Genomic DNA, 60,008 nt, shown 5'->3' with positions numbered 1-60,008 from the left:
GGTATGTAAATATGTGATAAAAAACAGTTTCTCATTTTGTAATATTTTGATATTTGTTTGGTTGAGAAACAATAACAGGAATTTTCTTTTACGACTTAAGATTTTTTTTGAAAAAGTGGCATCCTTATATTTTTATTTGCTATATTATTTATGATCTAACTATCTGCTGCCCGCGACGTCGTCTGCGTGAACGTTATGCAGCAACAAAAATACCTACGATTACACCTTTTAAAATAGCATTCATTTACCCGTTTCTTCTTTACATTTCATATCTACAGAAAAATCTCATAGATGGCGCTGCTTTAAAATTGTCTTGTCTACTTATATTCATTTAATTATGTTTATCGGCCGGACATACATACAGACAAACAGACAGACAAACAGATAAACAGACAAAAATTCTAAAACCTATATTTTTGGCTTTAATAGCGTTTTTTGAGAAAAATCAATTGAGTATTTAAAAGTTCATAGATTGCAAAGCAAGATATCGTTCCACTTTTATTTTATTATTAAAAAAAAAGTTTAATCTTACACTTGTTCTCCATCAAATTTAAATCTGAAACTTAATATAACTGAGGTAGGGCACAGCAGGAAATATCCTGCTCAAAATATGGAGCAGCCCGACCGGGAAGTCCCTCGAGCGAACACCCCCACAGAAGATCACAGCTAAATAACACTGCATTCTGGGATAGGGACCGGCAACGCGCTTGCGACACTTCTGGTATTGCAGGCGTCATAGGCGTCAGGCGACTATAGGCTTGTGATCGCCGTACGCTGGTTTGTCGACATAGTTTTGCAAAAAAATATTCTTTACTACATGTAAACATGAGTGAAGTTTATAAATAATTTCTATATTACTGTTGTTTTTGATCACGACTGTATCTATTTTTATACCGAATGTCAGTCAGTACGTGGAAATATTTGCGATGCGGTGTCGGAGTTTACTGCAAGGCGGGGAATGTTAGGACGTCCCTTTATTAAATTCCAGTTGAATTATTCCGTCGCCACCGCTCCGGGGTACATTCCGTTAATCGTTTAGGTTTAATGGATCCTTCCTAATTGAATTTTTGTTAACAGTTTGTATATAATAACAATAATTAAAATTAACAAGTTCTTCATATCTATTGAGAAAGTATTAGAAGCTGCAATATCATTTTTTCTCATTATTTTAATTTTAAAACGTTCGAAAGGAATCATCACTCATCATCATCATCATCACTTCAGCCTGTCGCAGTCCACTGCTGGAGATAGCCTTCCACAAGTTCGCATAGTCACAGTAACGATCGCTATCAGGTGTACATGATAACAACCGGGAACGACAGCTTAACGTGTTCTCCGAAGCATGGTGGGGATAAGCACAAAGACCAACAACCGGACATACATATGCAACCGGAAATAAATATTTGTATAAACACAAATGTCCACTGGGAGCGGGAATCAAACCCGCCATTGTCGGTGTTTAGGCGCCGCCGACACTGGAGCGGTCGTCATTATTATCTAATTGAAATAAATTGGCAATGTGAAATATTTCAATTATTGATTTCACATAGTTGCATTACTACGTTTTTGAGATCATTGTTGGAAATCATTGTATTAATTACTAAAATGTATTGGTTTTAAACCATTGTCGGTATTGTATGTGAGCGTAGTGTATGTAATAGGTTTATATGTATAAGATATGGCACAAGTGTATCAATTTCCGAAATTGTTAAATAGTTCTCTAAAATGGATTCTAAAATACACTTGTTAATTTATTATTTATTTAACCCTTCAACTGCCATGGCATTCGCGTGAAGTGCCTGTAGCGCCAGCAACCTTTGGGTGCAATTTTGCATAGTGTTGTAAATTAGTTATCGATAAACAATGTAATGAAATAAATAAAAATTACAAAATTTTAATCAAAGGTTGAATTTCTTTATTAAGTATAGTACCGCACATAAATTAATCTTCAAACATACGTTAATCAGTCTTTAAACATACTTAATCTGTTTTGATTGTTATTTCTTCATAAAAAAATTAATACTCTGGAGATGGACACGGGCTGAAAGTCTCTTGATTTTGTGTTAAATTGTGTTAAGTCTTTTGCACGAACATTACGTATTAAAATGATGTTCATAATTATACCTACACCTATGACAGACATGGAAAAAAAATAACCTACCGATTCAATATCACTCTCCGTTGAATTGCCACTACTACAAATAGCATTGTTTGATTTTTGAAATATATCTCATTTTAAGTGAATTTTAAATTCTTATGAGAAATAAAGGTCTTTAAACCTATATCAATTAGTTCTCCGTCGTCGTATAATATTATCGACAACTACTAGACACTAGCAAAGAACTAATCATAAAGTGTGCACGTGTTATCACGGCGACGGCGCTAGCGCAACCGACGTTTATTCAAATTATGACTAGTTGATCTTGAGCCGCACGTAAAATTACGGTGACGGCGTTCTCGGATCGCCTGCACTAGTGACGTTCTGTTATAAGTCGGTAATTTAGATTTCTTTGTTGATTTCTGTATATTATTTCACTTTAGCTTATTGGATTTTGAATAAAAAAAACTAATTAAAAGGTTGAATAAACTTTCGAAAAAAAAATGTATTTTAGGCTAAAACATCATAATACGTTTAGAAATTGAATATATAGTACACAAGGTTTTGTGTCGGATAAATCCGATTAAGGCAGAATAAGCCTGAAATTGTTTGTCGGATAAATCCGACTCCGGCGGTGAAAGGATTAAGAAACTAGACGTTTATACATACAGGATTCATGGCATTTGTGACAATGGCGCTTGCAACGTCGCCATAATATCGGGTGTATCAAAATGACGTTATAAGTAAAATTATTAAAAGTAGCCGTGAAAGTTTTTATAGTATACAAAGTTCAAATTAAACGCATATTATAATAAAAATCATTTACTTAAAGTAAATAATAAACATTACGTCACGCAACTTGTGGCACTTGTATTTACATCATCAGGTGTTTGTTGTACTTCTGTTGTTTTATTATTCTCTACGATATCTGCTTGTGCTTCAACTGGTTCTGTAGTCTCTTCTGGTTTTGATGAACCCTGTTACAAAAGATGGTATTTATATTAAAATAGAAACAAACAAAGATGTTATATGTAAAGCAGGGAAATAAATGACATCTCGAAATTCAGACGATTTCAGACATCATCAAATATCTTCCAAATCAAATAAACTTTTAGCCTGGCAAAAAAATTACAACCAGAATGGTAGAGTAATGCGTGTTGCGGGTTCGATGCTTGTTCAGAACAGATATTTGTGTTTATATTATAGAATTAATTGTTTTTGGTCTGCTTGTCATGTCCTTGGTTTTCCAATAAGATTCCATAAGAATAAGTAAAGCTGTCGGTCTCGGTTATTATCATAGACGCCTGATAGCAATTGTCACTAGTTGTAGCAAACTATCCGTCAACTCACAGAGGAGGATTTACTGAGGTGGGGCACAGGAGGAAATATCTTGCAATCTACCATAAAGTCTAGTAAGCATACTGTATACCAAAAATTAACCAACATAAATAAATAGCTACCTCTCTTTCAAACAGTATAAGAAGTTCGACATGTCTCGTGTGTGGGAACATGTCCACAGGCACCGCACACACGGGTACGAAGGGCGCTCCCTTGAGGGTCTTTGAGGAAGGTCGGGCCAGGTCTACGAAGTTTTTGATAGCTGAAGATGGGCTGCACGATATGTATATCAGGCGTTTGACCTTCTGCGTGTTTCTTAGTTGGGTGACAGCTCGCATGTCTGTTCGGGATTAAAAAGAAAGTTGATTTTTAATATTTTTTAAATTTATTTTGTCACTATTTGTGGGAACTTTAAATTGTCGTTAATTTTTCTAGTTTACCAATTTTATGTGCAATTTTTTGAAATTTTCACTTTGTAAGAACCTTCTACAAAAAATTAGAAAACAAGTGAAAAAAGTGAAGGAAAAAAGTAAAGTAATAAAAAATTTAAGGTTTATTTTTTATTATATTACTATAAGATATAAAAAATCTTGAATAAAGTTATATTAAAATTAATAATTGTATCTTTAAAAGTGTTAAATTATTTAATGTCATTAATTTCTAACTAGGCTTAATTATGAAATTTAAGCAAACAACAAATCTATATTTGTTGTTTGCTTCAGTTGTCAGGCGAAGCTGGTTAAAATTAAAACTTACGTAGTCCAGCTCGGGGTGGGTCCACAATAGCGATGATGTTGTCCCCCGTAACCCTCGCCAAAACTGAGGGCAGTATATCTTCAGCTTTACCCGTAAAGAATTCGCAATTTTTTATATTGTTTAGCTCTGCATTCGCCTTCGCGTCTTTCACAGCTTCTGCGACTAATTCCAGACCGAAAACCTTGTCGCAATGCTGTTCAAATTCAAAGAAAAGTTATAATTGGTAAGTTTTTATTCTCAAATCGTAAACTGTGACGTGTTATTTGTGGTTATGATTATAATTTTTAATATTCTTAGTAAATTTTTGTTTGTCATTGTCTTCTTAATATTTATTTTTGACAGTTACTATTTGAAACGCTCATAAGTTTCACGATATTCTTTCGAAACTCCTAGTTTAATTACATTTTCACATGGTTTCACCTGTTGCGTCTATGATATAACTTGTTGCAAAAATTCGAAACTGTACGCACATTTATTTATTCATCATAAGTGTCTGTATTACGACAGACACAAAAATGTTTATTACTTATATATGAGATACAGCTAATTATTTACACATAGATCAATTACTATGTTTTCGGATATTAATCAAGAGCTTTTTTTTAAACAAGTGATATACATCCACGGGCTTTTGAACCCATGTCCTTTTTTATTTTAAAAACATGTGTAGTCGATAAAAAACAAACCACAAATAATGTTTTCAAAATAATGTTTTTTATAGTTTTATTGACAAAGAAGAATAATGTATCCTTCGAAAATCGACAGTTCCTTTCTTTTTTAAATCTGTTTTTTTTAATATTCAAAATTGACAGTTCGTAGATAATCGCGGTAACGAGGCGGTAACCTCCGTGGTCTCTGGCGAGCTGTCGGTGGCGCTCGCTCGTGTTGCCCGCGTTACACATGCAATTTTATTTTATTTTTATTTCAAGGTAGGCGTTACTCAGCAACATAATCTATGTCATTTTCGAGTCGCCCACAATTTCGTGTACCGTACACCCAGCAAACGAGAAACTGAAGGCAATGCTCACCTGCGCGAGGCACAGGCCGAGCGCGCCGGAGCCGCAGCAGACGTCGAGCGCGGTGGCGCCGCGCGCGCCGCCCAGCGCCGCCGCGCGCGCCAGCAGCACGCCCGCCGCCGCCGTGTTCACCTGCGCGGGCATTCGCACAGCTCAGACTTCTTCAGGCGCATCAGTCACGGCGATACGAATTTTAACTGAGGTAGGGCACAGCAGGAATTCCCTGCTCAAAATATGGAGCAGCCCGACTGGGGTAGTACCTCGACCTTACAGAAGATCACGGCTAAATAATACTGTTTTCAAGCAGTATTGTGTTCCTGTTGGTGAGTAAGGTGACCAGAGCTCCTGGGGGGATTGGGGATTGGGTCGGCAACGCGCTTGCGATGCTTCTGGTGTTGCAGGCGTCTATAAGCTACGGTAATCGCTTACCATCAGGTGAGCCGTACGCTTGTTTGCCGACCTAGTGACAAAAAAAACGTCCATAACGAGTTGAATACACCGGTTCTCGTTCGATCACCGAAGTTAGGCAATGTGTATGCACGCAATTTTTTTTTAACATTTTGACTATTCGCATGTTCTCACGATAAGCAGCTTAACGCTTGTGTTATAGGTAACCTATATAGGTATTTTTGATAAATATACAGGAACATAAGACTCAGAGGGGAATCGAACCCACAACACGCGGAACAGATAGCGGAGCCGCTACCAACTGGACAATGGGCGTAAAGTCAAATTATTATGTAGTTATTATTATAAATACATAATAAACGCTTCACGCTCAACGCCCGCCACTAGGATTTACCCTGTGTCCGCACATGACACGAACACCCAAACATATACATATAAAAATTAAAAAAAATTGAATAAATTCCATTGCCATCGAATTAAAAAAAAATCAAAAAAAAAAACAACTATAAAAACATATTTAAATAATTCTTTTTAGGCCAACATATAGTGAGAGTTTACATTTTTTACGCTGAATGATTTGTTAAGTATCGATATTGAGTATAAGCTCATGAAAAATGTGATTTTAAGTGTTATTTATAGCATTTTCTTCTCTTTTTTCTTTGAAAATACACATAAAAAGTAGTTTTTCCATGCAGTAAAAAAAATAGAAAATTTTCAGTTTCGATACTGTACAGATGTTTATCGTATTCTGGGCGATTGTGCTTGTGTATGTTTCCAGACTACAGAAGATTTACATGCTACTAAAAAAAGAATGTGAGAAATTTACTTGTTCGAATACCACAAATGTCAAAATATTAAAGAACTTATATTGAAACGGAATCAATTTATATTTTTACCTGAAAGAATGCTTCGGCAGATATCCTAAACTGGAGTCCCAGTATTGTGTCTATAATATGGGTCGAGCCCATCAGATGAACTGGCTTCGAGGCATCTTCACCGACTCTTCTGTAAATAATAAATAAGTTATACACATAACCATACCAAAATAGAATATTATTTTGACCAAATTATTTTGCTATTTACAATTTTTTACTGTCAAGTTTTTATTTCATAAAAAATCGTGATAAAACCACTTATAAATTCTTTGATGTAGTTCTAAATGTACAATAAAGCATTAAATAAATAAATCGTTATACAAAAATAGCAAATAGTTTTTACCAAATTATTGCATTATTTACATTATTTCAGTCTGATAACTTACCTTTTTCTGATTACTTCGAAATACAAAGATTTTACTCCGCAAGCAACTGCTTCCTCTGAGCTAAAGTGTTCCACTAACTGCTCTGATAGCTCTTCTAACTGCTTTGATGAGAGATCCTTAAAAATAATCGACTTCAAGTATATCGACAAGAAATATAGTTGATAAAACAGTAAATTGAATACGCGTTATTTGGGATAACTAATAAATTATCACTCAGGCATCAACTCAAAAAAAAAACTGCCAAATGAGTGTCCGACTCGCGCACTGAAGGTTCCGTACAAACAAAATTATTAAAAATATTTTTATTATATGATGTTACTAAAAATTATGCTATGAGACATTGCTTCGTCAAGGTTCTGAGTTCACGGGAATTTGCAGCATAAATGGCTGTACTTTTTGATTACTTTTGACTGGCTTAGAAGTTTGATTTTTTCAAAGCTTAAAGAGACAGTAGATCTAAGTATTTGAAATGAATTTCAGCTTGATACCTCCTGGCATTCTTGAGGGAAAGGGTTTTGACAGACAGACGGCCAACAAAGTTATCCTAAAAGGGTTATGATTTTGCCTTTTCAGGTACGGAACTTTAAAAAGAACCATTAAAATTAGTATACCCGATTAAAAAATACAGTCAAATAACCGTTTAGTTATTCATGATATACAAGTATATGTACCTGTGGGTGCATAGCAATGATCAGCATGAGGTCTCCAGAAAATGTTGATTCTCTTACAGTGAGGTACCTCCAAAAGCCAGAGTAGTCAGCTGGTGAAAATGGTGCCATTTCCGATTTACGAACAAAGTCTTGAAAAAGCTATAAGGAATTAGTAAGGTTTTAATAAAAAAATATATAAATTAATATTGTACCTATGAAATACATTCATTACCCTTATATTTTTATCTTTTTAAGGTTTTTAATAAAAATAATGAGAAAATGTTTATTTAAAAATGTTCAAAGCAGAATATTTCACATCTATTACTATTTTTTATTATTTTCATAATTGTAGTAAGTACACCAACAAACAATTAACAATTTTATGATGATGATTAACACAATCAAGAACTCAAACAATTACCTGTGTAAATTTATTTAAAATTCTCGATAGCTTAGATAGCTAACAAAAAATATAATATTTACCAAGACAGCCTTTTTCGTCTTTTCAGGGATATGTTGTAAGCTTGTGGGGGGGGCGACTGCAACTGTTCCTGTGACGTAACTACCCAATCTAAACCCGACAGTAGGCTTTTGTGTCTCCTCATCAATACCGACAGTAAACTCACATTTATTTCTATAACCTTCTGTAACAGGTGACTTTTCTATTGGTTTAAGTTCAAAACTTAATCCATTATAAAGTTTTCTATTAGACTCAATCTTATTGCGTCTGCCTTTATCGATTTTCCATACTTCATTGTCAAATTTCATGAGAAGATTTTTAATTTCTTTCTCTTTGATTTTCAGCTGAAATAAATAAGTAAAATTGTGTAACAAAAAAATAAAAAAAAAAGAAATGAGAACAACTATTTTAAGTAATTTCTAACATTCTAATTTTTTTTATTTTATTACATAAATATACCAAAATAATTATGTTGCGCATAGGGCAGACTAAAGCCTTATTGACCCATGGACCTTAAGACAGTGACGAAGTATAAAAGAATAAAAAAGTTAATAGTTTTAACACGATTACACATATCATATCTAATTTAAATACATAGCCAATTTTACCACCAACCTGTTCTTCATAAGGAATATTCCAATAGGGAGTGACTGCATCTTTAAGTCGTTCCTCTTGAGGTTTATTTTCATCCTCTTTTTTCTTTTTACTTTGTGCAGTATCTTCATCTTGTTTCCGTTTCCTCACCAGTGGATCTGGTGCTGGTTTTGCTTCTTCAGCTATCAATGTTTTTCCTACAATAGAAGAATAATTCAATTTTAACTTAAATATATATTTTTATATTTACGGGTTTAAATTAAGTATATATTTGTATAACAGTTGTAATTTAACAACAGAAGTATGTACGTAGAAGTGTGTACTTGTAATATGCATTATTGTTACTGTATTATTAAAGTAATTAATTAAATAATCTGTTTTACAATACTTGTTGTTTGTAGGATGGATTTCTAAAAATTACTATAAATATATATATTAAATATAACTATTTAATATCAAAGCTTGGTTTCCTGCTCATAATGAAAGTTTGAGTCAATTTTTTTCTATTTTATAAGACGAGCCGCGTGGCAACCGGCGTAGAATAGTGCTACCCCATCTCATCCCGTGGGTATCGTAAGAGGCGATAGAGAGAAAACCACTAGAGGGTGGGAAGCAGCGCCTTCTAAGCACATGGTTACAACTGCGATCGCCAACCCGCCTGGAAAGCGTGGCGATTACGCCAAATCCCCTTAAATGGCAGACACGACCAAAAATTGTCCTCCAGTCCCCGGCGGCCCCGCTAGTCCTGGCTACGGTGGCGACCACGGTCGAAAATTATGTCGAACGTCAATGTCACACCCGCTCCAGTTCACATTGGGAACACTGTTCTCGAAGTTGTTGATCAATACATATATCTAGGACAGTCAATACAGCTAGGTAAGTCCAACTTCGAGAACGAGATCTCTCGCCGAATCCAACTCGGATGGGCAGCATTCGGGAAACTACGGAAAATCTCCGCGTCCAATATCCCGTAGTGTCTGAAGACGAAAGTCTTCAACCAGAGTGTTGCCAGTGATGATATAACGATCCGAAACGTGGTCGCTAAATATGGGCCTCATTGGAAGGCTCAAAGTTGCTCAGCGGGCGATGGAGAGGGCAATGCTCGGTATTTCCCTATGTGATAGTTAGAAATGAGGATATCAGTAGGAGAAGCAGGGTAACCGATATTGCTCAAAGAATCGCACAGTTGAAATGGCAATGGGCAGGGCACATAGCTCGAAGAAGCCGATGGGGCGGAAAAGTTCTCGAGTGGCAATCGCGTCCCGGGTGGGAGTGTAGGTTTTTCACCCCCCCGGACAACTATTTTCGTGTAAACCCCGTTGTTACAGAGATATCGTGGTTGAAGTTTTGAGGTTCAATTTTTAAATCGGAAAAAATTAACCTACCACCTTTAAGATTAGAGTAACGCTTGGCTCCGGCTGGCCTCCCTTCGCGCCTCCGGCTTAAAAAAAAACACTCTAGGTGTAGGGCAGACCAAGACCGTGGACAGTGGGTGCTCCAATTCGGTTTTGGGTATTTTTCGAATTTCTATACCTATATTCTAGCACGCAATGTTACTAATTTGATTAGAATATTATGTCTGATGCGTTATTTTGTTTAAAAGTGTCTATTTGTCAGTCATTAAAGGTCAGTTCGTATCATATTTTGATCTTGCAATAAAGATCGGTTTTACGTAAATTTGTTCGAAAACAATGCGTGATAGTCGCAGTATGGATCATGAGTATACTTATCGCAGCACTGGAATTAAGGTAGAGTCAGAAATAACAAAAATTTTACCTCCGATAAAAAAATCTACCTGTAATGTACATAATAGTCCTTTTAATCTAAAGACTTACCAATAATTTAAAAAATTATGTACAAAAATACTTGGATGAATACAAAAAAATATATTTTACCTTTCCACGAGTAACCATTTAACGCGGCAATCGCTTTTGTGCGTTCTTCATCATTTTGGAAACAAGCGTATAGCCAGTGACTACCGTTCTTAGGCCTTTTAATTTTACTCATATTTAAACCCAGTTTTTGATTCATCAATTTTTTTAATTCCTAAAAAAACCAAATATGTAATATGTAAGTAACCAAATATATAACCAAAAATGTAAGTATGTTTAATTTGTACTAAAGTTTCGACGCAAAACAATTTTTTTTTTTTAATATTGAAGTATTTTATAATACGCTAAAGCTTACAACTATTCCATAAAATTTGGGTAATCCTCGTAATTCAATCTTAAATTTCTCAGAAGAGAAACCACCCCGATCTAAATACGCATATTCCTCGCTAGTATTTGTTGATTCTTGATTTGCGCATTCCGATTTAATCTCACCATCGGTCACATTTTCATTGATTTCAGACATTATAGCATTGAATTATAAACTATGTTTCATTCAAGATAAATAATTAATTTTGTTTACTTTCCCACGTCTTAAACTTAACCTCAAATATTTGTTTGAGGTTAACTGTAAAAGTCAAAACAAATCGACACTGATTAACACCACGGTCTTCTACACAGGTCTTGCAACAAAAGTAGTGGGGGGTACGTCCGTACTCCGTACGTTGGCTTAAGGCTTAATGTTTGCGCTTTTCTTACTTACCCCACCCCAGCCTGCAAAATAATAATATTCGATAGATTTTCAATAGCTCAATTCAACTACGTTGTCCCTTTAAATTGCTCACCTTAAATTATTTAATTAAAAATCAAAAAAGTCGTTAAAATAATTCATTAATTAATATTGTTGTTTTAAAATTTATCCCCAACAGGAAAAGGCAAAGGACTATAATCCATACAGCCTAGTTTGAATTTGTAAGTTTCGTTCTGTTAAATCAAAAGGCCGGAGCCAAGTCTGAAGTAACTTTATTTTTTTTCTAATTCGATGACTGGTAAAGTAAGGCCGAAGCCAAGTCTGAGATTCTCATTAATCAATAATTTCAAACTTCTACATCTTTTGATGTATACAATATTGGAAATTGCTCAAAGTGTTAAAAAAACCGCTCAAGTTGCATTTATAATTGCTCAAGTATAGTTTGGAACAGCTCCACTTTCCTTAATTTTTAAATAAATATAAATATTTTGAACAAATTTAACGTTTAAGTACCTATATAATAGTCAGGTGAGCCCGCCAGAGGCATGACGATAAATGGGTGTGCTGTGCAATGAAGACAGTGACCGCGTTCTATTACCGACTGCAACGACTGCAAGGCCTTTTTTAACCTTCCATCTAAGGCCCGTGGTGGTCGCGAGCCATCGCTTGACTTCAAAGATGACGTCACTGTTCGTAACCACATCGCGCCTACTTTGCCCACCATATATAGGCAGGTCAGAGTTGGTTTTCATCAAAACCTGGAGAGAATTTGCAAAAAAAACGTGAATTCGGTGCGATTCGGCAAATATGCAACGAAGAATTCCCGGGAATCCATGTTGAATTAAGTTTTACTCTAATCCATGCGAAATATTTACTTACAACCCCTACAGCTGCATGTTATTTCACCATGCCGCCATATTTCGAACATGTAGCTGACACCTGACGGCGCTCAAATATGCGTTCTATGTATAAAATTTACCTAAAACGCCGTGGCGTTTTTTTACGTTGGTGGAACTGCAATTTCATTTGACGTGGTCGATGGCGTTGTGGGCCTTTAGTGGACCGCGCAAAGAATAGTATTGTCTCTTTTTCTATCACGCGTGATGCATTTATGTTTTAAAATATAACCAATTATAATGAAACTATGAAACGTCACTCAACTGACGTGTGGAGTGTGCTACTTGATTGTGCACCACACCGCGTGACCGTACCCATCGATAGCAGTGACGTACAGCGGCGTTGACGCGAACGAAAAGTTCAGTTCAGTTCTTTGCTTAATGGCTTTTAGTTGTGTCAGTTTGACACATATCATTTCGCCAGTGTCACGTGGGATGGAGAACACACGACGGAGATTGTTATTATTTCGGTGGATTTGAGAATACAATTTAGTTAAATTTTGAAAATACACGAAAATAGTATGTATTTATTCACAATACTCTCAAAATGTACAAAAATATAAAAATATTTATAAGTATATAACATTGTACTAAATATATATATATATATATATATATATATATATATATATATATATATATATATATATATATATATATATATATATATATATATATATATATATATATATACATTGTAATATTTACAATTTAATTTTATTATATTTAATATATTTACATAAAAAGGAACACAGAGGACTAAACACAAACATTAATAAAGATTCAACATTTATAGGGCGGGGAACTTCAGGAGGGAGTACGTCATACAACGGATGAAGGAGTTTGGGGCAATTAAACAGGATATGGGATGGGGATCCTTCATCTAAACCGCATTCACAGAGTGAATGGTCCCGTACTCTAATTTTTGCGAGATGTCTAGGTGTGCACGCGTGACCTAAACGCAACCTGCAAATGGTCGAAGTGACCCAGCGATCGGCGTGTCTAAAACGGAAAAACCATGGTCGTCTAGGGATTTCTGGTTGCAGGCTCGCATAGTATTTACCTTTTACCATTTTGGATGATATCCAAGATGATGTCACCAAGATCATAACAGAAATTTTTATAGTGAGCATGGGAGCCGATTTGGATGGCAGATTTGGCACATGAATCCGCAGTCTCGTTGCCGGGAATATCAGAGTGACTGGGAATCCAAACAAGAGTGATCTGCAAACCTTTCTGATGACATAAAAACAAAACTTCCCTGATTTTTAAAATAATGACAAATCTTTTTCTGCTACGAAACGGGTTTTCCTTAATTGCTAATAGGCAACTTAAGGAGTCAGTCAAAATTACGGTTTGTCTTAAATCGTGGGAGTGGGCATATAAAATAGCTTCCAAAATAGCGACGGCTTCACCGGTGAAGACCGATGATTCAGGCGGGCACTTAAACTGTAAAATAATTTTGAATTTTGGGATCCAGCAAGCTGCGCCAACGCAGCTATCTGCTGACAGTTTAGACGCATCGGTATAAATAAGTAGATGATCGGACCAATTTTGATGAACTACATATTTAAAGAGAGACTTAGTGTTCGGGGAACCTTTGATAAGACCAAGGTTTGTAACAATGACAGGACGATATACAAGGGCTTTATAGGGAATAGAAAAAAGAGGATTTATAGGCAGTTGAATATATGGATTTGGAAGTTTAGTAAAGTACAGGAAGCTATTCAAAAGACATGATTCGGGTTTGTTGGGATTGTGAATTTGTGATAGTTCGCTTAAACGACTCCAAAGAGGATGTGAAGATAGCTGTAACATTTTGCTGACAAACCGATCACAAAGGAATTGTCTCCTTATTTGCAACGGAGGGTCAACGCATTCAACCTGCAGAGCATTCGTGGGTGTAGATTTCATAGCACCCAGAATGATTCTAAGGCATTTGTATTGTATTTTATTTAGTTTTTCTGAAGCTGATTTAATAATAGGGTCTAAAACGAATAAACCATAGTCCATATGGCTACGAACTATGGCATTGTAGAGGAGTTTTTGAGAATATGGGTGAGCTCCCCACCAAACGCCTGAAACTGCCCGAAGGGCATTGATACCTTTTTGAAACTGCCCGAAGGGCATTGATACCTTTTTCACATTTTTTAAGAATGTGCTCTGTATGAGAAAGTCCATTAAGTCGGTTATCGAGAATAACTCCCAGAAATTTAGCCTTATCTACGAGGTCAATGCGCTGACCTCCATAATGAAAATCGAAGACAGGGACGATTCTTTTTCTAGAGAAAGCAACTGCCTGGCTTTTGGTTATCGATAAAGATAAGCCATGGTCAGACAGCCACTGGCCTAGATAATGCAAAGCAGAGTTAACCCTAAATGTGATATCATCGACTGAATTTGATCGATAATATATGGCAATGTCATCAGCGTATTGTAAAATGTTGCAAAAATTATTGACAGATAATTCGAGATCAGAGGTGTAGATGCTATAAAGTAAAGGACTAAGGACGGAGCCTTGAGGGAGACCTTTCCAGACAAGTCTGGGGGGAAGAGAGACGTTTTGGAATCTTACAGATATTGATCTGCAGAAAAGTAAATTACATATGAAATGTATCATCCTCGGTGGGATACCCAGCTGATGTAGTTTTTGCCTGAGTACCGCGAGAAGAACATTGTCATATGCAGAATTTATGTCTAGGAATACACCCACAAGGTACTCTCCTTTTGCAAAGGCTATTCGAATATCTGTGGTGAGAATGCTGAGACTATCCATTGTGCTCATTCCCTTTCGAAAGCCAAATTGAGAAGGAGAGAGAATATTTCTACTTTCCATTACCCATTCCAAACGGTTCTTCAACAGATGCTCTGTAATTTTCGCTAAAGTAGATGAAAGGGCGATGGGTCTGTAGGAATTTGAATCTGACGGATTTTTGCCTGGTTTTAAAATTGGTAAAACTATTTGTGTTTTCCAAGAGTCTGGAAGAACGCCTGTTGTATAAAATCCATTAATTATGTTTAAAAATATAACTTGAGATTTATGATTTAAGTTTTTTATAAAAGAGTAGGGAATGCCATCTTCTCCAGGAGAGGAGTCTGTAAGCCCAGACAAAGCACACTGGAGCTCAGAGAAGGAAAATGGAGCATCCATTTCGTCTGAGATAGGTTTTGGAAGAGAAGGAAGAAAGTTGTTCTGGTGAGGAACAAAGGGAGGAGCAAGTTTGTCAGCAAAATTGTTAAGCCATTCTGATGGATCATTAGAAGAATTATTACTTGAAATGAGGGAACGACGAAATTTTTTAAGTTTTGTCCAAACTACTGAAGAAGGAGATCGCGGAGAAAGTGATTCACAAAAATCAACCCAGCAGCATTTTTTCTTTTTCGATACTAATCTTTTCAATTTAGCGTCTAACCGTTTATAATGTAAAAAATTAGAAGGGGACATAGACACAGAATACATAGACTCTGCCTCTGTTCTTTGTTTAGATACACGAGTGCATTCCTCATCCCACCAGGGAGTGGAAAGCACCTGTTTTTTGGGAAAATATTTTTTAGGAAAATGAAAATCGGCGGCAGTTGTAAGAGCATTGACAAATGATTCGTAACAGAGAATGATATTTTCACCATCTATAAAACCCGGGATAGCGTCCAATATGTCATCAACAGAACTGGCAAAGTCAGACCAATTTACATTTTTGAGAGAATATTTTAATAGGGGATTAGGATTTGAGATAATAGAAGAAGTGGAACTTTGATTAAGAGATAAGACGATAGGAAAGTGGTCACTGCCAAAAGTGGAAGAAAGGATATTCCATGAAAGTTGTGAAGCAAGAGAGGGAGACGATAAGGACAAATCTACTGCAGACCCGGGGTTTTGCGAAGGGAAAACCCTACGAGTAGGCGAACCATCATTAAGGATGCAAAGATTGACATTATCAACAATGTCCACCAATAAGTGAGCATATCTATCACAGGAATGACAGCCCCATGCAGTGTGATGAGCGTTAAAGTCACCCATTATAAGGACAGGAGGAGGTAGTATAGAAAAGACAGAGTGAAGATCTGGAAAAAGGGAAGAAGAAGGATGAGGTATATATATAGAAAGGATAGAAATGTTTAAGGATCTCACGGCAACAGCACTAAAGTGCTGGCTGGGAGGGAGGGGGATTTGAGAAAATGGGATAAAATGGCGGATAAAAAGGGCACAACCTGCATATCCATCACTTCTGTCATCCCTCAAACAGGAGAAACCTGGGACCCGAAACCGAGAACCAGGAACTAACCATGTTTCAGAGATGGCAATAATGGACGGACTATGCTGATTGATGAGGGAAATGAGTTCATGTTTTTTAGGACGAATGCTCTGGCAGTTCCACTGAAGGAAGCTGGTCGGAAACATTATTAGCAAGATTAGCTAGTTTGGAAAGGTTAAGGGCAACGTTGGACGGTAGGGGAACATCACTGCATGAAACAACCATACTAAGGATGAGTTCAGTAAGCATTTCTAAAAGGTTTGAGGAGTTTCTAAAGGAAGGAGTCTTATTGTTTTCATTAATAGCGCAACCGTTAGCAGTGGTGGAAAGACAGCTGCCAATAATGGCTTGGTGGGCTTGTCTATCGTACCCTTTCCCAAGAGCGGAAGAGGGGCGAGCAGAACGGACTACGGTTTTGCGGTAGGAGGAGATGGAATTGTTTGAGGAAGGGCTGGCATTGTGGGGGCTTAGAGAAATATGTAAGGACGGGGAGGATACTTCTTTAGTAATCTCCGCGTAGGATCTACGAACAGGAGGAAATTTAGTGGATGCTTCGAAATATGAACTATTACTAGCGGCCATTTCTAATTTAATCGAGTGTTGTCGCGAATACTCAGGGCAACCTTTGTCTGTAGCGAAATGCGTTCCTGAGCAATGAACACAAGAAGCATTGTCCTTAGTGACATCACATGAATCTCCACCATGTTGCTGTGAACATTTGTAGCACCTCGGTTTCGATCTGCATTGATTTTTAACATGCCCGTAGCGGCAACAACTGAGACACATGATAGTAGGAAGGTTGTAGGTTTCTACAGGAAGTGCAGTGTGATAGGAGAAAATTTTAGTGGGCAATATTTGTCCCCTAAAGGTCAAAACTATGGATTGGGTAGGAACCCAGGTGATGACACCCTCATTGAGAACTTTGCGATTCATACGTCTCGCTTTCACAACTTCACCGCATCCAGCCGGAAGTTCTAATGAGTCGACGAATTCCTCCATCGACCAGTCCACGGGAACTCCTTTAACTAAACCCATTCGAGATATATTATATGTCGGGATAAAGGCATTATATTTGCAGAGGCTTAGAATGGGGTTATTTAAAAATGAATTAGCTGCATCAGCGGAATCAAATTGAACAGAGATTTTATTTCTGCCTAGATTTTTCACTCCGTCTTTTACGACGGAGCTGATTTTATGTTTATGTAAAAATTGCCCAAACTGTATCGCACGGAGAGTAGTACCTGAGGAGGGCTCAGTTACTTCCCGCGACACCTGAACGATGAAGGGGCCTTTATCATCACCTGAGTATTTTTTAGGACCTTCAGAGAAAGATGGGTGTACGTAAATGGATTGGATGGACGGATTTGCAGTGGCCGGGTTGACAATTATTTTCTTAGATGCTATATCAGTTAAAATATGTTCATTCGGTCGTTTACGACATTCGGAAGATGAATTAAATAAAGAGGGATCAGGGATATTGTTAAAAATCCCAGGATCGGGGGGATCAGGAGGTCGATCGACCTCCATATTGAATTAAAAAAAAACTTATTTCTAAACTAAAATAAATTTAAGTATACTAAAAATAATAAATAACTAACTACAAATACTTACAACAACCAGTAATGAGAGTAAAATACAATGATTATAAAAAACAGACTATTTTTACAGTACATTAACGAAAGAAATAAAAATAAAACACCAAAATCTCTCTAATACGTGTGTTAGCCAAAACCACTAAGGCGCGAAAACCGAACGAAAAGTTATGACACTATCGAATAAATCTGTCAGTAGTCAGTCTTACTTTCATCTTTAAAACTGAGCTCACACACAATTAATTAAATAGATTATATACTAGATTACTAACTGACCCCGTAAACGTTGGTTTGCCATAGATGTTATTAACTCTTAATCCCCCCCCCCCCTATAACTTAGGGGTATGAAAAAATAGATGTTGGCCGATTCTCAGACCTACCCGATATGCACACAAAATTTCATAAAAATCGGTCCAGCCATTTTGGGGAGAGTTATTGTATTGTATTGTATTGTATTGTAGTGGGCTCGGTTTTCCGCATTTAGACGCAAAGGTGGTCCATTATGCGTGAAAAGTGGGCCGACTAGTTTAGCCAGCCCAGCTCCTTCCAGAAGCTCAGAAGCCTCCTGGGGCGTTCACAGGCTTCTCGGAGCGTCCTTATTTCCTTAAGGATGGTAGCCCGGTGTGCGGCCACTCCCTCGCATTCCAGGATTACGTGGGCGGCTGTTTCTTCAGCAGCCAGACAGCCCCTGCAAAGAGGGCTGTCTGTTGCATTCATGATGAATAGTTGGTGATTGAGTGCCATATGGCCGGTAATCGTGCCAACAACTATTCTGATGTCCAGGCGGTTGAGGCTGAGCAGTCGGCACGCTAGGTGCGGTGATACTTCCGTGAGTACCAATTTGGACTGTCTACAGCCGGTTTGGTTTGCCCAAAGGGCATTGTGATTTGCACGTGTACGTTGCCTTACCCACGAGCGCAGTTGTCCCAACCTTTGTATTGGACCCCTGTCTTGCAAGCTCGTCGGCAGCATCGTTTCCGCGCGATCCACTATGTCCTTTTATCCACTGGAGGATTACCTCATTATGTGAGGCTAATGCTTCCAGGGTTTGATGACATTCGTATATAAGACTAGAGTTAGTCGAATTGCTCTCTAGTGCTTTAAGTACGGCCATGCTGTCCGACAGAATACGGATATTGCAATCCCTAATGCCTTTTGACAGGACGGCGGTGGCTGCATGGGTTATCGCAACACACTCACATTGAAAGATGGAGCTGTGTTGGCCCAGCGTTAGTGATAAGTTGATATTGAGGTCTTGTGAGTACACTCCGGCACCGGTGCCAGACCCCATTTTGGAGCCATCCGTGTAGATGCGGACCTCGCGTATGCCGGATTGGTCTCTTTCAGCCTCAAACGGTTGTATATGGTACTTTCTTTCGAAAATATGTTGTTTGGGAATCCTATCACAAGGAGCAGCAAGTAGTGGCTCATAGCTCACAAGGTTGCTCCAAAGTCTATTGTGTGGACCCTCCTGGTTGCACCACAAGCCCAAGTGTTTCAGCCTGATAGCTGACATAGCCGCCTCCTGTTGTATGAACAAGTCAAGCGGTGCCAGGTCAAGCATAACCTCAAGAGCTGCTGTGGGGGCGGTACGCATACAGCCAGTGATTGCAGAGCATGCTATTCTCTGAAACCGCTGGAGTTTGTTTTTAACGGTTGTAAGTTCTGTTCTCTGCCACCAGATAACCGCACCGTAGGTGATTATAGGCCTGACAATAGTTTTGTAAAGCCATAGAGTAATTTTAGGTGATATGCCCCAGCTTTTGCCGAGGAGCCTTTTGCATTGGCAGAGGATTATGCTGGCTTTGTTGATTTTTGAGTCTAAATGCCTGTTCCAAAGAAGCTTACTATCTAGGATTACTCCAAGATATTTGACCTCCTTGGTTAGGGCAAGACTGGTGCCAAATAATTTAGGGAGTTTAAGGTTCCCTAAATTCTGTTTATTTGTGAACATCACAAGTTCCGTCTTTGCGGGGTTCACTGTTAGTTCGTGGTCCGTACACCACTGTTCAACGACTTTTAATGCGGCCCTCATTTGGTCGCAGACTGTCCTCTCAGATGGCCCACTGATGAGTACAGTTAAGTCGTCTGCATAGCCCACTGTGAGAAATCTGCGGTCGTTGAGCAAGGTGATCAGTTCGTCGATCACTATGTTCCACAGAAGTGGGGAAAGGACCCCCCCCCTGCGGACACCCCCTCGCTACAACGCCTCTAGTTATTTCATTCACAGTGAATTGGATGGCCCTGTACTTCAGCATGCTGTCAATCCACCCGGCAATCGTGTTATTGGCTCCATGCTTGGTCAGGGCACGGCTTATGCTGGTGAACTTAGTTTTATCAAAGGCCCCTTCAATGTCAATAAAGGCGCCTAGGGTTGATATTTTGTGATGGAGATTGCCCTCTATATAGGATATAACCTTATGTAAGGCAGAGTCCGTTGATTTGCCCATTGAGTAGGCATGTTGGTTGGGATTCAGGGGTTGCTCAACCAGAGTTGTGCTCCTCAGCTCCCGATCTATTAGCCTTTCCAAAACTTTCAATAGAAAGGAGGTAAGGCTAATAGGTCTGAATGATTTTGGTTGTGAGTAGTCTCCTTTGCCGGGTTTAGGTATGAAGACTACCTTAACTTCCCTCCATAACTTTGGAGTGTAGCAATAGGCTAAACAACTCCTATATATGGAGACAAGGTGGTCGATAAGTTTCCTATCACTCCATCTTAGCAGACCTGGAAACACCTTATCCAGTCCTGCCGACTTGAATGGTAAGAAACTGTTGATGGCCCATATTACTTTGTCATGTGTGACAATTTTCTTGGCGGTGATCCAGTCCACCATTACAGGTGTCTTCTTTGGCTCTTCCTCCCATGCCGCAATTCTTTCGATTTGGCATCCTGGGAAGTGTGTAGTTATTAACAGTTCTGAGGTTTCCAGATCCGTTTTGGTGTATGTTCCATCCGGTTTTTTCAGGTTACCCAGGTTGTGCACCGTTTCGCTGCACAATATATTCTTAACTCTGTTCGCCTGATTGTTCGTTTCTATGTTGGTACAAAAGCGCCTCCAGCACTCCTTCTTCCTTATTCTGATGCGCCTTTTGTAGTGATATTGGGCCTGCTTGTAGGCATCCCAGTGGTGTTCTAGACGAGTATTCTTTGCTCTGTTGAACAACTTCCTCACCCTGCGTCGTAGCTTTTCGAGCTCCGGTCCCCACCAGTGCCCTTTGCAAAACTGCCGCGCTCTAGGTGATGAAAGTGGGCATGTTTGTTCGAAGCTGGTGATTAGGCAGTCAGTTATCTGGTTGATATGATTATCAATGTCCTCCGTGCCTTCATGGTTATCGGGTAGTTCGACACCTTTGAGTTTCTCCGCTGTCAGAAGCTCATACCTGCCGCGGTCCATCTTCCGAGGGTTACGGCGGGGTGTAGGTGACGTCAGCGTGACTTCTAGGTTGTATTTGATCCACCGGTGATCAGAGCACGACACGTCGTCAGACACATGCCAATCTGAAATATATTCGGACACATGCTCTGTCGCCAGAGTTAGATCAATGATGGTTTGGGATCTCGAAGTTACAAAGGTTGGTTCCGATCCTCTATTAATAACATTAAGCTTAGTTGCGAGTAAAAAAGAAACAAAATCCTCACCTCGCTGGTTGTTGTCCTTGCTGCCCCATAGCGCATGGTGCGCATTGGAGTCAGCGGATATGATGAGCTCCAGACCCTGGCGCTCGCAGTACTCAGCAAGCGCGGCCAGCTCCGGAGTGGGGATGTCAGCATCGCCCGGCAAGTAGGCGGATGCCATCACCACATCAGGCAGGCCCGAAGAGGGTTCCTTTTGGAGCCTAACGGTTGTAAGATCTCTGCTGCAGAACTCGGTTATTAAGGTGATGTTCACGTCCCTGTGTGCATAGATACAAGTGCGTGGGTGGTATACGTTATTATTTAGAAGTAACTTACCTCCAATGTTGTTTAGACCGCAGATTCTCCCGTTCCTGATCCACGGCTCCTGGATCAGGGCCACGGTCTTCGTTTTTCCCTCCAGCAATCTGCGTAGGTTAGCCGTCGCAGTCTGGCTATGCTGGAGGTTGATTTGGGTGATTTTTAATTGGTTACTAGGTGGAGCTGGCAGCGCCATCATCGCTGGATAGGATGGCGTCGTCAAGATCACCTGGCTCATCCTTGGAAAGATCACCCAGATCAAATTGGGGATCCACTTCAGACGAGCCGGTGTCGACGACAGGCTCCTTACTGGAGCCCGGCTGTCCCTCCACCACATTGTTATTCGCACTGCCTAGGTCACTAGGGACCTTCTCGTCCGCACCGAGATTCGGCAGTGCAGTAGTGCGGTCATCGTGGAAGCGAGCGTAGATATTACCAAACTTGTAGTAAATTCTACGCTCGCTTTCCCTCAGCTTTTCCGCATCATCCTCCGGGATGCCAAGGAGAAGATACATCGTCGCCTTCTGGGGGAGAGTTATAACTAACATTGTGACACGATAATTTTATATATAAGACTATACGCCAGTGGCTAGCCTAGTCATTTTACTGGAAGTGGAAACTTTATCGTTTATGATTTTAGAATAATTGATTATTTTCTAGATGGTATTTTAGCAGAATCGAATGTACTTTATCAGCTCAATAGAAAGCCATCATCAAAATATTTCATGTTTTAAATATTGACCATACTTTTTGCTTTGAATGACACCATAATTTAATGCGACAGAGTTTTAGTATAATTGCAAATTGTAGGATTATATCAACACAATTATATAAAAAAGTTTGGGAGTGTCTAAATCCACAAAACAAGTATGAGTACCAGTATGTAAATGTTCCCAACAAGATGATGTACTAGTATATAATTAAAACTAAATATTTATGTATATAATTCAAAATAAAAGTAACACTACAGATAACATTATTTTATATTAGATATAATTTCTACTAACATAATTTAGTAACTTTGGACGTGTAATACATAAAATTATATATAACAGTTCAGATAGAAATTTTTAAAAGTTAATAAATAATAAAATTAACACAAAATAAGCACCAGTAAAGTTACTATTAATAAGTATTGCTAATGAAATAAATATTATAATATTTAAAAGTGGAATATTGTTCTTTCAACGGTGCTATGAACTTTCATTTTCTTTAACAAATAATTTCTTCAAAGTTTCCTTATCCTTTTCGCTCTTTTGTTTTCTTAGCTGCTTGATATTTTCTAACTCTTTATCAATGGTAGGAATAAGATCTGGATTTAAAGTTTTTAATCTTTTGAAATCTTTTTCAGCTGCATCAGGGTTCCACGCTCCTACATTTGCTTTAGCTCTTCGATACAGGGCTTTTTCATTATCTAAAAGTTAATGTAAAAAAGTAATAAAGTAAATGTTAAATAAACCTTAACAATGATTAATGTAATATGTTTTAATATTTACCTGCATCATAATCTAAAACAGTATTGCAATGCTCAATAACATCATAGTATTCCCCCTTGATAAGTTTGCATTGAGCAAAGTTGAGTAAAATTGGTAGCTTTATTTTATTGAGGCCGATCCATTCCTCATCACATTTTCTTTCCCTATAAGAAACATTAGCTATACATAGAGCATTAGCTATACAATATTTCTGTATTTATAAGTCACATTTAGCATAATTTTAGATTGGTTGACAAGTTGACTACTCATATGAACACCATAGATTAGCATCTAATTTTTAAGCTCTAGTTTGTTGTGATCGATACAGTTAATAAATTTTTAGTAGTACATCAGTATGTTTTTATATCAACAAACTTTACCTTAACCTTCAGCTTGTAACTTATATTGTAAGTTGTAAGACAACTATTATATAGGACCTAACATAGGTTTTTATAACTTCAATTAAAAATTATGTCATAATTATGACTTTCTAACCTAATCATTAGTTGTTCACAAATCGATATGGCCTGTCTATATGCATCCTCCGCTTCATCATACAATTTTTTTCCGTACAGTTTGTTGCCTTTTTCCTTGAGTTCTGGTACAAGTTTAAGTCTCTCTTCACTACTGAGCTGCCATAATTCCTTCTCATATTCATTTGATGTTTCAACTTTTAACACTTCTATAATGAAGGAGATTTATTTATGATATTTAATATTTTTAAGATATTTTACAAATAGTCATAATGTTGTTGTTATTTCGCTGACTGAAGAAAGCAATCATTGTACCAGTTTTTGATAAATAGCAAAAGTTATCAAAAACTTTGGTACTTCTTTAAGCATCCTTAAAGAATGAAACAAACTTGTGTTATAAAAATATACAACAGGAGCTATAAACCATATTTATAAATTTCTACAAAAAAAATTGTTTGCAATTCAATATCTAGTATTAGAGTTTTATTGAGTTTGTTATACTTGCCTATGATAAATTCTAAGTCACAAGGGTTATTTATCAAGTCATCTAAATCAGGATAGCCTATTCCTTCAGTGTGTAGAGTCATAGTACATGTGTGTTTTCTACGTTGTTCTTGCCCCAGTTCACGGAGAGTCTTTGATACAAATGGGTAACTATATACCAGCTGTAATGATGGTAAAATCCAATTTCTATAAGTATTACTATTTATGCAAGTAATTTCACGAACACATATGAAATTATGCAAAAAAAAAACACCTTTAACAAACCTCTTTTTTAACTTGAAAACTTGCCACTTCTCCAACAGCCATCTTTTTGACTATATTCTCCCATACTTCAAGTTTAAATTTATGACCAATTACAAGAACCATTGGTTCCCTTTTACCAATTTTCTTACTGTCATCTATGAGAACTTTTTCTTTTCCCAGTTTCCATGTTTGAAAATGAAAGTGTACCTGTGTTTAGAACAAACATTTTTAGACAAATTCTAAGCCTTCAATTTATGTGTCAATAAATTATCCTACCTTGCTCCCATCAGCGATAGGTACATATTTTTGACCTGCGTAGATGGTATTTTTTACTATTGGGGCTGTATTACTCATTTTTATTTTATACATAAAAACAGATGAGTTAATTGTTATTTATCTTTGTTTGCTTAATAATATTATTTGTTATGTTATCAATTGACGCTGTCATATATGGCTTGTTTATACCTAATGTTTATTTTATTCTATAATGGCGCGTTCAACTAAAGGCCCATAACGCCATCGACCACGTCCCATGGAATTCCAGTTGCACTAACGTAAAAAATGCCGCGGCGCTGTAGATGAATTTAATAAATAGAATGCATATTTGAACGCTGTCAGATGTCAGCTACGTGCTCGCAATTTGGCGGCATGGTGAAAACATGCAGTTGTAGGGGTTGTGAGTAAATGTTTCACATAGATTGGAGTAAAACTTAATTCAACATTGATTCTCGGGAATTCATCATTGCATATTTACCGAATCGAATGAGAGATAACATTCACAGTTGGACAATCAAGGTTTTAATGAAAGCCAACTCTGACCCACCTATATTTTGTGGGCAAAGTGGCCGCGATGTGGTTTTGAACAGCGACGTCATCTTTGATGTCGAGCGATGGCTCGCGACGACCACGGGCCTTCAATGGAACGATAGAAACTTAGAAATTAGTTGTAGTGGCTTAGTGGAACGCACCCTATAATCATCTCAATTACGGATCTCAAAACAAACATCTAGCAGGAGTTGGTAATAATTACCATTATAAAATACCTGTAAAAAGTTATGCGATCGAATAAAAATAAACGTATTTTATATCAGTTTTAATTCTGATTGATTATGTGTAGGGATAGCTTTAATGAGACCATATAAAAAAGTATTAATTTACCATAGACATAATGTTGCAATGCTTGTAACTTTACCAATAAATATTTTTAAATGATTAGGTATAGAAAATACACAAAACATAAAACATTTTGATTTTTACCCAAATATTTTATGAAGTAACATTATATAATGTTTGAAAATTGTTATTTATAAAAATTTAATTTATTTATTTGTTCATATTTAAAATATATTCAATAAAAAGGGTAAATGCTAATACTCCAATACAATTAACGAAGATTTTTCCGTATATCAGTCAAAATTAATAAAAAGACAATGTATAATAATATTTTTATATTGCTACATTGCACGAAATTTATTATTTTGAAACAATTTTGCATATATTTAAAAACTATATTATGTATGGCCAAAGAGACCCAACATTCTTAGCATTTTTTTTCCTTACTTACATTAGTGACATTATAATTTTTGAGAAATATTATCCTGCATATAGCAATACAGAAAAAAAATGTTGTTTATGACGCGACTTAGTGATTTCTGTTCTTTGTAGGCTTTCATTTCTCTTTTATATTTATTAGGTAGTGAAACTATCTTCTTTTTAGTGATATAAGTAGAAAACTAATTGTGTTTATAATTAAGTGAACATGGCTGATTTTTTGGAATCCGAAGCTGAGGAGAGCGAGGTTAGTATAATGAGAAACAATGCATGTTTCGTTTTTGATTACGTCCTATACATTCTTTTTAATTACACGCTAAAGTTTGTGATAAAATAGGTACTATTTTTTGTATGATTAGTTGGACTCGGAAGAAGACGAGAAACCAGCGGAACGGAAAAAGCCAAAACGTAAAGCTGCGGTGCAAAGCGACGACGAAGAAGATGATGAGGGTTCGTGTTATTATCGTGTATTTTACACGTACATAGACTTAACCAAAGAGATTATGCACTCATATAATCAATTGAAACGTTTGTCAGATGTAGTACTATAAATTCTATAAAATAGAATTAAATTGAATTCTTTAAATGTAAATATTAATTATTTTATACCATTAGAGGCATAAAATGACTATGCAGTCACGTTGTTAATATATTTCAGATGACGAGGAACGACTCCGAGAAGAGTTGAAAGATTTAATTGATGATGCACCAATAGAAGAGTCTGGGAGTGATGGTGAAGACTCGGACGCTAGTGAAGGTCCAAAAAAGAGGAAAAAGAGTGATGATGAACTAGACGATAGGTTAGAGGATGAAGATTATGACTTGATTGAAGAGAATTTAGGTGTAAAAGTTGCTAGAGTAAGTACTATAATTGTTCCCAGATAAAATAATTTGTTTCCTCATTGATAAAGAAAGTGAAAGCTTAACAAGTTGGATGTTGTAAAATAATGAGTCATTGAATTTTTCTGACCTTAGGCATCATAATTAAGTACATATTACATTAGGTCATATGTTACATCAATATTATCATTTAACCAGTGAGAAGGTAAGCCCTAAAAATACTATGAATAGGGGCGCATGCAAAGTACTCATATGCCTTAAAATGTTCATTTCTTTGTAAAGGTAATATAGTCTCGCCATAAAAACTAATTGTAATGAATAAAAACCACATTGATTTTTAAATATACATTTACATTTATTTATTTATTTATTTCCGTATTTACACAACATATTCAAGTAACAAGTAACAAAAAAGGGGCAATCAGTTTCTAGGTGTAATTTAAAAGTAATTACTAAGTATGATCTCTACTTCTCCTAGCTAGGTAGCTAAGCTATCTGTATTAAGGAGAAGCAATTTTCCTCCCAACAATTCAGCAATTTCTACTTTTCATTAGTTTGCCACGAGTTGTTCAGAATTCAAAGCTACATTATAGATTATAAAGTTACATTATATTCTACAAAAGATTATATGCATAATTTTTTAAGTAGGTTAAGAGTGAAATAATAAAACATAAAAAACAAACAAAATCAAGGAAAAATATGAAATAAAGATAGTAATTTTGTAACAGATATGTCTGCATGATTTCAACTAAGGGTTACCAATATGTATTTGTGTGTGCGTGTATGTGTATAGTATGTATATAGTAGTGTAGTGTATGTTGTTGGTGTGTATGTTTGTGTTGGTGTGTATGTTTGTGTGTATGTTTCTGTGTGTGCAAGTGTGCTGATATGTCTTTTATCAGGAAATTTGGTGGATGCACTACATGGTGACCGAATTAAGCAATCAGTTTTAGGAGTTCTTCCGTTTCGTCATAAGTTTCAGAAAGAAGAAAGCAACGGATGGTTCTTTTGCAAGTTGAATAGGGTAAGGAATAGATAGGTTATTTTATATTTAGTTTATTATATAGATATGGCCCAAGAAAATAATTAAATCGTTTTGTGAAGGCATAATTCGACTGTGGGATAGTAAATATCTTGTCTTTTTGTCGTTTTTGGATCGGAATAAGGGGTCTTTCTGTGTTGCATAAGAAGAGTCTGTAAAATATAGTGCTGTCTGACGTTGAGAACATTCCATGTTTTGTAAAGTTCTGTAGTTGGGTAAACAAGAGGCTTAAATGTGGTTACTTCCAGCGGTTTTATTGCGGAAGAAGCAACGCCAGTAGGTAATAATTGTTTGACATAAGGCATGATAGACTGTGCGTATTACATGACAGTTGGCAACATGTCGTAGGTTTTTAAAAATATAAATAAGTTTCCTTACCCTAGTTGTAAGAAGATAAATGTGTGTTTTAAAGTTAAGAGTTTTATCTATGTACATATATACCTAAGTATCGTATATTATCAACGGTGGTTATGAAAGGACATTTGCGTGCTGTGTTTATTTGTGAGTATGCGTGACAGGAGTGAGCTTTCAATATGGTAGGAGTTTGGAGTTGTGATTTTGGTGAAATAGTAATAAATTTTTTTTTGATGTATTATTAGCGTATGTAGTATGTGAAAGAAGCCAATCATATGTAAACTTTTTGAAGACCGTTTTGAGCAATAATCTGGACTCCAGCCCACCAGTTTCCATAAAAAGTTTGTGCTGTGTCATCAGCAAAAGACACTATTTTTGAATTAGGGGTGTACAAATTGCATAAATCATTAATGTAGGCTAAAAACAATGTAGGACCAAGAATACTGCCTTGTAGCACTCCACAGGTAATTGAAATTTCATTGCTAATATGGTTACCCAGTTTAACCATATGTGTCCGATTTGTCAGGTAGCTTTGGAATAAGTCCAATTGTAAACCTCTTATTCCCAATGTGTCTAATTTTAATAACAGTTTGGACTTAGGAATGGTGTCAAAAGCTTTACCAAGGTCAAGAAATATGGTGAGTACTTTGTTGTGGTTATTTAATTTGGTTATGGTGAAGTCCATCAGGTTTTGAACTGCATCAGCGGTACTTACATTATTCCGTCTAAAACCGAATTGTTGTGGAGAAATAGCATTAAACTTTTCAAGGAAATTTACTAATCAATTATTTATTAAACGCTCGAGAACTTTCGATAGAGAAGTAAGAATCGCTATAGGGTGATAGTTATTAAAAGGCCTTACATCGCCTCCCTTAAAAATTGGATGAATAATTGCCTTTTTGAATGCTGTTGGAAAAATCCCAGTCTGAAAGCACAAGTTGAAAATATAACATAACGCTAGTGAAAGTAATGAAGAGTATCTTTTTAAAGTAGCAGGTGATATTCCATCCCATCCTGTCTCTGCATTTGTTCTTAGAGAGTTAATTACAGCCATGATTTCTTTAGGATTCGTTTCATTTAAAACAAAGGTGTTTGTTAGTCTGGTATATGGTATGCACATAGGTTGAGATGATGGGTCTTTGCAGTTGATTTTGTCAGCTAGATTTTTTGGTGTTTCAACAAAAAAATTGTTTATGTGATTACAGTTCTGTGAGGGTGATTCGGCGTGAGATAGTAGGTGATTGGGTGAATGTTGTGATTTTGATATATTTGTAATCTTTTTCAATTTGTCCCAGAGAATCTTAGAATTATTTCCAGCCTTAGTAAGTTCTTCGGTATCGTATTGTCGTTTAACTTTTTTTAAAATTTTATTGCAAAAGTTTCTGTATCGTTTATAACTAATTTCGAGAATACTATTATTGGGCGACTTTTTTAATTTTTTATGTAGTGAATCCCTGTCGTATACACCGCAAGAGCCCAGGTGTAATCGTAAAACCCTGGGGTTTTACGATTTTTTTCCTCCTAGCAGGTAATTTAATAACATTGGTACTATTAGAAATAGCACCTTATAGCATATTCACCAGAGTGTCAGCAGCAATATTAGGGTCCTTAATAGAATAAATGGGGATAAAATCAATTTCGTTCATTTGTTTGTCAATTTTCGCAAAATCTACTTTTGTTATATTATTGGAGGTTGTTTTGGATTTAATTTTTTTACATAACATGCATAGAAGAGAAGAAAAATGGTCAGTCACTGTGGTTTCAAGAACTAGAGAAATTGCAAGGATTTTAGTTTTTTAACCGACTTCAAAAAAAGGAGGTTACTCAATTCGACCGTATATATATTATGTATGTTCGGGGATAACTCCGTCGTTTATAAACTGATTTTGATAATTATTGTTTCGTTGGAAAGGAAATATCCCTAGTTTGGTACCGTATCTTTTTTTTTATGTATGTTCGGGGAGAACTTCGTTGTTTATGAACCGATTTTGATATTTCTTTTTTTGTTGAAAAGGAGATATCCTAAGTGTGGTACCATGATAAGGAAACTAGGATCTGATGATGGGATCCCAGAGAAATCGAGGGAAACCCTCGAAAATCCGCGTAACTTTTTACTGGGTATACCTATTTTGATGACTTTTAATTTAATCGAAAGCCGATGTTTATCATGTAGTCATTTAAATTTAATAGAGATCTGATTACAACTTTTGGAGTAATCTTCGATAATACGTGTTTACTTGACTAATTTTTCGTCTACCTATGTTGTATTACTTGTTGATGTAATTAAAGATGGTTTTTTTTCGTTTGCCAGCAAACACAATTATATACTCACATATATATAGTCACTCTAAGGACTAACTTTTATCTTATAAACTAATTTTTATCTTAATCAAATTCTTCTCATAATCAATTGGTCTACTCATCAAATGTGTTTTGAAGGGTTCATCAGTCATCTTACAGCTATGTATATGCTATGTGCTGTTTTAATATTTTTATGCTGACCTAATAATGCATGATATTTCTTTATTTATAACATTTAAAAAGAATATGACATGAAAAATGTACAAAATACATTAGGCACAAAAAAAAATTACGTAGACGAGTGTGCGATGATCAAAAAGCCGCATTTTTTAATGTCGCAGAATAAACACACTAACCTACTATTCAAATCCACTGTAACTGTAGGTAGATTTGATAGTACTTTAGTGTGTCCACTGCAATTGCAGGTGGATTTGAATAGTAAATTAGTGTGTCCACTGAAACTGCATGCGGATTTGGATAGTATTTTAGTGTGTCCACTGCAACTGCAGGTGGATTTGAAATTATTTTTTTTGTAAGCTAAATGCTTATTGCGCGCCTTATAACAGGTTAAATGTTTTAAAAGTATGTACCTGTATTTGTAAATAATTAGCTATTATTTACTATTGAATACAAATTTACACAACATGATAAATTTTGATACTTTAGATGGGACAAATGGTAGGAGTGCTAAAAATATAGGTATGATATATTTGTTTGTAAAGATTGCCCTTTTTCACACCAAGGCTCATAGACAACTTTACAAGAAAGCTGTGAGAATATGACCTAAATCTGACCTATATTAAAAAATCTATTATCATTTAGTTGATGAACTTAATGTAATGAAATATTATAATTTTATCTTCATACACTATAAATAAAGTAAATTTTATTTTTCGTTATTATCATTTTCCTCAAACTTTTTACTGGCAATGTATGGGGCTATATTCATGATATCATTTCAGCCTATTGAAGTCCACTGCTGGACATAGGCCTCCACAAGTTCGCGCCAAAAATGGCGTGTACACGTGTGTGTCATGTCATGTCATATTCATGATACCAATTATGTTATTGCTATATACTTGTAAATTCTAAGCTATTACATATTCTTTTTTATTTTTATCTCTTTTATTTTTCATAAATATACAAAGTTTCTAACAGAAACTATAAAATAAGTGATAACATTTATAGAATAAATTCAAAAGACTGCGGCGTCTAGAGGATGACGACAGTGACAACGAAGGTGCCGATGATCCAGAGCTGGAGAGAGAGGTCATCGCTGAAAAGTTGTTTGTTGGTGGTTCTGATGAGGTATGGGCATAAATAATGGCTCGGCTTTAGATTAAGAACCGTCATTTTGAAGTTAGATAGGTTAGGGTTATTTTTTTTTATAACGAAATTATGTCGATAAACGGTCTAATTTAGAAGTTAGATAGTTTAAGGTTATTTTTTTTGTAACGAAATTATGCCGATAAACGGTCAAATTTTGAGCTTAGATAATTCAACACTTCTCAATCTAAAGCCTTATCTAAATAACTTACAATAACTATATGTTTGTAATATAATTGTCTTACAGCCTGTTTCAACAGTTTTGGAAAAATTTTAGTTCACAAGCTGCATATAGCCAAACAGCAGCAAGTAGAATAGGCCATTAGGATCTGTTTGCGAATAGGAATATATCAAATATAGCGGAATTTTAAGGAAAAAGAGAGATTAATACATCAAAAACTGTTATCGTTGGATTATATATTTTTGGATATCATCATCCATCGCTATCCACAACTAGTGAAACAAGCCTTTAATAGATTGTTATAATACCTTATATTATTGCAGCTTATTAACTAATTATAGTAATTAGTTAACTTAGCATTAACTAATTATAGTAATTAGTTAACTTTTTTGTGTAAAATAGGAACTGTAATCTAATAATTTAATCACAACGAAAACAAATTATTTAATGAATACAATTAATAAAATGGGATCTGTTAATATAATTTAATAAGTATATCACTATGAAGTATTCAACATGAATACAACTTTAAAAAAGAAATTAAAAAAGTTGTCATAAATTTTTCCATTAAGTTATAACAAGATCTTAGCTATCAAGATACATAGCTGTTATATAGTATATTTGCTAATTACATGTATATTTATTATAATAAGTAAATTAAAACATTTTTTGTCCGACGGTACTAATTACTGGTGGTGATTGTTATATATAATATTTGATATAACTTTAAAAATTAATTACAAATTATGTTTTGTCTATTACGAAATTGCCAAAAATTTTGCTTCTTCAATACGTTTTTTCTGTTAATTAAGGAGGATGAAAATCGTTCAGAATCAGCTGCTCCAAGGGAAGTTGAGTATGATGACGAGAACGAGGATATGGAATCAGATGCTGATGATTTTATAGTAGATGATGATGGCAGACCAATAGCTGAAAGAAAAAAGAAACGGAAACCTATGTTTGCTGATGCGTAAGATACTTACTTTCCTTACTCAATAGAATTTATATATTTGGATACATATTGGCGTAGAAATTGGTTGACATTTAATTTTAATGCTGTCGTTTTTGAAATGTAGTAGTAAAAGTTATATCCTCAATTACTCCTTAAAAATGTAATGTTACATCAGATGTTAAATTCAGTTCAGAAATTTAAAAGATTATTATCAATAAGAAATAAAAAATAAAAAATAAAAACTTTTCACTCTTTTCAGTATAATTGAGTGAAATGATATACCTTCAATTGAGTTAGACTTTGAAACATTTGTAAGAAATAACCAAGCAATCTAATAATAAGAATAATATAATAAATAGAAATTAAAAATTGTATACAATATGCTTATTACAGATATTATTACTCAAAAACTCCATTGCCATTTATTTAAAATAAATTTTACAGTTCCTTGCAAGAAGGTCAAGATATATTCGGTGTGGACTTTGATTACGATGAGTTTGAGAAATATGGTGAAGAAGATTATGAGGATGAGGAAGATGATGACTTTGAGTATATTGATGATGAGGACGAGGAGGGTAAGTTAATTATTTTAATGCTTTTGTGATTCATCAAATGAGTAAAAAAATTTAAAGTTAGGCGTAAACTATACAGTATGCTTTGAGTGCCCAAGTCCGAGGTCATAAAATGATAGACGTTTTACTTGTTATGGTCGTTATTGAACAGGAAATTTAAAATATGAAGAAAATATGAAATATATGTAAAATTATTGCTTATTGAAGTAAAACTTCTTTACGCGCGCTTGACTTCGAAAGTAAGCTGATGAATGCGTGATGAGAGCGTTATGAAAAGTGTGATCGGGCGAGGCGAACGGAGCAAGAGCGACAAGTGCGAGTAAACATTTTTTTTCTCTCTTTCTCTCATAGGCAGTTACGCTTTGTATATCAAAGACACAATGCAGGCCTATTGTGCAGAAATTTTACTTTAGTCTTGTGGTCTAAAGCACACTCGTTTTCTTAGAAGGCCACAAACGTCAGAGTATCTGACGCAACCTTTTTCATGGAAAATGCAATATGTACGGGCTTACTCGAATATATATAGTTCAAATTCCACTGGCAAGACATATAGTGCCAACTTGATTTCTTGTGCTTATGCAATAAATTAAAAAGGGAAATAGGTACTTTGATGCAGAATTATAGTTTTAAAACAATAAACAGAAGAGTATGACACTAATTGAAACTTACTTTCTAACTATGAATAGTTCTTGTCTACTACTGTAGAGGTATTATGCACGACAAATCAATAAATACAAAAAATTAAAGTTATTTTGGTCTTCATATAATTACGATTTTGCTGCTGTATGGTCACGGCAGTAAAGATATAGCCACCCCCTCTCTTTCCGTGGGTGTCGTTAGCACAGTTCGAAGACGGGCAGCAGCGTCTTCGGTGCGACAAAGCCAGCCCTGCGGTCACCAACCCGCCCAGCGTGGTGACTATGGGCAACGCATGAGCTCAGGACATTTTTGGTGCGAACTTTTGGAGGCCTTTGTCCAGCAGCGGACTGCGATAAGCTGAAGTGATGATAATTACGATGTAGTGACATCTATCTCGCAACATACGAACTAAGAACTGACGTATTCTACATCGCGATATTAAAGTTATTCGAAAATTGAAGATATATACAGGAACCTGACAGCAAATGTCGGGCAGTAGCCCACCAGACTCAACACCCGTCTGGTCGGAGGATCTTCCCTTTTCAATGGTGGATGAGGAACTTTACACCCTGTTCATCACATGCACCCCCAAAACGATTTTGATAAATAGTTATTTATTTTCTTCAATAGGCGAAAAAAGAAGGACTAAAAAAGGCACAGCTAAGAGACCTAGCAAGAAGTCCATATTTGAGATTTATGAACCGAGTGAGCTGAAGAGGAGTCATTTTACCGACTTGGATAATGAGGTATGTAACGCTAGAGTTTATTTTATAAAAAATCTGTGTTTTATGGATTCAGAGATTTATATGACATTACGTAAAAAGCTAAAAAAAATGTATATAGATTTATTTCTTGTGTTTTATCAAACTTTAACAAGCATTCTAATATATGATTTTATTTACATCTGAGATTTTGTATCAATGTTGTTATTACACACAGGATTGAAACAAATTCACAAGAATTTATTGGCAAGAGGTAAAATATGTTATTGGGGTCTTCTTCACTTCAAGTAACGAGACTAAAAGTTATTAAACCAAAGTGAAGTTTGATACTGAAAAAGATAAATATATCCCTAATTTTTAACTCTTAAATACATTATACGTCTAATATTTTATTAGTTATTAGCGAAATAGGACTGAAAAGTAATGTATTCTAATAATATTTTTATTCCTGTATAGATACGTAAAACCGATGTCCCTGAGAGAATGCAAATCCGAGAAGTGCCTATAACTCCGGTGGAGGAAGGCAGCACTGAACTGGAAGATGAAGCCGAATGGATCTACAAACAAGCTTTCTTAAAGCCTCCCGTTTCGAAGGCAGATGCACAAGAGGCTAGAGAGCGGTCTAGACGGTATGTGGTATTATTTAATGAATAGTATATAGTTATTAATTCACTTCAAAGATTCTGCAATGCTTGAAGACAAAAGTCTTCGAGCAATGCGTCCTGCCTATATTAACATACGGAGCCGAGACGTGGACACTGACAATGACTGATCCACAAGTTTAAAGTCTCTCAACGTGCAATGGAACGGGCTATGCTTGGGGTTTCTCTCAAAGATAGGATTAGAAATGAGACTATCCGCGAGAGAACGAAAGTAACCGACATAGCCCACTGAATTAGCAAGTTGAAGTGGCAGTGGGCTGGTCATCTGTGTCGCAGGACCGATGGCCGTTGGAGAGTAGAGACCGCGTCTTGGCAAACGCAGTGTGGGACGTCCTCCGGCCCGTTGGACCGACGACCTGCGTAAGATTGCCGGTGTAGGCTGGATGAGGATTGCGGAAAACCGGGATGTCTGGTGCGAACTTGGGGAGGCCTATGTACAGCAGTGGACTGTAATAGGCTGAACTGACTGTTTGACTGACTGATTAATTGTCATAGAGTCATCATTGTAATATGTATACTTGTATGTACTATGTTTATTTATTTACTAAGAATATCTTTATGAATTCGCATCGCATTCAGCCTGTGACATCCCACTGTTGGGCATAGGCCTCTTTTTCCATGTAGAGAAGAATTGGAGCTTAATTCACCACTTTGTTCCACTGCGGCTTGGCGGATATGTTCCCTACTGTGAATAACGATTGCTATCAGGTATTATTGATAAAAACCAGGACCGACGGCTCAACGCGCTCTCCGAGGCAGAGGTGTGTAGACCGACAAGGACACACATCCAAACTGTAAGATACCCATCTCGAGCGGACTTCGAACCCGCAAAACGTCGGTGTTTTAGGCGACTACTCGCACCACTGCACCAGAGCGGTTGTGTATCAATTAACGCAGTTGTACCGCTTTTTGACTAAATCTGTTTTAATTTTAATTTTTATTTTTAGCACAGCCTATTTTTCGAATATTGTATATATTCAACAACTATAATAACAAGGTACTATAGAATTCTATTTTTGCAGAGGATCCAGTACTGTAGTGAAGATCCGACAAGCCTTAGATTTTATGAGAAATCAGACTTTGGAGGTGCCATTCATAGCATTCTACCGCAAGGAGTACGTCCAACCTGAGCTGAGTATAAATGACCTGTGGAAGGTCTACAAGTACGATGCTAAGGTAATATTTCTATAAAGTTGTTTCATTTGTACTAAGTTGATATGTTTTAGTTTCAAAGTGATTTAATAAATAATAATTTTTTTATTTTGTTAATTATTTTTTTGTTGACATCCATCATATTACACATGTACCTTTAATGTCAACTTAACTCAGAAAACCGAAACATCTATATATAAATAGAGCATATTTTAATTTTCAAACTTTCTGACCCTTTGATCGAAACTCTTTAATAAACAACAGAATAATATTTTCCAATGAACCTTAAGTAAAAATAACCTTTTTTTATTTTGTTTAATTAGGAGGAAATTAGTCTCTCGTATATTACAATATATTATAATTATATATAACATACAGATATTACTTGTTGCAGTGGTGTCAGTTAAAACAGCGTAAAGAGAATTTGCTTCGACTCGTCGAGAATATGCGCGAATTTCAACTGGATAAAGTTATGGCAGATCCGGACGCACCGATACCTGACAACATGAGGCTCATCAAAGATGAGGATATTGAGAGGTGAGATATCAGATGATACTGAATAATCTTTTTCCTTAACAGTAGTTAAAAAATAAGGTTGGAATAATAATTCATAGTTATTTATTTGAAATTAATGTTATGCAAAGGCATAATTGTATAGGTAGAACGATGCGTATTGACCATTGTTACATTTTTTTTTAATCGCTAGTGACTGATTTAGTTAAAAGTGACCTGTGAAAAATCATACCTCATCTTCATCACCATCTTTAACATAAATTACGTTTTAATTTGTAGTTTTGTACTATTAGTATATGCAATACATATATCATAGAAGGGATTTAATTTTTATTTTTCAGAATCAAGAATGTACAGACTCCCGAGGAACTCCGTGACGCTCACTCACATTTCTTCTTGTATTACTCCAACGATTTGCCTGAAATGCAGAGATTGCAACGCATGAAAGAAAAGAAAAAGGAGTTAGAGGAAAAGAAGTAAGTCAATCAATATTTATTATTATTCATCAAAGGGGTTTTTTTTATATAGATTTTATGTATAGTGAAAATGAGATTACCCTTCAAAATCGAAATCAAATATTATTTAAGTAAGGCTTCATAAGTACTTTTCAATCATCATTTTACTTTATTTTTAAGCTCTGCCTGTACCTGAATGCAAGCACCTGATGGTAAACGGTTACCATTAGCTTACCACCAGGTGAGCCGTATGCTATTTGCTGATCTAGTGAATTAAAAAATATATATTCCCCAATTGTCCATTATTCCCATATTGATGTCCACGTTAATTGTCCGTCCGATTGTTTTTATTCCATCGTCACCATTTTTTTTAAAACTTACTCATTAATCTATTTTGACATTAAGACAAGAATATTAAAAATGTCACGATTAAATAGTTACATAGTGTCACATAGCTACAAAGCAAGATCGCCATCACTGGCAATGTATCAATAACTATTCATTTGGGCTTGAGACAAAATGTTTCTCAAACTTTTATATCGCTGTTATTTATTTCTATTTCATTTATTTTAGGGTTTTTCATTTGTTTAGCAGCTGGTTGTACTGTTCTTATGTTGTATTGTTTGAATGCCTGACTCCTCGATAAAAACAAATTATGCATTTAGTTTCTATACTTTGTTTACACAGTTATGTTAACTATATATAATTTATATTATATTGTATAAATAATTGCACAACTCGTCAAGTAGTTAGAAGGTATTTATCTATCAGGATACTAAAACAAAACACAAAAAAAAATATTATAATATCTATAATTACTGGAGGAATCACTGCCTGCCTAAGATACAGGACTTTCCTACTTTAGGCGGCAGGGGTTTAAAATACAGTGTACAGATATATTATTAAACAATTAAAATAAGCATATACAAAATAAATGAGCATATAAAGTCTATGAATCCAAGAGTCTTAAAAGACACCAATAAGGTTCTTTATAGTATAAGCGAGCACTTAAAAAGAAATTAATATGATTAAAGGATTAAGGAAATACGTATTGAATAGATTAGAAATAGAGCTTCCTTACATATATACTGTTTTGTCTGTATTTTATAACGTAACTACAACATATATATGTCTGAAATTGTAAAAATATTTTCTGTTTCTGTTTAATAAATTTCATTCCATTTCATTTCAATCAATATATAATAACACACATTTTTTTTTATGTGGTCTATGATTTAGTAGTATTAAAATGCGTTCGAAGTTTGGGAATCGAGTATTTTTTTGGGTGCTTCTACATGTGTTTACATGTAGAAGCACTCAAAAAAATACTCTTTTAATACTCTATTTAATAAATAATTAAAATTAAGAAAATAATTGAAGGTATTTATCATATTCGAGTTCAAATAAGTCGGAAAGAATAACGTACAAATATAGAGCAACACGGAGGGGAGTACCCATATACAGGCGTTCCTCTCTGTCAAGGTATAAGTCCAAATAGTCCTACGCGTACAATAAAACTAGTTGCAGACGAACTGATCACTAGACTGAATCTAGTTGCGCGATTGAATCAACGTCCTTCAAAAAATGCCATATTGTTCTGTTTTTTGCTGCAAAAAGAGATCTGCCACGTCAAATTTACTAAAAGATGGCGTTACCTTTCATATGTAAGTATTTTTTAAATACATTATTTACTGTATACTTGTTTTAAATCTTTTTTAAACATAAAAATTACAAATGTTATCGGTCGTGTTGTTTCGGATTTGTTTACCAACACAGGTCGCTTGCCCTCATACAATATGTTGTGGATCGGTCGAGCAACTGATCCGAGTCTATTTCCGAGAAATTTCTGTCGCTGAGCGATAGTGTTGTTACCGGTTTGTTTGTAGATAGTTATCGATAAAAATGGCAAAGGCAAAGGAGGAGACAGACATTTTTGAGATTCTGATGTATTTATATAATATTGCGAGCTTAATTTTAATATACATAGTTTTATAATAAAATTGCGTTAAATTAAGTATAATATAATACTTACGAGTATTAACAAATTTTACTTGAATTAGTTCATGTGAACTTCGACCATAATTAATATTAATTTTGTCAGGCTTCCTAAAGATCCAAATTTAAGGCATACATGGATTTTTTTTTGTAATAACAGACTAACCTGGACGCCCACAAGAAATAGTGTCATTTGCTCAAATCGTTTCAATACCTCTGACTTTCAAGTAGGGAACTGCCTAGATTAATAGTGGAAAAATATACCGGCACAAGCATTTCATTCTTAATGAGAAAAGAAAACCCATAAAAAAGTATTCGTCATATTTCAAGAATACTAATCCATTTTAAAAACCAGTAATAGATACAATTGTCCCTGGTTTTTAAAATGATATAAGTTATTTTTTATATATAGTTTATTTTTGACATGATAATTATTGTAGTACATAATAAATAAAGTCCATCTGTATAATAACACCTTAACTTTGTATCACTTTAAAAACTCAATTTCTCTAACCGAGTACTTGAATTTATCGATAATGCGTATCGACAGTTGTTACAACCACGGCTGTAAGCAACTTGTCAGTGTAGTTGCGGCATGTCATTATACTATAATGACAGAATGTATCTGTGTGTGAAAAATTTAAGTGTGTTTTTAATTTAGTATGTGTGAGTTTCGTGGTGATAGATGATTATTTTTGTGTGGGAATTAGATAAAGTGTGTGTGTGTGTGTGTGTGTGTGATCCCCCCCCGCAAAAAATGACCGACAGTTTTGTAACTGTAAAAAACGCTATGGCTACTCCCCTCCGTGTTGCTCTTTGCGTACAAATTACGTAAGTTCTATAGACATCGTTCTTTCATCAAATTATAAAAATATATTAACTTCATCAATCGTGACGTTTAAAGAACCCTTTTATGGTTTGTTGACATTTTATCTCACGGCTCTCTGAATACGGTAGAGTATGTAACAACTGTGTTGTGTTTCAGGCGTCTAGCGCGTGAAGAGGCGGAGAAGAACGGTGAGGATCCAGAAGAGGCAGCGGCCGCCGTCGTGGCCGCACAGCCCGATGAAGAGCCCGACGTTAAGTACGCGGCGCGCTCCGGGCCCTACGAGCTGTGCCGCAAGGCCGGCATCGGTAAGAGTCATGTGTTACTTCCATCGTCTCTGCTGTTCTGTATGTAAAAAAAAATCGTTTTATTTATACCTTGACTTACCTCGTTTCTGCTATTTTATATCTGGTGCATTAAGACAGGTTTCTATGTTGAAAAGAGGTTTTGCTCGTGCAAGATTTCGAACACGACATGTAAGAAAGTAGTCAATGGTCAAGCTAAGAGTCAGACTTACTATTTTCTTAACGCGAATAGTCTAGTAATCAAGTACTATTTTTGTGGTGTACTATATTGTAATTCGATGTTTCAATGCCCAAATTGAAATATTCGTTTTATTTAAAAAAGCCAACGAATATTGACATAAAATGTACTTCTATAGGTAAGATGGAGTAATTAAAAAGTAGTGAAAATTGCGAAATACTTTTTGTTTTTATATTAAATTTTTTGTATGTTATTATATTAAAAAATATTCCGTCTTCAACAGAGCCACTGGTCAAGAAGTTCGGTCTAAGTCCCGAGCAGTTTGCGGAGAATGTTCGCGACAACTACCAGAGGCACGAAGTAGAACAGCCGCCCGTACCACCGCTAGAGGCCGCCGAAGCCTTTGTGAGTATTAGTATTTTGCAAAACTGCCAAGTATAAGCGAGATAGACATGGAACGGGTTTTTCATAATGTTACAATTTAGATAGAATAATAAATGCTAATGAGTAACTCATATAATGATATATGCCACACACCTTTGTTGAGGTAAGGTACAGCAGGAAATATCTTGCTCAAAGTTTGGAGTAAGCAGACTCGGGAAGTACTTTAGACCACACGACTGAAGTAAAACTTTTTTAGCTCCCACAGTAAAACGTAACTTTCGCTTTTTCTATCTTCACTAACTTATATCTTCCTCTCAACTTCCGTTCATACCAATATTTTTAAGGAATCGGAAGTCAAGCGGGCGGAAGTCCAGCTAGTATTAGACAACTGGTAGAGAAGTAGATAGTGAGCGTGGTGGTGATACGCGCGAGGCGCAGCTAGTCAAAGGCGGCACTGAAGGGTAGGCACGGCAGTGGACTGAACTGTTTGTTGTGTTTGTGTGATTGTATTTGTGGTGACTGTGTGTGTGGTCTATGGTACGGATGTTACAGCTCGAGGTAGAGCCGGTGGCTGGAATTGGTACACAAGCGGTAGATAATACTGCTTTCAAACTGTGTTGTGTTCATGGGGAAAGGGATTAGGGGTAGGTTAGGTTAGATGTTGCAGACGTCTATAAGTTACGCTAATCGCTTACCATCCGTGCGTCTTACGCTAGTTTGACGACCTAGTTATATAAAAAAAAAAAGAAAAAAGATGGTGAGTGTTGTGGTGTCGCAGACGTCGGCGGGCTTCTCGGCGGCGGAGGCGCTGCGGCGCGCCGTGTACATGTGCGGCATGCAGCTGGCGCGCGAGCCGCTGCTGCGCGCCACGCTGCGCGACGCGCTGCGCGAGCGCGCGCTGCTCAGCGTGCGCCCCACCGCGCGCGGCCTCAAGGACATCGACGAGGGACACCCCTGCTTCAGGTACCGCACCCGCCTGTCTACTGCCGTGTACATGTGCGGCATGCAGCTGGCGCGCGAGCCGCTGCTGCGCGCCACGCTGCGCGACGCGCTGCGCGAGCGCGCGCTGCTCAGCGTGCGCCCCACCGCGCGCGGCCTCAAGGACATCGACGAGGGACACCCCTGCTTCAGGTACCGCACCCGCCTGTCTACTGCCGTGTACATGTGCGGCATGCAGCTGGCGCGCGAGCCGCTGCTGCGCGCCACGCTGCGCGACGCGCTGCGCGAGCGCGCGCTGCTCAGCGTGCGCCCCACCGCGCGCGGCCTCAAGGACATCGACGAGGGACACCCCTGCTTCAGGTACCGCACCCGCCTGTCTACTGCCGTGTACATGTGCGGCATGCAGCTGGCGCGCGAGCCGCTGCTGCGCGCCACGCTGCGCGACGCGCTGCGCGAGCGCGCGCTGCTCAGCGTGCGCCCCACCGCGCGCGGCCTCAAGGACATCGACGAGGGACACCCCTGCTTCAGGTACCGCACCCGCCTGTCTACTGCCGTGTACATGTGCGGCATGCAGCTGGCGCGCGAGCCGCTGCTGCGCGCCACGCTGCGCGACGCGCTGCGCGAGCGCGCGCTGCTCAGCGTGCGCCCCACCGCGCGCGGCCTCAAGGACATCGACGAGGGACACCCCTGCTTCAGGTACCGCACCCGCCTGTCTACTGCCGTGTACATGTGCGGCATGCAGCTGGCGCGCGAGCCGCTGCTGCGCGCCACGCTGCGCGACGCGCTGCGCGAGCGCGCGCTGCTCAGCGTGCGCCCCACCGCGCGCGGCCTCAAGGACATCGACGAGGGACACCCCTGCTTCAGGTACCGCACCCGCCTGTCTACTGCCGTGTACATGTGCGGCATGCAGCTGGCGCGCGAGCCGCTGCTGCGCGCCACGCTGCGCGACGCGCTGCGCGAGCGCGCGCTGCTCAGCGTGCGCCCCACCGCGCGCGGCCTCAAGGACATCGACGAGGGACACCCCTGCTTCAGGTACCGCACCCGCCTGTCTACTGCCGTGTACATGTGCGGCATGCAGCTGGCGCGCGAGCCGCTGCTGCGCGCCACGCTGCGCGACGCGCTGCGCGAGCGCGCGCTGCTCAGCGTGCGCCCCACCGCGCGCGGCCTCAAGGACATCGACGAGGGACACCCCTGCTTCAGGTACCGCACCCGCCTGTCTACTGCCGTGTACATGTGCGGCATGCAGCTGGCGCGCGAGCCGCTGCTGCGCGCCACGCTGCGCGACGCGCTGCGCGAGCGCGCGCTGCTCAGCGTGCGCCCCACCGCGCGCGGCCTCAAGGACATCGACGAGGGACACCCCTGCTTCAGGTACCGCACCCGCCTGTCTACTGCCGTGTACATGTGCGGCATGCAGCTGGCGCGCGAGCCGCTGCTGCGCGCCACGCTGCGCGACGCGCTGCGCGAGCGCGCGCTGCTCAGCGTGCGCCCCACCGCGCGCGGCCTCAAGGACATCGACGAGGGACACCCCTGCTTCAGGTACCGCACCCGCCTGTCTACTGCCGTGTACATGTGCGGCATGCAGCTGGCGCGCGAGCCGCTGCTGCGCGCCACGCTGCGCGAGCGCGCGCTGCTCAGCGTGCGCCCCACCGCGCGCGGCCTCAAGGACATCGACGAGGGACACCCCTGCTTCAGGTACCGCACCCGCCTGTCTACTGCCGTGTACATGTGCGGCATGCAGCTGGCGCGCGAGCCGCTGCTGCGCGCCACGCTGCGCGACGCGCTGCGCGAGCGCGCGCTGCTCAGCGTGCGCCCCACCGCGCGCGGCCTCAAGGACATCGACGAGGGACACCCCTGCTTCAGGTACCGCACCCGCCTGTCTACTGCCGTGTACATGTGCGGCATGCAGCTGGCGCGCGAGCCGCTGCTGCGCGCCCCGCTGCGCGACGCGCTGCGCGAGCGCGCGCTGCTCAGCGTGCGCCCCACCGCGCGCGGCCTCAAGGACATCGACGAGGGACACCCCTGCTTCAGGTACCGCACCCGCCTGTCTACTGCCGTGTACATGTGCGGCACTTCACTTTACTTCGGAGAAGCGTGGAAAGTGAAGTCTTCACTTCACTTCTCTTCACCCTTCACACGCTTCTTTGCGTGCCCCATATGCACACGGTGCATACACGGCAATACAGGTAACACTTAACCAATGCTGACTGGCCCTACTGCCATACTATGGTACTGCTCGGGTAAGAGGCAGTGTCGAAATCTGAGAAAATTTAGTTTAAAGTTTATGATTTATTTAACCTAAATATATACGCTTCAGCCTGTAATATCTCACTGCTGGGCATAGGACTCTTTCCTCATGTAGGAGAAAGATCAAAGCTTAATCCTCCAATGGGGGTTGGCGAATATATTGGGATACTATGAGTAACAATGGCTATCAGGTGTACATGATAACAACCGGAACCGACGGCTTAACGTGCTCTCCGGGGCACGGTAGTCAAGGACTGCACAAACATCCACACCACGGCAAAAATCTGTATGGCCAATACAAATGTTTGTCATGTGCGGGGATCGAACCCGCAACTGCCAGCGCAACAGCTACAAACCAGTGCTGTGACCGTTGCGTTAACGCGTCGTCACTAACTATATAGTATTGTAATATTAATAAAAGTTTTATAAGTTAATGCCGTGTGGTGTCGGCCGAGTAGAATAGCACCACCCCCTTTCTTCCCGTAGGGGTTTCCCTGGTTTCCTTATCATGGTACCACCCTTGGGATATCTCCTTTCCAACAATAAAGAATTATCGAAATCGGTTCATAAATGACGAAGTTATCCGAGATATGTTCGCGCATCGCTTGTTTTCTTGTTTTTTTTTTCATTATTAAAACGTAATCGTTTATTCGATTTAGACAGTGTCAGAAAGAGACTGTGTTGCCTAGGACACTATTCAGGAAAACGCAGAGTTGCCTAAGCTTTGCGCCACCCTCTCGCACTCACATTTAATTATTTATTTAGTTATTAATTTTGGGACCATTATTGTAAAAGAAAAAAATTGTTCACAGCATGAAATACCTTAAGAAGAAGCCAGTTCGCGATCTGACCGGCGATCAGTTCCTAAAGCTCACGACCGCCGCGGAAGATAAGCTACTGGAAATAAACATCAGTGAACAGATTGAGGGCAACACTGGCCCTAGTTATTTAGAAGAATTGAAGCAGTTGTACCAAAAGGTAAGGTTTTAATTTGTCACAAAAAATGTAGATAAAGCTGATAAGTGCACTTTGTTTTGAGTTGTATTTGATACAATTTTAATTTTACTAGAATGTGCCTCAAATGTAACTATTGTTATTAATATCAATTTAAATGGTATAACAAATAGTAAAACATACTTATACTCCGCCCATTCGTTTATTTTCTTTTTCACAGTTCAATAAAATTTGAAATTGTGACTCCCTCACACGTTACCAATTCGATTTGAATAATAATCGATTTTATTTAAGAATAATTTTCAATCGATTTAATAAAATATTTTTAGTTAAAAAACATTAATCATTAATTCGTTTATTAGTTGTGTTGTTACTTTATTTAATAATTTTACTTGTTTCATTTGTATACCTGATTACGTACCTAGTTTGTTAAATTAACAAATAATCCTTAATTAAATTTAATAATCCTTAATAATCCTTTAATTTACCTACCCTCTGTCTCCTCAAACTCCTCAATAAACAAAATACTTTTCTCTGGCGAGCAGGTAACAAATTCAATATGTTTGCGAATAAATTTGATATAGACCTCTTTGACACTTGCTGTGCGTATGTTAGAAAGGTGATTAGCGACTCATTCTTTAACTCTCTTTAATTTTGTTGGTATTGTGATAACAACACTATTAAAGATACATTGATATATCTTAGAGATAAAATGTGATATGTGGTTAGTGATGTATTTCTGTGGTAGTTTCTGTTTCTATATGTGGGGAACTATTATTCGCTTTGTGTCTCTATGTAAATTTTGTATTTGTGAAAGTATTTTAGCTGTTGTTCCTCCTCAAAATTAAATAAATAAAATAAATAAATAAGTAGGTAGGTATGTGATTTTCCAAGTATATTTGCTCATAACCCTTGATATAAACTTGATTTAGACTTTATTAACCACGCGTTTAAAAGTTAAATTTCACTAATGCGTGCATAGAAACATTTTAAGGTAGCCGTCAAAAAATAAAAATAAAAATAAAAAATGAATGAATAGAGTTATTGTTCTTTACTCTTGGTTTGAAATTAAATTCCAAGATTTCGACTTAATTCCTTGCAAATAATTAATCTTGGAGTCATAGATTTTTAATTCCTTTTTATATTAAATTTATAGAAACAATAATTATAGGACGTAAAATTATTTTTTTCATATGATCGATTTATCGTATTTCAAGAACTGTTTGATAGTCTATGGTTGTTTGTTATGACACTTGACTACTAATCACTACCCGTCAATAAAGTATGACATTACTTAAGAATTTTATAGTATAGTATTCCGAAAAAAAAAAAAACTAATTTATAGGCTTAAGCTGTAAAAAGAAAATAAACTGATGGACGGGGTATAATGGCAGAAAATTTAGTGATTACTAAATTGGAGTAATAATTTCTTATTATATAAAACTATACTATATTTTTAAGAATATATTTGTCCTTTCTTTTTGGTATTTGGACTTACAGACTTCTTTTAATTGTTTTAGGATGAATTTGCAGCAACCGTTCAAGCGTGGAATGAGCTAAGAGCGGAAGCAGTCACACTCGCTCTCACCAAAATAGTAATGCCGGAGCTTAGACGAGAATTGCACGCTGTTCTATTACAAGAATCTAAAGATTACGTTTTAAAGTGAGTTTGAATACAAAGTATTTTAATATTATAAAACTTTTTTTACTTTAGGTACAGTAATAAAATAAATTGCTAAAAATATAGAGCAGCTCGACTGCCGGAGTACCTCAAGCTTATAAAACATCATAGCCAAATTATATTCATTTCAATTCGTGTTGTGTTTCTTTAGTAATTAAGGTAGCCAGAGCTTCTGGGTAAGGTCGAGGGTAGGATTGGAAACACGCTTTCAATCCTTTTAGTTTTGGAGGTGTCCATAAGCTACGGTATCAGCTTACCATCAGGCAAACCATACGCTCGTTTATCACCGTGGTGGTATTAAAATGTATATATAATTTGTGCACATACAGGTGCTGTCGCCGAAAATTGTACGACTGGCTGAAAGTAGCTCCCTACGAATCAAGAGTGTCTGATGATGATGACGAAGAATGGGATGCTTCCAATGGTATGTAAATCATGATCTTTAGCACAGAATTATTACAAAAAAACAACATTTTTTACTAAGTTATTCTACTATTTTGTTCGTCAACTATTATATAAATCAATAATGCTCGTTATTTATTTCCAAGTGAAAACTCAGATTCTTAAAATCGGGCAACGCAAACACAACGCATATGGTTTACTGATATTCTATTAGTCGAGAGTATTCAAAATAGTTGTAGGGGATATTCCTTAGATGTTTGGTATTAGTATTTACTACATCAAGAACCGTGACGATATATTTGAATTTTATCCATATTGCCAATTTTCTTTCAAAATCAAGAGTCTTAATTGGTAATTTCGTTTAAGGAATATTTATTATTTTACACTTTATTGTACACCAAACAAAATAAACAAGTAAAATTAGCAATAATTCGTAGAAAAAAAAAATTTACAATGTGGCGAATATTTAAGTACATGTTAAATAATTACTCTATTATTAGGCATTTCTTCACAGTTAATGTCCCATTACGGCAATTTTGATTAGCTTGTCGAACACCTTATTATGAAATAGAGTTTCTGTAAACCGTTTGACCCGTCCACGAATATCGGTCTCAATGTTTTACAATGACTGAACTGACTATAGGATGAGAGTTATTGTGAGTAAAGCGTAGGTATTTTATGGATATGAAATTTCGGATATGGATAGTTGAATGATAATATCAAATTCGGTTACGGTGTAACGATAGATTTTATATCTGATACCCGATGATTTAGATTACGGATAGATTAGGTTGCTTTTGAAATCCTCAACAACCCTAGTCGTGCCGTTAGATATACGTCAGATATAATTAGTGTCACAAATTCCTCGTCGCGATAACAGTCCCACGAAGTGTGGGAGCGGTGTAACGAGTTCGATGCGATGGCCGCAGGAGTGCGCGTGCTGTCCATCGCGTACGTGCCGGACCGCGCGCACTGCGCCTTCGCGTGCGTGGTGCAGGCGGGTGAGGTGGCGGACCACCTGCGCCTGCCGCACCTGCTGCTGCGCCGCAACGCCTGGGACGCGCTGGAGCGCCGCAACAAGGAGGCCGACATGACGGCGCTGCGCCGGTGAGTGCCGACTGCTTCTTTGAGGTACCGTCTGTCAGCGAACACAAGACAGTCTGATTCACCAATACGCCGTGCGGACATGCCGCGAATGCCTATTGTAGACTTCGTTACATTAAAAATATATAATAATAAATATCACATACACACACGGTCGTCTGTTCATATATATATATATATATATATATATATATATATATATATATATATATATATATATATATATATTAATATACAAGGATATCATAGATATATAAATATATAGATACAAATATTACACCCAGACTCAGGCGGGAATCGAACCCGCGGAACAGATAGCCACTAGAAACTGCGCCGACGGCCTAGCTAAATATTACGTAGCCTTAATCTTTGAGCTGGCTCCTAATTTGACCGATTGTGATAAAACGCAGTGTGGGACGTCCTCCGGCCCGTTGGACCGACGATCTACGTAAGATTGCCGGTGTAGGCTGGATGAGGATTGCGGAAGACCGGGATGTGTGGCGCGAACTTGGGGAGGCCTATGTCCAGCAGTGGACTGCGATAGGCTGAAGTGTGTGTGATAAAAATTATTATCACTTACATCTAGTGACTACGAAGTTAGAGTTGTGCTTAATAACACCTAAATTGGGACTAACATTATTTTTGTTACCGATTCTACAGATTTATACTGCGTAAGAAACCCCACGTCATAGTGATTGGTGGTGAGTCTCGCGACGCTCTCAACGTCAAGGCAGACGTCACGGAATGCGTGCAGCAACTCGTTGAGGACGAACAGTTTCCGCGCATTCCAGTAGAAATCGCAGACAATACTATAAGTAAAATATACAGCAATAGCATAAAAGGACGAGTAAGTTGTCAAAGAACATATTCTTATTATAATGTAATTGTGGAATTATGGGGTATTAAATACTATGTCATCATCATCACTTCAGCCTATCGCAGTCAACTACTGGACATAGTCCTGTGTATTTCAAAGCCAACAGTTGGATGGTTATACTGCCATCGGTCGGCTTTTTAAGTTACAAAGTGGTAGTGGAACTATGTTATCCCTTAGTAGCCTCTTACGACACTCACGGAAAGAGAGGGCTATATTGTTTACTGTCGTAACCACACAGCAGAAATACTTTGTGAATTATTTTATTTAATTATATATAATTTGTTTCCTGCAGAATGACTTCAGAGAATATCCAGATACGCTACGGCAGGCGATATGTCAAGCTCGCTTATTACAAGACCCTCTCATGGAAATATCACAACTCTGTGGGCCAGATGAAGAAATCCTATGTCTAAGGTATCACCCGCTTCAAGACCACATAGCAAAAGAAGACTTACTTGATGGAATCGAACTGGAATTTGTTAATCGTGTTAATGAAGTCGGTGTGGATGTAAATGAAGCCGTTTTAACAGGAAGAGGAACAGAACTGTTACAATTTGTATGCGGTTTAGGTCCAAGAAAGGCACAAGCTCTCATCAAATTATTTAAACAAACCAATCAAAAACTAGAAAACAGAACACAACTTGTCACAGTATGTCATATGGGTCCAAAAGTCTTTATCAATTGTTCTGGTTTTATCAAAATTGATACAAATAGTCTGGGTGATAGTACCGAAGCTTATATAGAAGTTTTGGATGGTTCTCGAGTTCACCCAGAAACTTATGAATGGGCAAGGAAAATGGCCGTCGATGCGTTAGAGTATGAAGATGAAGACGCTAATCCAGCCGGTGCTTTAGAAGAAATCCTTGAAGCTCCAGAAAGACTTAAAGACTTGGACCTTGACGCATTTGCAGAAGAATTGGAACGTCAAGGTTTTGGTAACAAGAGCATAACGCTATACGATATACGAGCAGAACTAAATTCTAGGTATAAGGATCTTAGAGTTCCTTATCGTTCGCCTACAGCGGAAGAATTGTTTGATATGCTTACCAAAGAGTCTCCGGAGACGTTCTATGTAGGAAAAATGGTGTTAGCGACAGTAATTGGTATCACGCATAGAAAACCTCAAAGAGAAATGTTAGACCAAGCCAATCCTGTCAGGAACGATGAGACTGGCTTGTGGGAATGTCCTTTCTGTCACAAGAATGATTTCCCTGAACTCTCAGAGGTAATTTTTAATGCCTAAATTTTTCATTTTTTCGTTTAATATCCTGTTTATCTTTGGAACAACAATATCTTATACACTACAATCTTTATTTTTATTTTTTAGGTATGGAATCACTTCGATGCAGGCGCATGTCCAGGTCAAGCAACGGGGGTTAGAATTCGTCTCGATAATGGTCTTTCAGGATATATTCATATAAAAAATCTATCGGATCGACACGTGACAGATCCAACAGAGAGGGTGCGGATAGGTCAGACCATACACTGTCGAATTTTGAAGATTGACGTTGAAAGATTTTCCGTGGATTGCTCTTCGAAATCGTCAGATTTATTGGATAAAAATAATGAATGGAGGTGGGTTTTAGCATTTCAAACATTTACATTAGGTAAAACAAGATCAAATTTCATGACGTCACTTCTGCGTCACGTTCTGCTGCGTCCGCGTCTAATATTTTTTAAAACATCGTGACCTGGCCTATTGTATAGGTACAACACTGTCATACAATAACTGTTCTAAATGTCCCTAATTTTTCTTCTAGCGTTAATAAATATCGCGTTGAGGTTAATTAAGTATAATTATATGAATATGGTGCTTACTTACGTATAAGAAGTAAGTAAATAAATATATTTATTTTAGGCCTTCAAAAGATCCATATTACGATCAAGAGGCAGAAGACAAGGACATTCGTAAGGATAAAGAAGCGAAACAGACTAAGGAGCGTTTGCAATACGTAAAACGGGTTATAGTACACCCCGCTTTCCACAACATCAGTTTTGCAGAGGCTGAAAAACTTATGGAAAACATGGCCCAAGGTGAAGTCATCATCAGACCTAGTAGTAAGGTAAGTTCACGTTTATATATTTCGAACGAGATCTGTGTTATTAGTTTATAAAATAGCTGTAACAAAAACCTCGATATTACAGGGTTCTGATCACCTCACTGTGACGTGGAAGGTGGCAGATGGTATATGTCAGCACATTGACGTGCGAGAGGAAGGCAAAGAAAATGCGTTCTCCTTAGGTTTGTACTCGTTTTTAGTTGTTTTTTTTTTAGATGTGTATTCATTTGTGATATTTACGATTCTATTTATATTGCAGGTCGTAGTTTATGGATACAAGGTTCCGAGTTCGAAGACCTTGATGAAATTATTGCGCGACACGTCACTCCCATGGCGGGACACGCGCGGGACCTCATATCCTACAAATACTACAAGCCCCTCGGCGGCATGAGGGATAAGGCCGAGGAGATCCTGAAGGAGGAAAAGGGGAAGAACCCCAATAAGATTCACTACGTCATATCCGCCGCTAAGAACCACCCCGGCAGGTTTCTCCTGTCGTATTTGCCGCGCGCACGCTGCACGCACGAGTACGTCTCGGTGACGCCCGACGGGTACAAGTTCCGGCAGCGCATGTTCGACTCGCTGGGCGGCTTGCTCAGGTGGTTCAAGGAGCACTTCCGGGACCCGCCGCCCTCCGGCACGCCCGCCCAGCGCACCCCCGCGGCCCGCACCCCGCACGCCGCGCTCGCCTCCGCGCTCTACCACACGCCCGCGCCGCACACGCCCGCCTTCCACACGCCCGCGCACACGCCCGGCCCCGCCTACGTGAACACGCCCTACACGCCGTCCGCGCAGACGCCCTACATGACGCCCTTCGCCACGACGCCGCGCCAGCCCGACTTCCTCACCCCGGCGGCGCCGCGGCACCGCCAGGTGCAGCTGCCCGTGTACGCGGAGCCGTCCGACTGGCAGAAGGCGGCGGAGGACTGGGTGCGGCACCGCTCGGTGCGCGACACGCCCGCCACGCCGCGCAGCGACGGCACGGGCACGCCGCGCTCGGAGCCGCGCTCCACGCCGCGCCACGACGCGCGCGCCACGCCGCGCCACGACATGCGCGCCACGCCGCGCCACGACGCGCGCTCCACGCCGCACGGGCCCGCCTCGGGCCGCTCCTCGCGCGCGCACTCGCTGCGCTCCACGCCGCACACCAACACGTCGCCGCGCTCCATGTCGCTGGGCGACGCGACGCCGCTCTACGACGAAAACTAGGACGCGCGGCACTCGTCCGACCGAGAGAGAGAGAGAGAGAGAGAGAGAGACAGCGGTGCGTTCCGCCAAGCGTACTCGAAGCGCGCCGCGTTCGTTCATCGTGATTTCGCGCGAGACTAGATATTATTCGTCTCGTAATAGACATATCTGTACTCTTCACTTATTCTCTTTTACTCGTAACTTGTATATTTCGCCACGATGACGGAGCCCTGCAGCGTTTCGAAATCTAAGAGTAGATAAATGAATTGAAACACCCGGGTCTCGGAGTGAATAGATAGCCAAGGTATATAATATTCGAAGAAATTGATTTCTCTCTAAAAACGATATATTGTAGTGAGTGATATTTTGCCGAATAGTGCACTTTTTATATTTTGAGGCGTTTTATTTCGTCGCGAACTACGTCGGCTTTGTCCAATATATACGATTATGATACTTATTTTATTTATTAATTTTTCATTTGAAACTTTAGGTAATATTAATACATCTATATATTTTTTTAATATACCAAGTAGTTGGTAGCATTTAAAATGTAATCCTTCCAAATATGTCAAGCGTCAGATGATGTTCCCGCATGTTGCGGTGTGACACAGTGATGTGTGGTATCTACAGTGCAATTGATCCAAAAAACAATAGAAATGCCTTATAGATGGTTAGTGACGACAGGCACGTGATGTATTGTTGCTAACTTGCGGGAAAACTAATAAAGGTTATGACAAATAATATTGTCTTTTATTCCTGTCTTTAATTTAAGGGTGCTTGAACTTTACTTGAAATTAAACGTAAATACTGTTTTGTTTATATTAATTTTAGTTAACACTCCAGAATTAATGATTTCAATCATCAAAAATATTTTGTTTTATGAAATAACGGTAACCGGGTGGGGTTAAAAACTCGTAAACATTCTTACAGATTAGTGACGGTCGTCACATCTTTATGTCGTTAGATTGAATTGAATAATAGACGGCCACTCTGTTGCAAAGATAATTTGAATTGCGTCTTGAGTCAACATAACCAAAATGGTTGAACTTACATCTATACAAATAAATAAAATTGGAGTGTCTGTTTGTAATATTAAAAATAACCGATATTTACTAAATGCATATGGATGTATACACGGTACATATATCAAAATAACATTTTTTAAAATTTTTGTCTGGCTGTCTGTCTGTTTGTTCCGGCTAATCTCTGAAACGGTTGGACCGATTTTGACTAGATTTTCAGTGGCAGATAGGTGATGTAATAAGAAGTAACTTAGGCTACTTTTAGTTTAGAAAATATTTTATAACTTTGCGAACTGAACAATTACTTTTTTGTTAAATTCCACGCAGACGAAGTCGCGGGCACAGCTAGTCTCATATAAAGCTAAACTAATATTATAGAGCTGAAGAGTTTGTTTGTTTGTTTAAACGCGATAATCTCAGTAACTGCTAGTTCAAATTGAAAAATTCTTTTTGTAGGTTGGCTATAGAACAGGCTACGGTTTTATGGACAATATATATTCCTATCCAAATAAATACGTTATTCACCACAAGTAAATACTTGTGGTGAATAACGTATTTATTTGGATAGGAAATTAGAGAATTAGGAAATTGGGTGGAAACATAAATATGTTTGAACTGTCCTTGATATCATTAGATTTCAATGAATATTTTAGAAGGTATCACAGTTTTATTATAACTCTGTAACGACACGATGAATACGAAGAAGGAAATGGTGATTTTATTGCACTAGTATTAACATATTAGTATTATGTCTGCATATGAATCCTCATGAATTAAATATAATTCATCAAGGCAATTTTATAACTATAAACTTTGTTCGCAAAAAATTGCCGCCCTTTGCTCCAACCTACACATCGCACATAGATGAAGTAAACTTGATCTATGACATCGGATGAGTCTCATCCTATTGGCAAATCCGCCACTGCTAGGACTACTTCTTGCATTTCGACAGTTAGGTAGCTTTGCTATTAATATTATTAGGTTTATTAGATCATTTGCTAAGTAACGAGCTAGATAAACTGATACAAAATAGTTATGATTTCTTAAAAAAGATTAAATTAGTCAACTTGACTGTAAATACTAGTTAAATGATAAAAGTTTAATGATAAAATATGGCAGCTTTTACTAAAATTCTAACAACATGCCTAGCATATTGCCGATATAGTGATAGAGATTATCTTTTATTAATCTGAACACGCTGCGCGTTGGTGTAACGATTGTATTACAGTTTTTACTAATTACTACTAGTAAGAACGTAGAATTTCTACTGAACTTCTACGGCACTAAACTACTCTGCCTCCTCTCTTTCGTACTTTTACGCTGTCGATAGGCAGGATTTAAATTCTTTATCAATTGAAAAAAAAGTTGGTGATTTTGCCGGCCCCTTTAATGTTCCATCCGGCGCTATGCCTTCACCCTACGCCACTGCCGCACGGACTGTTAGTGTTATGACTGCAATTATGTAATTATTTTCTTAAACATACTTAGGCCAGTATTATTGTGAAATGTACCGTATGTAGGTGTTGGTAACATCAAAGCTGCTATAATTGCAACAACTGTATTGCTATCCTCAGTGCGAATGTAGTCAGCTTCAAAGGATTATTCACGAACGACAGTCAACCGGCGGACACCGTGTAGCGCGCGCGCATTAGGTTTCCGCAATACTTGATTCTTTCGCTATACTCGCGGTTTTTTTTTGTAATTAGTGTGAAGACTATAAAAAGGGTATTGATATAATTTTTTTAATAACGTAACTTTTTTATTTTTGAGTTTATTTCATAAAATATACTTTTAATAAAACAAAGTAAAATAAAAACAAAAGTAGATTAATTGAAAATGTTGAGTATTGAATTAGTAGATACATATTATTATAATTAATTATTTAAAAACCAATTTTATTATTAGTGATATTTTTGGGTAGGTAGGTATTTAAAAAGATACATAACAAATTAATATTTTTATATAGAATAAATATTAAGGTATTTAAATAGTTTACCATTTACGAAGAAAATGGTAAACGTAGTGAATATAGAAAATTATTTAACTGAAGCAGCAGAGGTGTTGATATTATAACTTATTTTTACAACATTGGAAATATTTTTGCGTAAAGAATGCTGCACTAAATAAATGTGTAAAAGGTACCGTAGTTTGGTAAAAACCTTGACCATAATACTTATCTTCAATTCTAATACTGAGCATAGACTTTTTAGGGTTATCGTACCCAAAGTAAAAAACGGGACCTAGACTTCGCTGTCTGTCCGTCCGTCCGTCCGTCTGTCTGTCACCAGGCTGTATCTCAAGAACCGCGATAGCTAGACAGTTGAAATTTTGACAAATTATGTGTTTCAGTTGCCGCTATAACAGCAAATACTAAAAACAAAATAAAATTAAAAACTAAAGAGGAGTTCCCATACAACAAACTCGATTTTTTGCCTCTTTTTGCTCGATATCAATAAATGTTAACAGGTAGACACACACACACAAAATATTCACAAAATACTTAATTGTATATTTACTTTAATAATAAATAATAAAATTATAATAAAAAAATATTTAGGGAGGCTCTCATACAACAAAAGTGATTTTTTGCCGCTTTTTACCCGATCTTAAAATTAGAACTAGGTAAACGCTTGAAATATTCACAAAATATTTAGTTTTATTAAACAATTAAATATTTTACAGAACACTTATTTATATTTTGTCTAGCCAATGGTACTATGGTTTTATTTAAATATTATTGCGGAAAAGAAGTCGCTATAAACTAGATATAAATCCTGTTTAGAAAACAACATTTTTTTGTTTATTTGTAATTAAAGTTATTTTTTCTGATATTAATCAATTTATACAGAAATGTATATATTATTTAAATGTAAATTCTTCTTTTTTTGATCTAGTCTCATTTGTAAAAATAGAATAAAAGAAATCTGAAGTGATTTGAGTACATTTTTAAAAAAGTTGAGGTAGGTCTGTGATTGTAGTAAAAATGTAATTTGCTTTTATTTCTATGAAGTATCTATATTCTAGGAAGGTTGGCGGCAGAGTTTTTAAACTATCTAATATCCGGTGGTGTTCTTTGGGTACTTATCTACTTACGAAAGTAAAAGAAGAAGTTGTTGACGTGAGATTTCCGTTGTTTTCCTTTAACTCAAATAAACGACTTTACTTCTATTTTTTAATATATTGACTCAAACGTTTGTATTAACCAATCAACCTCTTTTGATTGTAAACTACTTCGCTGACAAATTTCATCTTTATGAGTATAAATAACTAATAAAAAGAAAAGCTTAAAATAATTTGAGAGCGTAGGTACAGATGACAGGAATTGAAAGAAGAGAAACATTGCCAGGAAAAATAAACTTGTTTTAGTTCATTGAGTCAACGAAGGACAAATCTAAATCTCGATCGAATTTCTTAGAGAAATTTAACCAATGAAGAGGTTTTGCAGACTAACTAGTTTATAAATTAATTCTAGTTTCTATATTTATAGTCAGAGTGAGAAATGCTTGTGATAGGGCCGAATTCAAGGAGCAGGGGGATAGAGCCCCGGATCTACCTCAGAGTAGCCCAACAATATATAAAAATACATACAAATTTCGACAGACCAGCAACTTACCGTTTCTTTTTTAACTAACTTAAAAAAACAGAGGAGGTTCTCAATTCGATTGTATATACATATATACTATCTGTGCCTGCAATTTCGTCAGCGTGGAATTTAACAAAAAAGTTATTGCTCAGTTAGCAGAGTTATAAAGTAAATCAATTTTAAAATAAAAGTAGTCTAAGTTACTCCTCACTACATCGGCTATCTGCCATGAAAGTCCCGTCAAAATCAGTTCAGCCGTTTCAGAGATTAGCCGGAACAAATAGACAGACAGAAACAAAAATTGTAAAAAATGTTATTTTGGTATATACTGTATCGTGTATACATCCATATGTATTTAGTTAAAAGCGGTTATTTTAATATTACAAACAGACATTCCAATTTTATTTATTTGTGTAGATATAGATGTTTCACCTGAAAACATTTTATGGGTTGATCTACTTTTTGAGTAATCTTTGATAACGCGTATTTACTTGACTGTTATGTCACCTACTTACGTTGTATATAATTGAAATCGATTTTTTTTTCGTTTGCGAGCAAACACAATTATTCAATTAGTTGTTAACATGGTAACTTAGTTTCGCATAGTTGTATTTGATTAAATTTACTAATCATTTTGTTAAAATGGTTTTATTTACTTGCAACTAATTTTTGAAATACTTGAGTGAAAAAAATTAAAAGAAACATTTATTTTCCAATAAGAATTAAGAGCCTTTACTCATTTGTTGCCACAGGGCCTTTAGATCTCCAAATAAGATTGATCCGTATAGGTAACCATTGTAAGTAGTCAACCTGCAAAGAAATCGCACTCATGTTGTAAAGACGCAATAATTTTAATATTTTAACGCCGAGTTGCACGAAACAAAATTAAAATTTAAGTAGAGATGACACTAATTTAATCACAAGAATTTCATACAATTCTTGCGATTAAATTAGTTTAATCACTACTTAAATTTTAATTTCTTTTCGTGCAACTCAGCGTTAATCTATTAAAGCGATTTTTGAATATTTAAAAAAAAAGTTCATGATTCCGCAAAAAAGTCCGACGGCCGACCAATACCTTTTTTAATCGACTTCCAAAAAAGGAGGAGGTTCTCAATTCGACTGTATTTTTTTATGTATTTTACTTCTGAACTTTTGCCTGGGTGGAGCGATTTCGACAAATTTTCTTTTAATCGTAAGGTGGTGTGTGTTATTTGGTCCCATTAAAATTTTTTTGAGATCTAACAACTACTTTTCGAGTTATATCTAATAATGCGTTTTTACTTGACGCTTTTTTCGTCGACCTACGTTGTATTGAAACCAGGATTTGATGATGGGATCCCAGAGAAATCGAGGGAAGCTCTTGAAAATCCGCAAGAACTTTTTACTGGGTATACCGATTTTGATAATTTTTAATTTAATCGAAAGCTGATGTTTATCATGTGGTCACATATAAATTTTATCGAGATCTGATAACTACTTTTTGAGTAATCTTTGATAACGCGTAGTTACTTGACTATTTTTTCGTCGATCTACGTTGTATTACTCGTCGATGTAGTCGGTTTTTTTTCGTTTGCGAGCAAACACAATTATTACAGAAATAAAACGCAAAGAATTTTTATGCATATTTTATATAATCTGGATGTCAGTGAAGGCTACTTTATTTAATATTCAGTCAGTGTTCTCACGGTACTTTTTGGGTATGTCTAGGACCTATATAGGTATTCGAATATATTTTCCGCATTTTGTTTTTGACCTTCCGACGTTTTCCTTCACTGCTGTTGCACTACTTCACGGTGATAATAATAAAAATATTTAAATTCGTTAAAGATGATTGATAAATATTTTGGTGATTAATTGATAAGATCGACTAAATAATTAACCTATTTTTATTTCATAAATTGCTTTGGATAAGAAGCCTGAACATAAAATCCGAATATTCTTATATTTATTATATGTATATGAAATTAGCAACCGAGTATATAATGTTTAATATATACCAAATTTATCAACGGTTTTCAAAGCGTTTGTAACTACTATTATATAATACATTCAGGTTTTTTGCCTTTTTTTGTGTGCTCATTTAGGTTTGTACAGCTTATTATTCTTGCGTTTTTATCGGTAATAACTCACGTTTCATTAATTTATTAGAGTTAACAGCTTTTACCAATATAGCTCGTGTTGATTTCGTCAGTGTCACCGTAAATAGCAAAGATCTGAAGAAGATTGATCGGTGTCGGCACCGCTTAATCCGTATTTTAAGTTTAACAGCTTCATATAATGACCGTGTCGATTTGTACCTCTATCTAAATATTTTGTATATTGCATTTTTGACGCTTCTTCAATACAACATAGCATTCAAGTGAATGAAGAAGACAGTAAACGTTATTTGCTTCTTCTCTGCATTTCTTGGCATTTCTAATATTTATTATTGACAAATGTCAATTCTATCTTTTCCAAACATAATCCAGTT

The 60,008-nt window shown here is 37.5% G+C and overlaps 3 protein-coding genes across 3 annotated transcripts; 1 reads left to right on the top strand and 2 right to left on the bottom strand.

Moving 5' to 3' along the window:
* Window positions 1-2,907: 2,907 nt before the first annotated feature.
* LOC123656351 (tRNA (uracil-5-)-methyltransferase homolog A) lies at window positions 2,908-11,118 on the bottom strand. Its single transcript, XM_045592045.1, has 11 exons — window positions 10,769-11,118; window positions 10,477-10,627; window positions 8,603-8,778; window positions 8,011-8,331; window positions 7,549-7,686; window positions 6,878-6,993; window positions 6,513-6,621; window positions 5,221-5,340; window positions 4,193-4,385; window positions 3,559-3,776; window positions 2,908-3,075 (listed from the first exon to the last, which is right to left on the bottom strand). The coding sequence occupies exons 1-11, from the start codon at window positions 10,934-10,936 to the stop codon at window positions 2,944-2,946; spliced, it is 1,842 nt and encodes a 613-aa protein (XP_045448001.1). The 5' UTR covers window positions 10,937-11,118; the 3' UTR covers window positions 2,908-2,943.
* Window positions 11,119-22,801: 11,683 nt separating this feature from the next.
* LOC123656294 (AH receptor-interacting protein) lies at window positions 22,802-25,123 on the bottom strand. Its single transcript, XM_045592001.1, has 6 exons — window positions 24,808-25,123; window positions 24,553-24,738; window positions 24,290-24,449; window positions 23,807-23,993; window positions 23,333-23,475; window positions 22,802-23,250 (listed from the first exon to the last, which is right to left on the bottom strand). Exons 1-6 carry the CDS (start codon window positions 24,898-24,900, stop codon window positions 23,030-23,032), a joined length of 990 nt encoding a protein of 329 aa, XP_045447957.1. The 5' UTR covers window positions 24,901-25,123; the 3' UTR covers window positions 22,802-23,029.
* Window positions 25,124-26,094: 971 nt separating this feature from the next.
* On the top strand, window positions 26,095-53,671 carry LOC123656315 (transcription elongation factor SPT6). The gene is made up of 24 exons (XM_045592018.1): window positions 26,095-26,329; window positions 26,442-26,532; window positions 26,741-26,940; window positions 31,808-31,927; window positions 32,939-33,096; window positions 33,523-33,653; window positions 34,920-35,035; window positions 35,468-35,640; window positions 36,696-36,849; window positions 37,220-37,362; window positions 37,680-37,814; window positions 40,774-40,922; window positions 41,381-41,502; window positions 42,260-42,444; window positions 45,477-45,642; window positions 47,139-47,281; window positions 47,629-47,723; window positions 48,631-48,808; window positions 49,466-49,652; window positions 49,975-50,907; window positions 51,010-51,257; window positions 51,541-51,745; window positions 51,828-51,924; window positions 52,002-53,671. The coding sequence occupies exons 1-24, from the start codon at window positions 26,291-26,293 to the stop codon at window positions 52,949-52,951; spliced, it is 5,118 nt and encodes a 1,705-aa protein (XP_045447974.1). The 5' UTR covers window positions 26,095-26,290; the 3' UTR covers window positions 52,952-53,671.
* The last annotated feature ends 6,337 nt before the right edge of the window (window positions 53,672-60,008 follow it).

Source organism: Melitaea cinxia, chromosome 9 (genome assembly GCF_905220565.1).
Source record: "Melitaea cinxia chromosome 9, ilMelCinx1.1, whole genome shotgun sequence".
Taxonomy (NCBI): domain Eukaryota; kingdom Metazoa; phylum Arthropoda; class Insecta; order Lepidoptera; family Nymphalidae; genus Melitaea; species Melitaea cinxia.
Note: the sequence above shows the minus strand (reverse complement) of the source record. Positions and strands in the feature narration are given on the sequence as shown.

Excerpts from the sequence above, each read along its gene's own strand:
- LOC123656315 (XM_045592018.1), top strand. The coding sequence starts at position 26,291 with ATGGCTGATTTTTTGGAATCCGAAGCTGAGGAGAGCGAG. Across the intron at positions 48,809-49,465 it reads GACATGACGGCGCTGCGCCG|ATTTATACTGCGTAAGAAAC; the intron begins GTGAGTGCCGAC and ends CCGATTCTACAG. Across the intron at positions 51,746-51,827 it reads TCATCAGACCTAGTAGTAAG|GGTTCTGATCACCTCACTGT; the intron begins GTAAGTTCACGT and ends TCGATATTACAG.
- LOC123656294 (XM_045592001.1), bottom strand. The coding sequence starts at position 24,900 with ATGTATAAAATAAAAATGAGTAATACAGCCCCAATAGTAAAAAATACC. Across the intron at positions 23,994-24,289 it reads TGACTTAGAATTTATCATAG|AAGTGTTAAAAGTTGAAACA; the intron begins GCAAGTATAACA and ends CCTTCATTATAG. Across the intron at positions 23,251-23,332 it reads TGTTTTAGATTATGATGCAG|ATAATGAAAAAGCCCTGTAT; the intron begins GTAAATATTAAA and ends ATTAACTTTTAG.
- LOC123656351 (XM_045592045.1), bottom strand. The coding sequence starts at position 10,936 with ATGTCTGAAATCAATGAAAATGTGACCGATGGTGAGATTAAATCGGAA. Across the intron at positions 8,332-8,602 it reads ATATTCCTTATGAAGAACAG|CTGAAAATCAAAGAGAAAGA; the intron begins GTTGGTGGTAAA and ends TATTTATTTCAG. Across the intron at positions 5,341-6,512 it reads CTGCCGAAGCATTCTTTCAG|GTGAACACGGCGGCGGCGGG; the intron begins GTAAAAATATAA and ends ATGCCCGCGCAG.